This window comes from Clupea harengus, unplaced genomic scaffold (genome assembly GCF_900700415.2).
Source record: "Clupea harengus unplaced genomic scaffold, Ch_v2.0.2, whole genome shotgun sequence".
Classification (NCBI taxonomy): domain Eukaryota; kingdom Metazoa; phylum Chordata; class Actinopteri; order Clupeiformes; family Clupeidae; genus Clupea; species Clupea harengus.
In genome coordinates, this window is record NW_024879642.1 from 28,048 (window position 1) to 100,136 (window position 72,089).

A 72,089-nucleotide genomic window follows, 5' to 3' on the forward strand; every position below is an offset into this window, starting at 1 on the left:
CCACAACTGACTTTCTTAGGACCCTGGGAAACACCAAATAATGATGTTTGGCCAGAGGTGGAAACCCTGCCTGACTACAAGAACACTTTCCCCAAGTGGAAGGGGGGGAGAAACCTGTCCACCACAGTAAAGAATCTCAACAAGAGTGCCATTGATCTGCTTGGGTGGATCACGGACTAAAGTCTTTCAAAGCAAGAAATGGATCAGAAAGGCATCGAGAGAAATAAGCAGCGACGCCTTGGCTGTGTAAAGCAAATTAAAGCAGCAGTATGCCTTAATTAGTGTGTTGGTGTGTGTGTGTTATATATATATATAATATATATATATATAATATATATATATTAGTTAAATAGGTAACTATTTTTGGTATCATCTTCAAATTCATGATAGTATTATGGTCATGTGAAGGACAGATGAACACGCCTGTTTCTAGCTAGTCAATGCTGCGCGGCTATGCAGTAGTATTCGGTTCGGGAGCCGTGAAAATTCAAGAAAGCTTTCACAGCATGACCTCACCAGTTATGTTGCCAATGTTACCATGGTAGCTTTTCTTAGTACCAGCTAGGTTGTTGATGGTATGTGCAAGGTTTTTGCATGCCTTTCAGGTAGTTGTCTCACTAGTTTTAGACTAGACCTCTATACTGTTACTTTAAAAACTGTGGGGAGAACCCCAGTAAGATGCTTAAAAAAAACTTCACCGATTGGCCTGTTTTGAGACCTGTAATAAGCCGAATTTAAAGCAATGTGTTTTTCTTTTGCAGAAAATGCTGATCTACGACCCACCGAAGCGTATCTCCGCTCGGCAGGCCATGAACCATCCTTACTTTGATGACCTCAACAAAAGCACCCTCCCTGCCAGCAACACGAGGATTTAACCTAGCAACCGGCTGTCATGGAGATGGTGCCCATGGCAAACCATGCAATTATGGAGCAATACTCACCTCGGAATTTGTTTGTTGATGTTTATGTTAATTGTTGTGTTTGTCTTCTTTAAATGTTTGTATGCCTTCGCTTGTGTAATAGAAGGCATTTGTGTACATACATTATTGCGCTTTTTTGGAGTGAAATGGCAGTTTGTATATGTTTCCAGTAAAGTGCACTTTTCACATCAAACATCATTGTGCTTTTTGTTTTTGTACTTTTTCTAGAGAGAAGCCGTAAAGGTGTGGTGTGTGTTTTTTTCATTTTTGACAAACCTTTTCCTGAAAGGCCTTTTAATTTGAAAATATATAATTGACATGGCAAAATAAAGACCGTGTTTACCATTATTCCTGATTCTTATTTTACTGTTCTGTACTCTTCTTATTCTCAGTTCTGATGGAGACTGAGTGACAGAGGCGGTCCCCCCCACACGTTTTTGGGATGTGGTGACTGGATTTGGTGGTGAAGTTAGGAAGAAGGGTGCAGGAGATGGTGGCTTTTCGATACAAAAATATTCTTTTATTTAAAGGGGAGTCCCAAAAATATGTGCCCACAAAATAAACAAACATAATCAAAAACAGACAGACGCTCTCAAAGTGCTACAAACACTAGGCAATCTCTGCTCATTTCACTAGCACACATTCTAACTAGGCTCAATTTCACTTAGCACAATATCTAGGACAAAACAAGGCAAACAAGTGTTCACACATCTAAACATGGTTAAACCTTCATGCGTCTCCCATCACCTCATGAAATGAGCCACCCTTTAAATTGGTCCAATTAACTCCAACCATTGTATAGGGGGGAGACCAAATCTCTTGCAGGGCAACATCTCTTTTTCTTACCACGGTGAGACGGTTGTACAGAATCTGCAGAAATAACAAGAAACACTGATTGGCACTTCTTAATTATTATTTTTTTGACACTTTATTTTTATAGTTTTATCACACAGATACAGAAAAGTAAACAAATGGACAAAATCAGTCATTGACCTTTCAATAAAGTCCACTTCACCCATTCATCTTCACATTGTTCTGCCTGTACTCTTAATCTATGTGTTAGCTGTTCCATCACGAACATCTCACTCACAATTTTCAGCCATTCATCTCGAGTTTGGATATCTTAATTTTTTTAACAGCAGCCTACCAGGAATTTGCTTTGGCATATTGGTGCAGACAATAAACATAAAAAACATAAGTACTACAGAATATAAGAAAAACTAAATATAAAAAGTAAAACATATTTACAGAATACGAAATGGAGGAGCTGTGCAGTTTATGCAGGGAGTAAGTACTCATGTAAAATAGGCCAACTAACAAGGTACCAGGTCAAATAGTAATTATCAATCATCAGTTATACATCTGTGTGTTAAAGGTGCAGTCTACTATTGTGATCCCATACACCTTTGGCAAATTCAGAGAATGGTTCCTCACGGTCTTCTGGCTGTGCGTTCAGTGTTTGCTCTCAAAAACAACTCTGGTGTTGGAACACAGCTATGGCTCTATAAATGGGGAAACAAACCGGCTTGAACCGAGCCATAAACAATCCTAGCCAATCAACAGCATGGAAGGGAGAGGTGTAATTTGTCTGTTCATTTTAAATATCAAAAACCTTTCACAAAACCAAATGGCAAACTACCACATTTATCACCTTGTCATGGCACCTTTACTAATCATTTTCAGTTTTTTTCCCCTTACATATTTGGCATTGCATTTGTTCTTTGGAGGGATCTATTCAGGGACAGCAGTGGTCTTTGTGTTCGTGTTCGTCCTCATCTTCATGGACTCTCTCTCTCTGTAGCGCCCTGCGCAGAGCTGACAGCAAGGTGTCGCGGTTGTTCAGGACGTTGTAGCAAGTGAGGTCCATCAGCTTCTGGAAGTCCTCGGGCTGGTAGGCCATGTTCCTAGTACGATATGGCGAGTCTTTAGAGCTGACATCCAAGTCTCCTTGTTTCAGTTCATCTTTCCCCTCTCGTTTGACCCCTTAAAATAACAAGCAGGAAAACAAAGTTATCATCTGATGAAACTTTTTCACAAACTAGAACACCAAAGCAAGCCAGTGGTTGTGTGTGTGTGTGTGTGTGCGTGTGAGCCAGTGGTTGAGCGCTCACAGACTGGGGTTGTGAATAAACCTGAACTAACGCTGATATATGTGAAATCCTGTCAAGGTGTATTTTGAGGTGTATCTCTTGCTGTCTCTGGTAGTCATGAGGATGGGGGGGGGGGGGGGGTCTGAGATGCCAGGCACCACTGTTGAGTATTCTGGTGGTGTGATGGGCCTTATTCAACGAAACACTGATGAAGGAAGGTGCCCAGTGAAATGCTTGTGAAGGCAACGTTGTTGTTGTTGTTGTCCTGCTGGTCAGGTTCTATGGTTGAGTAGTCATGTTGTTGTGTTTAGCAGTTATGGGCTACAGATTAGTTGTTGTGAAGGATACTTTACGGATCTCTGGGCGTGCAGCGCATGTTGTGGCTGTTACAAGCCAGTTATGCATTATTATTGTATCCTGCTGTTCAGGATCTACGGTTGGGCAGTTGTTATTATATTGGTTAGGTTAGGCTGGAGTACTTGCATGTGACAGTGAGAAGATTGGCTGCTACACAATAGTACAAGGTATTTAACATCTTTCTCTGTGTTACTAAAAAAGGGGTGTAGAGAGATGAGCTTCTAGCTATGTCCATGCGTCCAACTACAACGTTCAAATAATCTGTTATAAATTGGGTTTGTGTCCACTAACCTGGGGATTTGAACTCTCTGAAGGTGAGGTTGGCCAGAGGGAAGTGAACCACAATGGGAGCTTTGGGGTTCTTCTCGTCCTCAAACACGTACACCTCCTTCATGGCCTCTTTCCCCACACGGCTGAAATCGATGTCAGGGAACGGGATCCTGTGATCAGTGCAGTGCTGCTGGGTTTGCTTCAACACCTGAGAAACAGTTAAACGCAGTTAAACAGGGCTGGTCTCTGAGAGAAAAAGATAATCAGTCTTTGTTTAACACCTGACATATTGACAGGTAAACACCTGAACACCTGAGAAAAAGTAAAAAAAACTGTTAAAAAGGGCTGGGCTCTGAGAAAAAAGAATAGTCTCCTTTAATTTCCCCTTAATCTGTTTCCTCCTAATCTGTTTTCCCTTACTCTGTTTAATCTGAGTTGGTGAAGGTGATTATCTTCAATGAATTCAGACACTTGTGATAAAAGATTCTAGAGCTCTGCGCTCTAGAATATTTCTGTTAACTTAGTGCCAGGACTGTGAGTATGAGTCTAAATGTAATTTCCAATTTAACATTTCAAAATGATACCTGGAAATATCCAGAATCCAAAATCTGGATAACTGCAAGTCTAGAATGTCACCTGTCCTTATTATCGTGGCTATGATTAGCAGGCCAGCATACTTTAGTCTGAAGGCATATGTTTGATTGGTCCTGTGTTGCACGTGCGGTAGTCTTGGCTGTCTAATTTATATACCATAAACTGGTCTGAATCCCAGGAGCAGTTGAGGGACAGGATGAGGTCCATACGTCTGTGGGGTCGCAGCAAAGGGGGGAACCCCAAGTTACAGGCCAACCCCGAGTCCACCAGATCCAGGATGGGGTCCCCTGGCGTCAGCTGGTTCGGAAAGGCATCAGGATGCGTGTCTAAACAAAGAAACCAAAAAATGAAAGGAGAGAAAGTCAAGAGAGGATCCTTAAGTTAAAGGATGATGTAGATACATCTTTCGCACTAAAAGTTATGAATGTTTTCATCGCTGCAACTTGTATTAAATGATGGACATTCATTTATTGATGAATGCAATACCTTTTGACAAAGCAGCAGGTTAATTCTAAATCTATCAAAACCTTGGGCTAATTCAAAAGTTATTCATACAGTAAAATATCTATAATATCCATAAACTAATGGCCTTGAAAATGCCCCAGGGAAACCCCTCCGAAGTACACACACAGCCACACACAGCCACACACACATACACACACACACACACACGCACGCACGCACCTTTCTCGTCTGTGAAACTGCTCTTCTTGTTGTAGTCCCAGTGGAGACTGAGGCCATGCATGAAGTTGTACACCTGGCTGACGATTGGCCGGCTGCTGAAGAATTCTGTGATCACCTTTGAAGTCATAGTGGCTGGTTTGATCAGGAGCGTGTCCAGTGTGGACGGGTCGGTGTCTGTCTCTGTGGAGGACAAGCTTCAGAGACTTAGTAGGTACATAGCTGGTGCACCAGGGTCAAAGGTCTCTGTCTTATGCCCTGATAGGTCTTTCACAACTTTTCAGTAGCCAATAGTAAAGTGCCGGTCACAGACATTTCATTCTATGACTGTCATTGACGAGGTCTTGTGGTTTGCAGTCACTGACTGCAACTGGGGATTTCTGTTGGGGCAGTTGTGGAAATTTCACATATCATGTAGAGAACCACAATGGAGGGTATCATACAGGGCTTCCACAAAACCCTGCTGAAGGGGTCTTCATACATTTTTCATTCAGCAAATGCTTTTATATCCAATGGGACTAGTTCTCCATGCAAACATAAAAGTTTCAGGTGTTGCATAGCAACCCAATACTTGCTGGCTTCAACTTACAATTAATTTCCATTACATTAGGTGAACGAACTACTTGCGGAATGATATAAAAGATGTGAATTAGAAGCACAAAACCCATTGCCAATGGCAGCGGTCAATATTTGTTTGAAGCGGTCTGTGAAAAGGTGAAGTCCCTCCCCCTTCTCACTGTGGTCCATGAGGGAAGAAGGACTGGACTCCCCTACATAAATGGTTGGGTCCGGATTCCCCCACCCCTGTGGAGGGGTCCAATTACCTTTTAATTACCTTACTTAAAGTGCACCTCATTGTTTCATGAGAGAGAAGGACAGACTGAACATGCTGGATGGAGCTTGGACAAGGTACTAGACAAAACCTGAATAGTCAGAGGTGTACCTTGTCTAGTATAGGCTTTAGTGTGTTCAGTTTGTGTTTGTATGTTTTTTTTTTTTTTTTAAACCCTGTTGTAAATAAATCTAGCTATTTTTATGGAAGCCACTCTCCCTGCGTCGTGTGTTCGTGCCTGCAACCCCATTCTACCAGGCTACATCCCACGTGGTGAGATGGTCTGCTCGAGCGGTTTCTCACACGGTCATTATAAAGAAATACCAGACCTCCAAACATTGGGGTGGCTCATTCAAATCAATGGAACTTTTTGCAACATTCGGAGGAGCCGTAAAATAAAATGAAATAAAGGGACAGTCACATTACCTATGTCAGTTATGGTTTCACGAATGGGGTTCCATGATGGGGTATGTCCTGTGACAAAGCTCCACAACTGGGTGAAGCTAACAGAGAATGCACTACTCCAGATACCTACAAAACACACAGCCACACACACACACACACACACACACACACACACACACACACACACACACACACACAAGCTTGTTCATGTCAATATGCAATGATATACACACACTTATGTCTGCACCTGACTATACACACACACACACACACACACACACACACACACACACACACACACACACACACACACACACACACACACACACTTTCTTTCACTCTCCCTCCATCTCTTACCAATCAGGAAGGACAATCGAGTCTCCGGAAGTTTCTTGATCTGTTTACCCTGGAAGTACTCACTACCAAAGTCCTCAGTGGGTACAAATGCACCGTACTTCAGAAGACCAACTTCATACGGCGTAAATTCACACCACTCTGCAACAGTGAGAGAGAGAGAGAGAGAGAACAGCAGTATATATTCAATAGGTGTCACTGTCTGTAAAGTTTGATTTAATATCTAGTACATGTTATGGTTTTGGTAGTAGTTTAATGTACCTACATGTATTGCCATATCAATAATATAATATATAATATGTTCAGTTGTGTCTAAAGGCTATTAATGCACATTATAAAGAAAACATCAGTCTCCACGCTACTTGCAATGGTCGCAGTGATAGAAAATGGACTTAAATGCTGATGTCTGACCCCCTGAAACCCTACCAGTCTCTTTGAGGCCGCCTTTCAGGCAGGTCTTCATGTTCACTGCTGTGTAGATGGGCAGAGGATTCTGTCCCTCTGACACCGCCCTCTTCTGGTCAGAGAGGGTACTGTCACATTTCTGTGCAAAAACAATCACAAAGAAATCTCACGAGGATGCCATTTAAAATTGAGACGTTTGAAGGTAGATCAAACTGTGTGTATGTGTGTTTGAGAGAGAAGGAGAGACAGTGTGTGTGAGAGACCAATATTTACAGACATTATATTTTAGCAGCCAAGCACTTGTTTTGTGCAGTCAATTGTAGCACAGCGTAGATCTATATTTTTATCAGTATGCATCTGCCCTGGAAGTGAACCCATAATTATCATTATGACCATACAGTTGTTAGTATCCTACAGTACCAGTTGACCTACAATAACACAGACTGTGTGTGTGTGTGTATTTGGATTTATTGTATGTCTTTCTTTAATGCTAATGTTCATCATCTCTGTCTTTGCGCAGGTATTTGTCACCCTTACATGTGAGTGTGAGCATATGTATGTCTGTGTGTGTGTGTGTGTGTGTGTGTGTGTGTGTGTGTGTGTGTATGTGCATATTTTAGGTCTTGCTCTACCTTCCCATAGATAAGGTGTTCGATGAACAGACCCCACAGGTCAATGAGGGACACCGGCAGGCCGTCTGCCTCCCTTTGCTCCATCTCTTGTTTGTAGTAATAGTGCTGTTCATTAGAGAAAATGCTCTGGTACCTCCCAAACATCTCCTTCTTTATTGGTTCAGTGACTACGGCCAAGTCCTTTTGAGACCAATCAGGCTTCTCATACAAGGTGGACATCGCCCTTTGAAGAAGAAGAGTTTCTGTTCAGTCAAATCATCTTGTTTCAGTCAATACCTGACATAACATGTTCACACACACACAAAAATTAGCAAATCTGCACTCAGGTAAGGAGTGTAGCTGACACGCAGGTAGGCCTGAGGTCGCGGTGAATTTATTTTCTGCTTTTTCCCATCCTGGACCGTCCTTCCTCAAGGGCCCGGGAGATAGCCCACCTGAGCACTGTGCACTCTGGGGAGGACCTGCCATGTGGGAATCGAACCCATGACCTTCTTGCTGTGAGGCGGCAGTGCAAGCAACTGAGCCACCGTGCCACATTATGTGTTACTTATGAGGGACTCACCATGTGGCCCCAGATACGCCAGTGATGTAGCTGACGGTGTGCTATACATTACCCTTCCTTATGAGGGGACTCACCATGTGGCCCCTGAGACCCCAGTGATGTAGCTGACGGCATCCAGGATTCCCAGAGTCTGGAGACCCTTCAGACTCCCAAAAGCGCCAGTCATCGCCCTGGTCCGCCCCCTGAGCAAACCACACCCACCAGGGGGACCTACAATACAACCAGTTAATTTTTTGTGTTTTTTTTCTTGTTGTTGTTCTTTTAAGAATTTTTTTTTTTTCAATCAGGCTCCAGTAATCTGAGTATCTGAACGGGGAAACACAGCGTACCTTATCTGTCTGTAGAGGGGAATTGAGCTCCAGAAGTTTGTGCAAAGCCTGTCCCACCACCACCTTCCTCTTCTCCATGAAGTCCTTCTCCGATGACGGGATGTCAAAGTCCAGACGCACTGCCAGCTCCTGCTCAGGCCTGCAGGGTCACAGGTTTCATAATATTCTTGTGATTGTGACAGAAAACTTTAAAGTGAAATTTTAAGGTGACATTATTCACCATTTTTAGGCTTATTTTTGTATGTAAGTAGATTTCACAACATCAATATATTCATTTTGATGGTTTATGGATACGTGAAGGAGAGACAAACGCATCTCTCATTCCCACTAGCTGCCCAGGCTAGGTCAAAAAACAAAAGTGTTACAACAATCTTTACAAATCTTTTCAAAACTACATAATTTGATCTACTTTTAATCTGTGTCAACGGTGCAGTTGGTGATAGACAGGCAAACCCGTTGACTATTTGGTAGTGCATTGGCTCCTTGAACTTCACCAGTGGTGGACATATGGCTAAGTGTACAAAAGTGTAAAACATGACAGTGTAGTCTACACACTGTTTCATTCGTCAGAAAGGGTCAGATGTGCTAATCCTAAAGTCCCCAAACTGAACAATATTTACAACTTAATCTACCTTTGTCTGTTATTCTAAGGTGAGATCATAGATATAATTATTTATACATTTTTAAATTAAATATTTACCGTTCCGCAGTCTTCAGGTCCAGGTCAACAGAGTCCTGTTAAAAGTTCGGCATTATTATTACTGGCTATTCTGGTCATATATTTAAAACATTCTGTTGTATATTAGTTAAAAAAACAAAACAATGGTTGCTTCAGTCTGGAAACAGATTAAGGGCAAATGATGAAATGACGAAATGATGAAATGAGCAGATGTGTCTTTTGCATAAATATGTTCTTCCTCTCTGACAGACCTGTTTGGCTCTGGGTGGGATCAGAAAAGCTGATAAATGGCTGATATGCTGAATTGGGTTGTCACCCAGATGACAGAAGATGAACACAAAAAGCAGCCTGTGACCAATCCTTCTGAGTCACTTTCCCATCGAGTTCTTTTTGCATACAACTGATTTTATATTAACTATTAGCTAGTTCAATTTGGGGTTTTAGATAATTTCTGTCTCTGCAGTTTATGTAATCACTGTGATGGTGATGGATAAACCTGTTGTCTGATAGGTTGCTATGAGATGATTGTCTTGAGCGCGGAATCCAGTGTTTGTTACCTGCACAGAGAGTTCTGTCTCCAGGTCTCTGTAGTGCGAGGAGTCCACCAGACCTGAGGTGAGAAAATGTTCCTCTTTTTACATTGAAATTGGCATGGGTAACACGTGCACAGACTCACACACCCTTATCCTGTCACCTTCAATAAAAAATAATGTTTACATGCAAGCGTTGGATACACAAATGCACGCATACACACACACACCAAACCAGGTGACGCTTAAACGTATCCAGTGGAACCATGCCAGGCCAGGGCTTCATCTGGCCCAGATTTGGTCATGTGTCAGCCACCATCTTGGACACTCATAATTTTATCGTCAGTACAAAAAAACACTAGGTCTAAACACACATGCATCTTCATAGTCAGGTTCTGGGTCATTGTCAGTCCAATACGCATGATTTCAACTTCTGTTCCTGTCAACTCTGTAGTTTCATGTGACCATGTGTTCTTAACTTACCTGCACCTAAACGGTTACTATTCACCTTCAGGACAGAGAATGGTGTTGCCTGAACGGAAAAAGTACAGAATGTTGTTTGTCCCATTTATTATGACATCTGTCCAATTTGTAATGGGCACATATCACAAATAAGGGACCTATATTTCTCCCCGAAAATGTACCATTATTTTTCTCAATTTTCTTAATTTGTCCCAGTAGTAACTGACAAATATTATATATTTATAAATTAATACAAATGTACGTATTATATATATATATATATATATATATGCATATACGTATACATATATGTATATTTCAAAAATATGTTTTTTCTTCACCAAAACAACTATGTCATGGGTGAATAACGTGTGTGAAAACACCGTGATTTGTATTTAGAAATAAACCCATTGCAAACCCCATCTTTTGCAAATACTTACCACCAGTATGCCATTTGACAAGCACACCCCTGAGCTCTGAGGACTGGAGAACAGAAAGACAAGGACTATAAGCAGATAAGTATATCATTCCCTCATTTCTTTACACTCTTCTGAACTCAAGAGAACTTTCCCTCTATTTAAAGCTGTAAGGAAATACACTGTATCCTGTCCAAGACTATGAGAAACATGACAATGCAGCCACTGTGACCAAACATGTGGGCACTATAATCTCCTAAATGGTCATCTTTGAGATGCTTGTTGTTCAGACCTACACCACTGACTAGAGTATGCTCTGTGTGTGTCTTAAATAATATATTGTTTTGCACTCTTACCTCACTTCCAGCTCAAATTCAACCCACAATTTATCGTGGGTCTGAATATGAAAACAGAGAAACATAATTATGCTATATTAAATATTTTCATTTGCATAAAACATGTCAAGGTGTAAGTGTGACAACTTTACCTCAGAATTTGTTGTGAACATTTTAATTTCCTTCTGGCCCAGCCTCAGCTGGCTAATGTCAAACATAATGACAGATAATAGATCATCTCGAGCGGCCGTGTCATCGTCATAAAACCGCATTTCCAGAACATTCTGAAAGTCAGCAGTGGACATGTCAAAACTAATCTTTGTGCAACTTCTATCTTACAATCATGTAAGACCGTTAATACCTTTGAACGGCTTTAATGTATAGATGAACTCAATTCATATTCAGTTCTAAAATATCTATTTCTATCTTTCTTCTCAAATATCTCATTCTGAATATATCACATCATCTCCATAGATAAATAAATAAAACGTGTGAGTACACAGCCAGTATATACTGACATATGTAACTATACTATTACTTCTGAAGGCAACAATTAAAATATTTTTGCCATCACACAGAACCTCTGTGAAGTTAAGTTGGGTCTGACCTTGACGTGGCTGTGGATGCGAAAGTGAAACGTCTCGTTCCACTCGGGTTGTTGCTGTTGGGCACTGTCTGGGTGCGGTGAGAGCGAGCAGAGGACGTGGGGAGCCTCAGAATCACGTAGCAGTCCGACTCCGAAACTGAGGAGAATCATTGAGAAGGAGTTAGATAAAGTATACTATCAGTCTTTTCTCTCATCCTTTATCTCATTCTCTCTCTGTCTGTACATTTGTCTATTATTCTACCTGAAAGCATCCTGATTCCAACTCTAAACAGAATGATGATGGGGTAGCTATATATCCTATCCTATTTAATGTGTAAACTGTAATGTAAATGAAATTACTAACAGTAGTCATGTGACCATTTCAGTTTTGCATGCAGGACAGTAACCGACAGGTTCCAGTAGGGTACAGCTTTGCCCTAAAAGGTGGGGTATAAAGAAAATATTTGACACGATAAAGCAAACCAATGACATGTCCGGCAGGCCATTTTTCCTCCTGGCTAACTGCATTGAATTTTATAAATAAAAATAAGTGGCAAAGCTGAAAATAAATAAATAAATAAATAAATACTAGTACTAATACTTCTAACAATAATAACAGGTGAGTTTTCAAATTGAATTGCTTACCTTCGACATGGCGTCTTTGCTCAATATGCTCTTTGGTATAAATGTGAATCTAGAAGACAGGTGCTATATAAATAGTTCTTAAAAGGGTGCGTAGAAGGGGTGGTGCATTTCAGTAAACTGGCATGGGAAGTGAGCTCAAGTTCTAACAGGCCTTCAGTGTCTGAAATTCACTATTGCGCAATGTTGCCAAACACTTACCAGTTCAGGTGCAGCTGCATATGTGTAAGATCTACAAAAATTCACTCTCAAGTTATCTCAGGACTCGGAGTTGTAGATCAGTATATTAATTCCATAACAATTGCAATCGAGCTCACTGACAGCACAAGGATGAAAGTGAAGGAATTTTACTTACATTGCACAGGGTTTATATACTTAAGATTGATCTACTCCTGACGCCATACATGTTTAACATCTCAGTCATAATAGCCACTCTTGATTAAGATCTCTAACTGAGCTTCCTGTCTGCCAAAGGATGTCAGTTCTACACAAGGTCGAAAAAGGCACAGTTAGACCCTCCCTATCACCACTGAGCTCACCCAAACATAGACAAGAGGTTCCTTCACTTACGCATGTAGATCTTACACATATGCAGACTAATAAGAAAGAGACCGGGCAAAAATGGCATCCATGGGAGATTTGCCAAGCAAAAACCAACCTATTTTGAACAGGTTGTGAGTTGTCACCAAAAGTGTTTTTCAGGAGAAATTGCTGAGGGGAACATACGAATTTGCATCTCCTGAAAACACTTGTGGTACTAGTTTGATACTACTGTAAACCACTGACAAACCTTTTGTTAGATTTTTTTTCAGGTCAAGTCATATTTGCAGCTGACTAAACTGAGCTTCCTGTCTTCCAAAGGATGTCAGTTCTACACAAGGTAGAAAAAGGCACAGTTCGACCCTCCCTATCATCACTGAGCTCACCCAAACATAGACAAGAGGTTCCTTCACTTACGCAGATCTTACACATATGCAGACTAATAAGAAAGAGACTGGGCAAAAATGGCATCCATGGGAGATTTGCCAAGCAAAAACCAACCCATTTTGAACAGGTTGTGAGTTGTCACCAAACGTGTTTTTCAGGAGAAATTGCTGAGGGGAACATACGAATTTGCATCTCCTGAAAACACTTGTGTTAACCCAATAAATCATTCTGTCCTCCTCCACACTTCTAATGAATTTAGTCTTTATTGGAATAAAAAAGGTCGAAAAAGGCACAGTTAGACCCTGCCTATCACCACTGAGCTCACCCAAACATAGACAAGAGGTTCCTTCACTTACGCATGTAGATCTTACACATATGCAGACTAATAAGAAAGAGACCGGGCAAAAATGGCATCCATGGGAGATTTGCCAAGCAAAAACCAACCTATTTTGAACAGGTTGTGAGTTGTCACCAAAAGTGTTTTTCAGGAGAAATTGCTGAGGGGAACATACGAATTTGCATCTCCTGAAAACACTTGTGGTACTAGTTTGATACTACTGTAAACCACTGACAAACCTTTTGTTAGATTTTTTTTCAGGTCAAGTCATATTTGCAGCTGACTAAACTGAGCTTCCTGTCTTCCAAAGGATGTCAGTTCTACACAAGGTAGAAAAAGGCACAGTTCGACCCTCCCTATCATCACTGAGCTCACCCAAACATAGACAAGAGGTTCCTTCACTTACGCAGATCTTACACATATGCAGACTAATAAGAAAGAGACTGGGCAAAAATGGCATCCATGGGAGATTTGCCAAGCAAAAACCAACCCATTTTGAACAGGTTGTGAGTTGTCACCAAACGTGTTTTTCAGGAGAAATTGCTGAGGGGAACATACGAATTTGCATCTCCTGAAAACACTTGTGTTAACCCAATAAATCATTCTGTCCTCCTCCACACTTCTAATGAATTTAGTCTTTATTGGAATAAAAAAGGTAGAAAAAGGCACAGTTCGACCCTCCCTATCACCACTGAGCTCACCCAAACATAGACAAGAGGTTCCTTCCCTTTCCTGTTACTTTGATTATTACGCATGTAGATCTTACACATATGCAGACTAAGTGGCGCCAGTACCTAATATTCAAAGTTACACATATACACAGGGACACAGAAAAGCCATGTCCCTGCTTACATAAGCACATGATTAATATATTCTTAAGTCATTAACAGTGTTCGGAAATTATCTCCATCAGTGTACCTTGAGAGCATGGCTGTTATATATTCAGGTGCATGACTATGGAGTGATTTATAGACTAGTAAGAGAGTCTTGAAAGTTCTGAAACTAAAAGGTAACCAGTGCAATGATTTTATTTTAATGAATACATTTTAATGGCCAGACTCTGTCTCTCCATCCATCCTGAAGCACTGTGCTGATCAGCTGTCTCCGGTGTTCAGACATTTTGAACTCCTCACTGAAGTCATGCCACGTACCAGCCTGCTTCAAAACCTCGACCATCATCCCCGTCCCCAAAAAACAAAGATTACAGGACTTAATGACTACAGACCCATTGCCCTGACCCCTGTGTTTATGATGAAGTAATTTGAGTGCCTTGTGCTGCCTCATCTCAAAGCCATCACTGACCGTCTACTGGACCCCCTGCAGTTTGCCTACAGAGCTAACAGGCCAGTTAGATAGGTCCTAAACCAGTTTAGGACTGGACCAGCGAGGCCAACCCAATTTTCAAGTCTATCAATAGGGATATCATGATCGACAGTGTCAAAGGCTGCGCTCAGATCCAGAAGGGCCTAGACAGATATTTTTTTGGAGTTAGCTTTAATCATGAGGTCATTTACAATCTTGATTAATGCCGTTTCTGTGCTATGATTGGAACACAAATCAGATTGGAAAGTGTCAAAGCGCACAGTTAGCATCTAAGACATTATTTAATTGTTTAAAGACAACACTTGTGGTAACCCAATAAATCATTCTGTCCTCCTCCACACTTCTAATGAATTTAGACTTTATTGGAATAAAAAAAATGGTTATGAACCACAGAAACCACCAACACAAGGCAAAGGAGAAATATGCAATTACTTAGGGGAATTTTACTTATTTTTCACATATATATGCTTGTAACCAATTACTTTAATATATACTTGTACTTGTACTCACTTATCTATCATGCAAATATGCTAATTAGAATATTACATGGCCAAAACATGTATCAGGCACCAGTATTCCTGGTCTAGGAGTAAACAAAGGAGTAATGGTCATTTTAAGGACCTGACGGCCGCCATTTTGAAAATAGGGCCTTTCTTGGAGTCAAACATTGGTAAACTTTTAGTATGTTTTTAAGTACATCTGATACTACTGTAAACCACTGACAAACCTTTTGTTAGATTTTTTTTCAGGTCAAGTCATATTTGCAGCTGACTAAACTGAGCTTCCTGTCTTCCAAAGGATGTCAGTTCTACACAAGGTAGAAAAAGGCACAGTTCGACCCTCCCTATCATCACTGAGCTCACCCAAACATAGACAAGAGGTTCCTTCACTTACGCAGATCTTACACATATGCAGACTAATAGGAAAGAGGCTGGGCAAAAATGGCATCCATGGGAGATTTGCCAAGCAAAAACCAACCCATTTTGAACAGGTTGTGAGTTGTCACCAAAAGTGTTTTTCAGGAGAAATTGCTGAGGGGAACATACGAATTTGCATCTCCTGAAAACACTGACAAACCTTTTGTTAGATTTTTTTTCAGGTCAAGTCCAAACATAGACAAGAGGTTCCTTCACTTACGCAGATCTTACACATATGCAGACTAATAAGAAAGAGGCTGGGCAAAAATGGCATCCATGGGAGATTTGCCAAGCAAAAACCAACCCATTTTGAACAGGTTGTGAGTTGTCACCAAAAGTGTTTTTCAGGAGAAATTGCTGAGGGGAACATACGAATTTGCATCTCCTGAAAACACTGACAAACCTTTTGTTAGATTTTTTTTCAGGTCAAGTCATATTTGCAGCTGACTAAACTGAGCTTCCTGTCTTCCAAAGGATGTCAGTTCTACACAAGGTAGAAAAAGGCACAGTTCGACCCTCCCTATCATCACTGAGCTCACCCAAACATAGACAAGAGGTTCCTTCACTTACGCAGATCTTACACATATGCAGACTAATAAGAAAGAGGCTGGGCAAAAATGGCATCCATGGGAGATTTGCCAAGCAAAAACCAACCCATTTTGAACAGGTTGTGAGTTGTCACCAAAAGTGTTTTTCAGGAGAAATTGCTGAGGGGAACATACGAATTTGCATCTCCTGAAAACACTTGTGTTAACCCAATAAATCATTCTGTCCTCCTCCACACTTCTAATGAATTTAGTCTTTATTGGAATAAAAAAGGTAGAAAAAGGCACAGTTCGACCCTCCCTATCACCACTGAGCTCACCCATGGGAGATTTGCCAAGCAAAAACCAAACCATTTTGAACAGGTTGTGAGTTGTTACCACAAGTGTTTTTTAGGAAAAATTTCTGAGGGGAACATAAAAATGTGCATCTCCTGAAAACACTTGTGGTAACCCCTTAGAAATTTCTTCTGAAAAACAGATTGCAGTAACAACAATGAACCTGTTCAAAATGGTTTGGAAACCTAAAAGTCCATATGATGACCTGAGTTTAAAAAATGCTTTCTCTGGCTGGAAATATCGACACTATTTTGTCTTCAAAGCTGAAAGTGGGAGGGAACATAACAGTGCAGTGCACCTTATGCCTCCCCGCGGTGAAAATACTGTCGTTATCTAAGGACTCATTTAATGAAGCATTTACAGGTAACACCAACACTGCTAACGTGTACACAGACATCCAGTCAGTTAAGCGACTATCACTTAAACAACATTCAAACAGCATTTGTAAACTATACTACTAGGCTATACTACTCTGTAGATCCACCCTATAATTTATTCTTAAGACTTGGTTTCTTCATGTTCTTTTCTAAGGTTACATTGTGCTGTTACAAAATACGCTTAAGTAAACGCCATCTTATTGATGTCTCTTTTCTGTTGTCTTCATTTTCATTCAAATTTGGCATTGAGATCATCCAAAAGTAACGGAAAGTCATCAAATATTGTGATACTTGAATAAGATTACTGAATAACATTTTTAACAGGTAATTAGTAATTGTAACGGAATACATTTTTAAAGTAACCCTCCCAACCCTGTTCCTATCTGAATCCCCTCTGGACAGCGATACAGGGCCATCATGACCAAAACATCACGTCACCTCAACATTTTTTTCCCCCAAGCAATAGCCTTCCTAAATAGCTCTTACACACAAACTTTATGGCACTTTATTTAACATTACTATTGTTGCACTACCTCCATTCTTATTTATTATTTTGCTCATACTGGTACTATCTGTCCTTGTATTGTTGTTCTGTGTTGTCTTGTTGTTCTATTTGTGATGCTATAGCCTGCATGGAGAATATACATGTCGAAATAAAGTTGAATTGAATTGAATTGAATTGAATTGATAATTAGAGGGATCTATTCAGGGACAGCAGTGGTCTTTGTGTTCTCCATCATCTTCATGGACTCTCATTCTCTGTAGCGCCCTGCGCAGAGCTGACAGCAAGGTGTCGCGGTTGTTCAGGACGTTGTAGCAAGTGAGGTCCATCAGCCTCTGGAAGTCCTCGGGCTGGTAGGCCAGGTTCTCGGTGATGTATGGTGAGGCGCTGCTGCTCACGTCCAGCTCTCCCATCCTCAGTTCATCCTCCCCTTCTCTCCTGACACCTTCAAATAAATGGACTGCATTTATATAGTGCTTTTTTACTCATAGAGCAATCAAAGCGCTTTATATGTTAATGCATCTACAACATCTACCCATTCACACACCGACAGCGGAGGCTACAACGCATATTGTGTCCACTAACCTGGGGCTTTGAACTCTCTGAAGGTAGGTTGGCAAGAGGGAAGTGAACCACAATGGGAGCTTTTGGGTTCTTCTCGTCCTCAAACACGTACACCTCCTTCATGGGCTCTTTCTCCACACGGCTGAAATCGATGTGAGGGAACGGGATCCTGTGATCAGTGCAGTGCTGCTGGGTTTGCTTCAACTCCTGAGAAACAGTTAAACGCAGTTAAACGGGCTGGTCTCTGAGAGAAAAAGATAATCAGTCTTTATTAAACACCTGACATACCTACAGTTAAACACCTGCACACCATCCAGTTTTTATTTGTTTCAAAACTCTTTTGGATAATAAATCCCTTTTGACTAAAAATGCTCTGTGTGGTTTTATGTTGTTTTCTGGTGCACAATACAATGTTGATGCAATATCTAGAGTTAGATTTTCTTTAATTTGTAGCAGGTGCTGATGTTGCTTTTTGTGACACATAACAATCGCTTATTAATTAGAATTAATGGATTATAGATTCAATTAGCCTAATGGAATATATATTAGCTAAAATAAGCGGGGTATCTGTTGGGCCCCGACCTGTTACAAATACGAAAAATTGGGCCTCAGAGTCGAAAAGGTTGGGAACCCCTGCTGTAAGAGATACAGCACATGTGCACGGAAGGTCTAACTTTTGACAGGAGTGTTCCTTTTGGAAATTCACAGTTGTGATGAAACTCAACCGCAGGCACATATGGTTAAGTAGTCAATCTGGTGTTGAATTAGTTTCAGTGTGGTACAGGATAGCTGCATATTACCTTTAAATTGTGTCAGGTCAGTTGTGATTACTATAGCAACATCTCACACATGAATGAAAGGAGCAACACATTTTAACAATGTTCAATTGAGAATTGAGAATGAGTTCCAAGCATGCATTTCTGAGACTAGGGGTAGCGGACGTTTACCAGAAACGGATCAGACTCCCAGGAGTAGTTGAGGGACAGGATGAGGTCCATACGTCTGTGGGGTCGCAGCACAGGGGGGAACCCCAAGTTACAGGCCAACCCTGAGTCCACCAGATCAGGGTTGGGTCCGCTGGTGTCAACTGGTTCGGAAAGGCATCAGGGTGTGTGTCTGGACATGGACCACAAAGGATGGATATAAGTCATGCGGCTGTTAGACTGTCCAGCTAATGACATATTACATACACACACACACTTATACATATACTTATCTAAGTATTTATTTATATACCTAAATAAACACATTATATAACATATGTGATACGACATATGGCATATGTTATATTTACGATATGGTATAAAGAAATTACCTTGTCCTACGGTGAAAGCAATACTGGTGTTGTAGTCCCAGTGGAGATAGAGGCCTCGCATAAAGTTGTAAATCTGCGTGATGAAGGGTCGGTTGGTGAAGAACTTGGTGATCATCTGCACCATGTCGGTGGCTGGTTTGATCAGGAAGGTGTCCAGCGTGGACGGCTTGTTGTCCGTCTCTGTGGAGGACAAAGCTCAGAAATCTCACTGGGCCAGACATGACTCCAGCACTACATGACAAGAGTGTCCGGTCTGGTCTGGAGACGGCTAGTTTAAACTGTTGTACTGAAAGTGTGTCAAAATTGACAATTCCACATGTCCCTTTTAGGCTTTCAATCCTCCTTTATGCTCCTGTCTTCTTCTCCGTTTTCTTCAGTTGTCTGTAGCACCGTTAAAGCTTCACCAACAGGCGTGGGGGATGTACTACAGCGGATTCAATCGGATTCGCCGGGTTCGTGTGCACGCGATTTGAAAAGTGGATGTGTGAAAAATGAATCCGGGTTCAGGCAAACTAGACTTCATGTGCATGGGGCCTTAGAGGCCTTTGAGCTGCTTTACAGTATTCAGATGGTGTTTAACCTTTTATGTGCCTATGTCATAACCTGAAAAAGTGTTTGTGAAATGTGACTGGTTGTTTTAAAATTAGTAGATTGTAAGCACCAGTACCTGTGTGGGCGACATTACCACCTATCCAGAATGGAGCAAAGCCTGTGACAAGGTGCCACAGCTCTGTAAGGCTGATGGAGAAAACGCTGCACCATATTCCTACAGAACACACACACACACACACACACACACACACACACACATCTAAAGAAATGAACAAAATGGCTCTCTTTCTTTCTCTCTCTCACACACACACACAGACTTTCTCTCTCTCACACATACACACCCTTCCTCCCTCCTTGCTTCATTCCATATCTCACCTATCATGAAAGGCAGACGAGTCTCTGGAAGTTTTTTGACTTGGTGACCCAGGAAGTACTCACTGCCAAAGTCCTCAGTGGGTACAAATGCACCGTACTTCGGAAAACCAACCTCATACGGGGTAAATTCACACCACTCTGCAACACAAAGACATGACACTCACACACAGACACACACACAAACACACACAGGTACTGAATCCAAAGAGGGATTAGAAGTAAGATAGATTGGCACATGTTCCAGAGAATGCATTGATAAATGAGGAAATACATTGTCTGTATAATCTCCAAGCACATTTGGCTGGCTGTTTCAGAATGATCTTCTAGGAGGAAAGTGCACCACATGCATCAGTATCACATTCCAAGTTGAATCATTTGGCACAAAATCATGGGCTGTCTAGAATTGAGTTCCAGTAATGCCTACCGGCCTCTGTGATGCCTTTCAGGCTGGTCTTCATGTTCACAGCTGTGTAGATGGGCAGAGGATTCTGTCCCCCTGACACCGCCCTCTTCTGGTCAGAGAGGGTACTGTCCCATTTCTGCACTTGCAAAGACCAGACACTACACTTTAGGATTTGCATAATCTATTGATTGCTGGGAAAATAACTGTAGTTTGTGTATGTGTGTGTGTGTATGGGGGCTGTATAACAAAGGATAGAGTCATTTTGGTGTCTTTGTTTGTCCTGTATGTATCCTGCAGTACCTTCCCATAGATGAGGTGCTCGATGGCCAGACCCCACATGTCAATGGAGGACACTGGAAGTCCCTCCTTCTCCTTCTGCCCCATCTCCTCCCTGTAGTAACTGAGCGCTCCGTGGACAGGATGTTCTGGTACCTCTTAATCATCTCAACCTTCATTGGCTCAGTGACCACACCCAGGTCCCCCTGCGACCAATCAGCATTCTCGTACAGGGTTGACATGGCCCTATAAGATGACACATTGTCATGTCATATAACATTGCAGGGAAATCATGCCGGTAAAAGCAGGTGACGTTATATGCTACAATCTTTTATTACAAGCCATCCCAACATTCGGAGGTCTGATATTCTAATGACCGCTGCAAGAAATGAATGACCTCTGCCCATTGGCAAACAGGTTTTGTGCTTCTAATTCACATCTTTCATATCATTTTGCAAGTAGTCCGTTCACTTTTGGCAAATAACTGATATATAAGGGGATTCACCATGTGATGTAAGCTGACGGTGTGCTATACATTAACTCTTACTTATGAGGGGACTCACCATGTGGCCCCTGAGACCCCAGTGATGTAGCTGACGGCATCCAGGATTCCCAGAGTCTGGAGACCCTTCAGACTCCCAAAAGCGCCAGTCATCGCCCTGGTCCCGCCCCCTGAGCAACCACACCCACCAGGGGGACCTACAATACAATCAGTTAATAGTTTTGTTGTTGTTGTTCTTTTAAAAAAATTCAATGTTTTCAATCAGGCTCCAGTAATCTGAGTATCTGAACTGGGAAACACACCGTACCTTATCTGTCTGTAGAGGGGAATTGAGCTCCAGCAGCTTGTGCAAAGCCCGCCCCACCACCACCTTCCTCTTCTCCAGGAAGTCCTTCTCCGCTGACGGGATGTCAAAGTCCAGACGCAATGCCAGCTCCTGCGCTGGCCTACAGGGTCACCGTCACAAAACAGCAGTCAGGAAAGAAACGGTAACAGCCTATTTAATTCAGTTTCACTTTATTGACATGATATTGTTATTGGTAATTGAAACAGTGGCCATGCAAAGAGCGATGATAAAATAATAAACACACACACAGTGTTGTATAGTAACGAAGTAGAAATACTTCGTTACTGTAATTAAGTCGTTTTTTTGGATATCTGTACTTTACTTTACTACTTATATTTCTGTTTACTTCTACTTTTACATTGCTACATTTTGCAAAGAAAACTGATACTTTTACTCTGATACATTTCCCCTGAAACCTTCGTTACTCGTTACAAATTCTTTAGAAAAAAAAATGAATCATGAGAGTGATGAGAGTGAGACCAACGATGGGGACTGTGGTAGAACACAGACTGCAAGCAGATTTGGCGAATCAGTGGTCCTAGGGCACGTTAATGCGCTATTGACCGTTCGCAAAAGCCCCGCCCCCTTAGTTAGTGTTGCTACGTCTTTTGAACTCACTGGAATGCAGTGGAAGGATATATCCAAAACATTAAGATCAACAACGAAGGGGACACAACAATAATCGAAGCAAAAGCATACAGGTCTCAATCAAAAAATTAGAAACCCCACGACCTCTTCATTAAATGCCACCAGCACGACCTTGTAGACTAGTCATGTTATTTCACCGCTGGGTAAGATCTGTATATAATATTTCAAGTTAGCTACCTACAAAGATTATTATTATTCTTTATTCCATCTCTGGCGAGGTATCTAGCTAGCTAGCTAGCTAGGATGGTGACAATCTAAAGTACAGTACAGTGACGTAGCAGTGTGGATCAAGATAGCTGCTAGTAACGTTATTGTTCAAGGGATGTGTGTGCATGTTGCTGAAAGTATTTCACAGTCACTGTACTGATATGATCCTGCAATGGCTTTGTATCAGATCGCCAGGTTATTGCTCTCAGGTTGTGCCTTATGCATACCTTGCGATACTCAGGAGTAGGTTGCCCATTCACAAAATGTTACAATGTGCTGCTTTAGTATTGCCTATTGTGTTTAAATTGTGTTCAAATAAGGCCCAGTTTATAAGTATGCTCATTCTAGTCAGAATAAACTTCATAATTCTCAAAATTCTGTCCCTTTGCTTTTTTATTAACAGCATTTACTTGTACTTTTACTTTCAATACTTAAGTACATTTAATATCAGAAAATTACTTTTGATACTTAAGTACAGTAAAGATCAGATACTTTAAGACTTTTACTCAAGTAGTATTCTAAAAGGTTACTTTTACTTTTACTTGAGTCATTTTCCAGTAAGGTATCTTCACTTTTACTCAAGTATGGCTTTTGGGTACTTTATACACCACTGCACACACAGTCTCACACTCACACACAGTGAACATATTGGTCATTGAAAATCATAACAGATGGACTGTTGGATTTAGGTAAAAGGTCATGGTGGAGTATGTACCGGTGACCAAAACCTGGAATCTACTGTGACAGAGTTGCTTTTCCAGTTGTGATTTAATCGGGTGGTAATTTAATATGCTGTATAAGTGATTTACGTTCTCTTCTCTATATGCAATGAAACATACCGACAACTCCAACGAGAAGTTTATCTACCTCTATCTGTGCAGAGGCTAAAGAATATTGTAGGCTTTAGATAGGAAGGGAAGATTTTACCGTTCCTCACTCTTCAGTTCCAGGTCAACAACATCCTGTAAAAACACTTTGTGTTACTTTGACTGGTTTTCTTGGCAAGATTGTTTGAGATTTTTTATTCCACTGTATGGGTGTCTCAGACTAACAAAATTAGCGATAGATGAATGTTCAGATAAGATAAGTGAATACGTGTACTACCATTCCAACAGGCACTTTCACTTCCTGTCTGGTATCTGGTGAAAGTTTGATTGGCTGAACTGTATCGTCACCCTAACAACAGAAGATGAATAAAGAAAATAATGATTTAGTTTTTTAATGTACGACAGTGGTACGGGGGTAGAGAAGTCGTTTAGCAATCAGTAATAATCAGTAGTAATCAGAATGTTGCTAGTTCGATTCCCTGTCGAAGTGTCCTTGAGCAAGACACTGAACCCCTAATTGCTCCTGATGTGCAGTGTGCCATCAGTGTAAATGTAAAATGTGTATACATCCTTGTAAGTCGCTTTGGATAAAAGCGTCTGCTAAATGTAAATGTTAATGAAATGGCAATGGCAAGACCTTTTATAGCATATAGAATTTACAATAGATACAGTATATTAATCATGTTATATTTAGTTAATATGGCACAGTGTAGAATTCCCAGTAGATATATTAGTCATATGTTACATTTAGTTAATATGACAGTGTAGAATTTACAAAAGATATATTAATCATATGTTATATTTAACTAATCAATGACAATTCATAACTTTTGATATTTTTCTGTGTGATGATTGTCTTTATTTGATGAATATCGGCGTCCAGTCTTTGTTACCTGGACAGAGAGCTCTGTGTGTGTGTGTGTGTGTGTGTGTGTGTGTACCTGGACACAGAGCTCTGTCTCCAGGTCTCTGTTGATGTAGTAGCGTACCACCAGGCCAGAAGTGAGAACATGCTCCTCTTTATAAGCTCCTTTCAACTTCAGTAATAGGCTCTGGAGTGCTGCAACAGGACACATAAATGTTGTACACACACACACACACACACACACACACACACACACACACACACACACACACACAGAGAGAGAGAGAGAGACTTATTTTACAGCTGAGCTGAGAGTTTCCCACAGAGTGTTGCTCTTACAAGTTGACACCTGTACTAGAATTAATTTGTTTTTTATCCTTGAACACGCTCTGCTGCTCACCAGTTCCAAGAAGATTTGCCGTGATGTTTAGAGTGGAGAATGGTGCCGCCTAGAAGCAGAAGAATAAGGAGGAATGTCAACTATTACAGTTAAAATGAGTCAAGAAAACCCTATCATGTATTACTCTTCTCTACTCAAACTTATGTCACTGACATATTACATGCTTTGTCAGAGCTCTTTTAAGTCCTGAAATGAGAGAGAAATGTCCTTTTTGTTTTTAAATGGAAACGGTTTTCCAAGCGTTCTAGGATTTTGGAAAATAACATTTTGAATGTTTTAATTAAACTTTTTCACAGAAAACTTTTATTTTTGTCAAAAGATGCAGATCTGTATGGCAGTTGCATTTTGTATCGTCAATGCTCAATAAACATACTTATAAAAAAAATTCAAATAATTTTAAGTGAATATTGCATACAACTGCATAGCAGACATTTGAACCGAAAGCATGGATGGACATGGAATGATGGAAAGGCCACATCAACACACTTTTTTACATACCATATATCAATAGAATTCATAGAATACAACCTACCACTAAATGTCATTGAGAGGAGTGTCAAAACACAATACACACACTAACCCTCAACTGAGGTTTCAAGAGAAGAGTTTTTCCAATGGCAAAACTGAATGGAAAACTTTATATTCCTAAATGGATAAATAATGAAGACCACATACCAGCATGCAACTTTTCAGATGCACACCAGCCTTTAAAGGCACAGTCCACAATTCTAATCCAACCCACTTCTTTTAAATTCAGCAAATTGCTTCTCCCAGTCCTCTAGCTGTCTGTTCTGTGTGTGCGCTTGGAAAAACTGGTGTACCTACACAGTCTTTGTGTGAGCGTGACTCAGAACGAGCCATACACTATCCCAGCCAATCAACACTTTGCTTCGAGAGCACGGAAGGGAGGGGGGTAATTTCAATGGCTGTTGAGCTCGAGTATCACCAAACTTTCAGCAGAATCATGGACCATGGACCATGGCTTAAAGTTGAATACACACAGAAACGCTTACCACCAGGACTCCATTGGACAGGTACGTCCCTGGATCCTCAGCACTGAAAACCAGAAGGACAAGTCTCTTCTTCAGCAACGCATGAGAATGATTTATTACATGCTAACGATGGCTAACGACAGTCTATAGAGCTTAGGGTATAAAGAAATAAGATTTAGTTTATATGACAAACAATTCAGGGTAGCAATTAGTGGAACTTTTTATTTATTGAAGTGTCTGTTTTCTTACCTCTCTGCCATCTCAAATTCAACCCACAGCTTATCATTTGTCTGAGCACAGAAAGAACAGCACGTCAGATCTGAAGACATATTTAGTATTTTAGGGGGTAAAATGTCACATTGCCTCAATCTATGCTTCAATTCGAGGGCTTTACCTTTTCATTTATTATGAAGATTTTGGTCTGCTGGCCCAGGGTGAGATTGCTGATATCAAACAAGACGACAGAGCAAAGATCTTGCGTGAAGTAGTCTTCATCGTACACGTGCATTTCTAGAACATTCTGGAAGAGAAGGGTAGATATATCAGAATCAATATCTTTCTGCAGTTTTCATCGAGTGGGAACTAAAGAAGAAAGGTTTAGCATTTAGTGGCAAATAAAGCAACGGAACTATAATGAGCATGGAGGTACAAAGACAGGGAAACAGGACTTGTGTAACAGAAATGTGTAACATCTGACTGAGAAACTGTACTGATCAATATAATGCTTTCCTGTTGAGTAAAGTGAAAACTACTGTATGTAGGTTATGATGCCTTTTGCTTGCTGGTAAGTGAGGTGAAAACTCTTTCAGCTTTAGACTGGTATGTGGTCATGTGTTGGCCAATGAAAGGGGTCTGTCATTGATTAGGTGCCTCTAATTTATTCAGTACAGTAAATGCAGTTTTCTCAGCTGCTGTGGGACATTTACTGACTAATTCTTGATATTTTTAAAACAATAAGTGTATTTCTCATACAGCAAAACACCATGGATTGCCTACAAAAGCCTGTGGCTCATTCAAAATGCATTTTCAATTAAGACCGTTTCAAGCATTTATTTTAATTCTTGCAAGTATGCACAAAACTGTTACATGGTGATAAGCTCTTTTTTCCTTATGGAGGCACCTTGCAACCTCCGCACCATCTTCTCACCCATGCAAATCATGACATGTCCTGCTCTCTCTCGTGCTCACACAAAATGACTGCTGTTGGGTCTGACCTTGACGTGGCTGTGGATGCGAAAGTGAAACGTCTCGTTCCACTCGGGGTTGTTGCTGTTGGGCACTGTCTGGGTGCGGTGAGAGCGAGCAGAGGACGTGGGGAGCCTTAGAATCACGTAGCAGTCCGACTCCGAAACTGAGGAGAAGCATTGAGAAGAAGCTAAATACAGTATACTATCAGTCCATCATTCTGGTTCTCTCTCCCTCTATCTCTCTCTCTCTGTCTATCTGTGTCTGTCCATCTCCACATCTGCCAACTTATCCATCTCAGATCTGTTTGGCACCAACCATAAGATGAAGTCTGAGCAATCTGAATCTCAAATTGTTGTTGTGGTATCTTGTCAACATGCCTGACTTCTGCAGACATTGAAATGACTGCTGCCTCAAAACTTGCTGTCTCGTTTTGGCTCTCTGACATTTATTATCATGTCAGACAGCTGATAAAGAAGGCAATGGGGTCTTATATGCTTACACAACATGCAGTGGGTAATGGTGACAGAGAGGCTAATGCACAAGGAAACTAGTCAGGGGCACAAACATTAACACAGGCTAAGAACACAAGCACATTAGAAAACTGACCATTGACAGGCAATGCACACTGCATTATCGTGTGCACTATAGTGTTTACGCACAAAAATATGCATGAGAGCACACAACCCCCAGCATGCTAGAGTGCATTTCCATGAGATTTTAAATAAAATGTGTTTCACACACTTGTTTTTAATTCTTGCATGAACTCGTTCTTCAAGTGATCATTTTAATTCTAATCACATAATTGCTACCCAACAACAGTTAGAGCACGGTCATTCAAGACATCCAGACAACTGGCATACAAGGTTATCTACTGCGTTAGTCAAAACAAACAGCTGAATAGAAACTGCAACTTTAAAACAATGAAGACAGACTGATAGATTGATTGACAGGACTCACAGTAGTCATGCGAGTGGTGGAGCTCTGCTCGCAGGACAGTAACCGAGAGCCTCCAGTAGGGCACAACCTCGAGCTGGTGGCACTGAGGGTAAAACAAATACTTCAGTCACGCTTCAGTATTTCTTGTCATTATCGTCACATATTTAACTACTGCTTGTCACCGTAGATAGTAGCATTGTTCCCGTCCTTGCGCACGGTGGCGCGCGCCAAAAATAACGCTATTGGCGCTTGGTGATCTTTGGTGTCATTTCAGCTGGTCGCGCACGTCACATATTGTATAACCTGCCGTGCGGCTGGAACGTAAACAAAATGAACGAGCAGGAGACAAAAGTCACAGCTCCTACTACCTACGACCAAATGTCATTTGAGAAAAGTGTCAAAACACAATACACACACTAGCCCTCAAGTGAAATCATATGCACTGAAGAGTTATTTCACTGGTTGGCAACATTTATATTCCTAAACGCATAAATAATGACCACATACCAACATTCAACTTTTCAGACACACACCAGCATTTAGAGATATAGTCCATAATTCTAATCCAATTTTTTTTATTCAGCGAATTGCTTTTCCCAGTTTTCTAATTCAGAACGAGCAATACACTATCCCAGCCAATCAACACTTTGCTTCGGGAGCTCGGAAGGAAGGATGTCAATTGATTGGCTGTTTAGCTCGACTAACTTTCAGAAGTACCATGGACTGTAGCTTTAAGACGAATAAACACAGTAGTGCCTACCACCAGGTACCTCCCTGGATCGTCAGCACTTAAAACCAGAAAGACAAGTCTCTTCTTCCGCAACGCGTGAGATTTATTTATTTAATGCACGCAATAATGGCTAACGACGGTCTTTTAACTTAAAACATGTAGTTTATATGACAAACAATTCAGGGCAGAAATTAGTGGACATTTCTTGTCATTATCTTCAAATGTTTAGCTACTTTGCATGTCACAGCTAGATAGAAGCACAATTCAGAGATTACCTTAATTTGAGCTGCAAAATGTCCCGCTAGGGTAAAACACGAAATACAATTCCCTGTCTTATTCTTCGGTAATGGGTCTATAACATAACATGTTAATACGCATCAGACAAAACATAAGATCTAGTGGACATACAGGACAGCTGGTCTACACTTCAAATATCAGTGCACTTCGCATTAAGTTAAACTAAACTATACTCCTACTTAGTTAAACTAAGATCCTTCTTAGAAATCAATACCAGTGGTTTCGAACATATGATTTCCTGCTAAGCCAAATGCATTTGGCAAGCTCTCTGTTCATATTTTAGTTGCGAAGACTTCATAGTCTGCTTACCTTGGACATGGTCGTCTATCTCAGCCAGACCATCGATGTCAAATTGAGGGTAAGTCAAAAGCAAACAAACAGAGAATGTATACCTGCAGTTCCCGTCCTTGCGCAGGGTGGCTCCTTGGATTTCTTGGAAATGTAGGCCTATACGTCAATTTATATTTCGTTGTAATATTTTCATTTACATTGGCTTTTAGCCTTGTCTCTCTTGAAAAAAAGTTTGTTGTTAACTATAATTCAGAACAGGGCTCTCAAGTGTCACGCATTGAGCGTGACAGTCACTCATTTCGGTCTTTAGTCACGCACTACCGCCACACATCGTATTTCTCACGCTGAAAAAAAAACTCTAGGCTATTTAATGTGCCGCAGCGTGCAAACATGACCTGGCCGCGCTGCCCTCACCATGAAGGAATCAAGCACGTCTCCCCGACTCACCAGGAGTTCTGCCGTGAGTTGCCACTTATCAGCCAATCAAAAAAAAGAAATGGCCTACAGAATAGCCAATCAGAAAAAACGTATCTTTTGTATCTGGGTAAGATTTCATCCAGCAACCAATGAAATAAAGCATCCTGGAATTGCGCGCGACTGATCTTCAGAAAGTTTCGTTCACCTGAGGAAACCACTGGAGCTCCGAGCATCAGTCTTCTACAGTTCGAGTAAGTCGTCTCCTGTTTTAATGTTGCAACAAATTCACAATGGTTTGACACAAGCAATGACAACTTGACTGCAGTTAGAGAATATTTCCCAGATAATTAGCATCAGTTTTTAATGAGTGTTGGTGGCCAACACAGTTTTAGGATACAGCCTGCCTTTTGACTATAGCTTTGACTCCGAACTTCGTTAATAGGCTATAATAAATTCGAGTAGGCCTATTAAAAATATATATATATAGCCTATAATTCGAACGAATATTAGGCAGCCCTTAATATTCAATGATGTTATGGGCATTATTTTTTGTAAATGTGTTTGCTTGAACATTCTATTCAGATTACGAGGCTTCTTCACGCCTGGTGAAGTTGTGAATCGCGAGCTCATTAGGCATACTGGCATGTTATAAATATCCTGGCCATGGATGCATCATTTCATCTGTCTTTCAAAGATGTTAGGTAAAAAACAAATGAGCACCCTGTCCTTTGCCCAAAGGGGAAAGCCCCCTAAAAAGGCCAGATTAGGCCCAGAGAAGGTCGTAAACACATTAGAGGAGGAGATGGTGGAAGAGGAAGAGACAGTACCGGTGGAAGAGGAAGAGACAGTGCAGGTGGAAGAGACAGTACAGGTGGAGGAGGAAGAGACAGTACAGGTGGAAGAGGAGGAGACGGTGCAGGTGGAAGAGGAAGAGACAGTGCAGGTGGACGAGGAGGAGATGGTGCAGGTGGAAGAGGAAGAAACAGTGGAGGAGATGGCTAGAACAAAAGGGAGAAAAGTCCCAGGAGCAGCCACCTGACCTCTTTTAATAGTGAATGGACCTCTAAATGGCCATTTATTACTGTAGGAAGCACCAGCTCATATTACTGGTGCTCTATCTGCCGTCAAGAGAACCCCTGTGCCCATCCAGGTGTGCGGGATGTGACAAGGCACATAGGCAGTAAGGGGCATCAGGCCAAACAGTAGGCACTGAAGTCAACCAGCACAGTCAAAAACTTTTACTTGCCAGTGACTGCAGAGATGAGTGTGCAAGAGGTCAAGGGACATTTAAATGCATAAGGTTGACTACAATGTTCATGAGTACCATTTTTCCTAATTAATACATCCAATTCTATGACTATGGCATATATAAGACATTCATCCACCATGACATGGACAGAATACTGCTCAGGGATGGAGGGCGGGCCGGGGGCGTGGCCTTGGGGGGGAATATGTCACTCTTGCCTGTCTTCAAAACTTGAGAGCCCTGAATTCATGAGTTAAAAAAATTAAGACTTTTACATAATCCTACTAGAAAAGTGATGTAAAAACTTCCTTCAACTAAAATAAGTAAATTGAAACCACTGATGAGGACAAGTGAATATGTAGGTTTCTGTTCTCAGCGGTGTCCAGCTGTGCAGCCCATAGATGGTGCAGGTCACGCACGATGCTTGGGGACACAGAGAGGTCAACCAATCCTGTGTTCCCAGTGTTCCATGGGCTGCACATAGGGTTCACGTGCACAGAAGGTGATGAGACTGTTAACAGTTACCCCAGAACAGTTTCACAGCTCCCCCAGATCCCACTGATAATCAATGTCCTATCAGAATACCCCCTTCACCTGTCAATCACATCGTCCCATTACCACTACATAAGCCTGACTCGGCTCCGTTCAATGTTGGTCAGAAGAAGTTGGAGTAGAGTCATCAGCATTAGCAGTTTGGTGGACAATTTGCAGACTGGAACATTTGCCTGTTCATTCTTGCTGTGAGTCCATAAGAGAGTGTGTCCTGCTATTATTTGTGTAAATCAGCAAGTTTGTTTAGTATCAATCTTACCTGTACAGTGCTGTGAAAAAGTATTTGTCCCCTTCCCGATTTCTTCTATTTTTTCATATTTGTCACGCTTAAATGTTTCAGATCATCAAAGTAATTTTAATATTAGACAAAAATAACCCAGAGTAAACACAAAATGCCGTTTTATAATGATGATTTCGTTTATTAAAGGAAAAAAGCTATCCAACCCTACCTGACCCTATGTGAAAAAGTAGTTGACCCGCTAGTTACTAATTTAATTGACAATTGGGTTCAATATTGTGTCTTGGCAGTCAAGCAAAACTGTAGTAGAAATCATGTAGATTTGAGTTAAAGTTCAGGACAAATAATGTAGTTTGACTCTAATTTGGGGCATTTTCTACATCATCGAAAAGGACACAACCCCAGTGAAACACACACACACACACCTACATTAAATCCACTCTGTAACAAACACACTCTACAACCTGGCTCTCTGCATTGCTGGAGGACTTCCACAGTGTCTAACAGGCAAACATCCCAGCAATCAATCCCGACCACAGACGTACCTAGTCAGGATCTCCTGAGACTCCCACAAACACTCCACAGTAACTTTGCTTCAGGGAGTAAGAACATGTGTCCAACAACCCCAACAGATATCAGTCAAAAAGTCATCAGCCCTAACTGTGGATGTAAGTGCATCATGAGAACAATGTTTTGCTTCCTCCATTTTGTGATGAACATCAACTGCTCATTTGGTGCAGTTTATGGACGTGTGGTTTGTTTGGTCAAAAACATTTTGAGCGGAAATTGAATAAAAGTACAGCTTTTATCAGAGATGTCAGTGTGGTTCCTGAAAGTGCTGGAGACATAGAATTGGCCAACGGCTATACACAAGGCAAGGCAAGTTTATTATATGGCACAATTCATACACATTGGTAATTCAAAATGCTGTACAAATGATAAGAGAGCATAATAATAATAAAAATGTATTTAAAAAAAAAAAAAAAGAAAGTGCATGAAATCAATTGGAAGATTAATTTTCTGATAATAAGATTAACATTAGGTAGAATTAGTTAAATCTGACTGATTAACTAATCTTCCAATTGATTTCACGCACTTTCTTTTTTTATTTTAAAAATAATTTTTTATTATTATTATGCTCTCTTATCATTTGTAAAGCATAATGCATAAAAGGCATCAAAACACAGCTGTGTCACCTTTGGAAATTACCAGTATATTTTGGTTTGTGACCTGATAAAGCTACCAGCAGGAGTGAAGCATGACTCCTCTATAAGCGGTCCAAGACGCTAGCTCCTGTTTGCACCACGATAATTAGGTGTTTAATATAATATTGACAGTTTCATTGTCCAAATCATGTCATCTCTTAAATGTGTCATGTGCTAAGCACAATGAAAAGTAAACACAGCTAGAAACAGCTAGAAAGCAGGTGTGGCAAATGTCATTTCTATTTGTGTGTGTGTGTGTGAGTCTGTGTGTTTTATCTCTTTTGGTAATACAAATAACACACTTTCTAATTAGTCAGCTGACTTACTGCAGTGTCTGTTAGACGTGGAACAGCAGGTGACCTCTGAAGGTGCTGTGATGGTATATGTTATCATATATCCTATACTTAGGAGGCAGGAGAACCTTCACCACATCTCCCACCTCCAACAGCACACTAACACCGTTAGATGCGTTTATCCTGCCATGGTCAAGTCTGGTGTACGCCACCACCAGGTGCTGCCCATTCCTATAGAGCTCCCAAGTCAATAGAGCCGCCATCCCCATAGACGGAAAAACTGAAGTCATACACTCTCTTCACCGGAGCTGTAAAGAACCCTGAGTGAAAGAAGAACAGCAGGTCACACACACACACACACACACACACACACACACACACACACACACACACACACACACACACACACACACACACACACACTACTGATGAAAAGCTTTATGCATCTGATGTGTTAAAATTACATGGACATTCACCTGTGTTGGAGTTGTACGTTGTAATGTTGGTAATAATGTGTTTGTAGACCAGGGTTGTCCAAGTATTGAAGGGTCCTGTGATAGGTGAAAATTCACCCTAGTTACCTCAGGACTCCTCAGGAGCTGCATATAAGTATATTTATTAGATAAACAACAATTGCAATCGGGCTCACTCCCAGCACAAGGCTGAAAGTGAAGCAATATTAAACACATCGCACAAGGTTTATATAGACAGAAGTTTAGCGTTCAGCAGGGATAACCACGTGGTGGATTTCTGACCACCGAGGCAAGGATGGAAGTTTTGCACAAGGTCGGAAGAAGCACAGTTCGTCCCTTCTTATCACTTCTGGTCTAAACATGCTCTTGTACATATGCAGACTAAGTGGCACCTAATAATCTAAGTTACACATACGCAGAAACACGGAAGCCATGTTCCTGCTTACATAAGTACATGATTCATACAAGGAATATATTAATACAATGCACTTGATTCATATATTCTTAAGTCATTAACAGTGTTTGGAAATTATCTCCATCATCCTGTGTATCTCCCTGTGTTTGTTTCCAGTGAGACTGAAAAAGATACTTTTCTCTCTGGGAACTAAATAAGTTCTTCATGGGCTACGAACAGCAATACATTTAAAACACAGATGCATAGATTCATTTACGGCGTCCCAGTTTGGTCTCAATGTGTATGAAACCAGTTAATTGCCTTGTGCGTGCAGAGTGCATAAAATAGCAAAGATAAGAGCTGATTTTGCCAAGTTCAGGTAAGGTCAGGGTTTCAAAGTTCTCTCTCATTACCCAGTATCAAAGGCAATTCTGCTAAAAGTAACAGGTAAAGTAATAGTTAACATAACCATTGACGCAATTTACAATGTATACTAGACACATTTGCATGAACTGACATGCACCCAAAGCCTCAGTCTCATAGTTAGTCTGTTACTGGTCTAAATAGAGTAGATTAATTGACAGAAGTGCAGGATCAAATGACATGTAGATGTTTTAGCATGCACAGTAACAGGCTAATCGTCAGTATCAATACAAATTTGTAACAGCAAATTGACTACCTAAATGTCTACCTATTATTTTCAATCACACACATATATAATTGTCTACCTGCCTTCTCTGTCTGCATATTGTTAATTTGATCCTCACTGGCTCTCAGTCTGGCCTCCATTTGTGTTTTAGTGTATCTGGCCTCCCCGTTCTGCTCCTCTACAGTCTGAGGGAGCTGGGAGTATGGGGAGGATACAATTATTTACCTTCATTCCTTTTCTGCAGATTCATTATTTCATCCTCACTGGCTCTCAGTCTGGTCTCCATGGTATTCTCACTTGCAGCCAGTCTCTCAGTCAGTCTGGTCTCCATGGCCTCCATTTATGACTTAGTGTATCTGAGCTCCACTCTCTGCTTCGCCATCAGTCCGCTCATCTCTCTCAGCACAGTGTGGATGTCAGGCTGGCAGGTTTGTTGGGTGGAGACTGTGGCAGCAGCTTCAGTTCTCTGTGCTGCACCCATAACCGCATTCTCTCTGGTCTCTGCTTCACCATAGTGACCCTGGTGAGTGATGTCATTTTCACTGATGGTCTCTCCTCTGAGCTGCGTCTCAGCTAAACAGCAGCACAGGAGCACCAGTAGAGCTCTAGAAGTCTTCATGCTGAAACTGGACGATTCTTCTCTCTTATCATCTGCTGCTTGTTCTTACAGTCAAATATATACTCTGTGACCTTGCTACATATTACCAAGCCATGTCTTAAGGTCATGTTTCATCACATAAACAGAACCATAAATCATTCCTGATCTGTTCGTGTGGATGCTTTGTGACATGACCAGGAAATCAGAGGGCCAGCTGACAAAGGGGGATTCCCAAAGCCAGCTCAGGTTATTGTTCAAGGTGATGTTTTGGCAAGGCAAGGCAAGTTTATTTGTATAGCACATTTCATACACCGTGGTAATACAATGTGCTTCACATAAATACACAGTGGCAATGCAATGGCCATACAATGTGCTTCACATAAATAAAAGCAAAAGGTCAGTACATGATCATAACCGTATATATTAGGAAATAAAAGCATGAGAACATTAAGACATAAAAACAGTAAAAGATAGGAAATAAAAGCATACAAAAGAATAATAAAAATCATTAGTCTACTACAGTAAGCAATAATGCTTCAAGGAACTGTTCATAGCCAGTTAGCAGAAGGCATCTGAGATAGGTTTGGTCTTTAGTCTAGATTTAAAACTGGGAATAATTGGAGCGTTTTTAATGTCTTTTGGAAGTTTCTTCCAGGGGTGAACCGCATAGTGGCTGAGTGCTGCCTCACCCTGTTTAGTTTGGACAGTGGGTTTTACTAATAGATATTTCTGCTGTGATCTGAGAGATCTGAGTGGTACGTACTGCTGAAACATGTCAGATAGATACTTCGGCCCTATCCCATTAAGTTACTTGAAAACAAGCAAGTCAATCCTGTAACTTACTGGGAGCCAGTGCAGGTATTTCAGTATAGGGGTTATGTGGTCAGTTCGTTTTGTTTTGGTAAGAACTCGGGCTGCTGCATTTTGTATCATTTGAAGCTGTTTAAGGTTTTTTTAAGGCATGAATTCGTTTTTCCAAGTCATCTTTTGACATAAACCCCCCTAAGTTTGGCAATGTTTTTGAGATGGTAGAATGCAGATTTAGTAATTGCTTTCATGTGGCTGTTAAAATTTAGATCACTGTCTATGAGGACACCAAGATTTCTGACAGTATCCTTTGCTTTAAGTCCTTTTTTGTTAAGAAGGGTGACAATCCTACATCTTTCCTCCTTTTTACCAAAAATTATTACTTCAGTGTTGTCTTTGTTAAGCTGGAGAAAGTTCTGAGACCTCCAGTGGTTAATTTGCTCAATATAATGACAAAGATATTCAAGGGGGCCATAGTCATTAGGTGTCAAAGCTAAGTAAATTTGGGTGTCATCAGCATAGTTATGATAGGAGATCAAATTATTATTCAAGATTTGTCCAAGTGGGAGCATATAAAGGTTGAATAGAAGTGGACCCAAAATTGAGCCCTGAGGGACTCCAGAGGTCAGGGACGTAGGTGTTGAGGTGCAGTTGCCAACTGCAACAAAAAAGATCCTGTCTTGTAAGTATGATTTCAGCCACTTGATAACAACACCTGAGACGCCAACCCAGTGTTCTAGTCGGTGAAGTAATATGTTGTGATCAACAGTGTCAAAGGCTGCACTAAGGTCCAGCAATATTAGGACTGATGCTTTACCTGCATCTGTATTTAGGCGTATGTCATTAATAACTTTAACAAGAGCTGTTTCAGTGCTGTGATTAGCACGAAAACCTGACGGAAAGTCTTCAAGGCAGTTATTCAGTGTCAAAAATGTGGTTTGCTGTTTAAAGACAATTTGTTCAATAATTTTGCCTACGAATGGAAAATTGGATATGGGCCTGTAGTTGTTTTAATGTGGAGGCATCCAGGTTATTCTTTTTCAGTAGGGGTTTTACAAAAGCTGTTTTCAAAGAGTTAGGAAATGTGCCATTCTGTAATGATGTATTTATGATTTCAAGCAGATGAGGTGAATGACAGATTTAAAAATGCTGGTAGGTAGAATATCCAATTCACATGTAGAAGAGTTGAGGTTTTGTACTGTTTTTACAAGAATTTCAATGTCAATCAAGCTAAATTCAGACATCAAGTTAAGTGCTCCTCTTTTTGTTGCTGGTGGTTCGAGGTTTTGAGTGATTTGCATTTGAGATAATATGTTCAGTCTGATTTTATCAATTTTACCTTTGAAAAAAGATGCAAACTCATTGCACTTATTTATGGAGACAAGCCCGGGTCGTAATTGTGAAGGGGGATTATTTAACTTTTCAACTGTTGAAAAAAATAACTCGACCATTGTTCATATTCTTGCTGATGATGTTAAAGAAGGAAGACTGTCTTGCTTTGCATGTTTCAGAGTTATATTTGCGTAGCATCTCTTTGTGTATTTGATAATGGATGAGAAGTTTGGATTTGCGCCATTTTGTCTTTAGGAGTTTGACCGTTGGATTTTGTTTCCATGGTGCTTTCCGCTTTTCAGTGACTCTTTTGAGTTTAAATGGGGCAATATCATCCATAATGTTAACCATTTTGGAGTTAAAATTATCCATTAAATCGTCTACTGAGTCTGATGGTTGACTCAAGATTTTTGAAAGTGCCTGTTCAAAGAGAACACCAGTGTGATCATTTATGATTCTCTTTCCTACCATCACACAACTGTTCTGAATTTGTGGGGACATAAATACATGATAGATAGATAGATGGATACTTTATTAATCCCGAAGGAAATTTAGGTCATCCAGTAGCTTATACACTTAACTTCAAACATCAAAGAAGATGCAGAAATGATCAGACAATGCCAAATCCTTGACAACTATAGTGATGTTAAGACCCTTTGTAATGACGAGATCAAGGGTATGGCCATGAGAGTGTGTTGGCCCCTGTATATCAGAATCAGAATGGGATTTATTGCCAAGTAGGTTTACACCTACTTGGAATTTTTTCTGGTGTGAAGGTGCATACAGTAAAAATAAAACATAAAAACATAGAAACACAATAAGTACTACACATAACATAAAATCACAAATAAGTACTACACATAAGAAAAGTACTACACACAAGAACCAAAAAACACAATATATACGATACAAATATATAAACAATGAATATAAAAAAAGTGGAAAGTAGAGTGCAAAAAGCAAAACAGGAGTGCAATGTGGATGAGCAATGTGCAATGTAATGTGTGTTAATGTAACACAGACTTAGGGTGTGGGGGTGGGATAAGAGTCCAGGTCAGGTGGGGGTCCCGGGCCTTGTTAATAAGGCCAACTGCAGCCGGGAAGAAGCTGGTTTTGTGGCGTGAGGTTTTGGTCCTGATGGACCGCATCCTCCTGCCGGAGGGAAGAACCTCAAAGAGTTTGTGACCCGGGTGGGAGGGATCGGCCACAATCTTACCTGCTGATGTTCAGCTCCCACTTGAGGTCCTGGGAGATGATGGTGCCCAGAAAGCGGAAGGACTCCGCAGTGTCGACTGGGGAGTCTCTCAGGGTGATGGGGGTGGGTGGGGCTGGGTTCTTTCTAAAGTCTACAACCATCTCCACTGTTTTCAGAGCATTTAGCTCCAGGTTGTTCTGGCCACACCAGGTCACCAGATGGTCATATGTTGTGTTAAGTTGAAAGTGTCAATTAGTGTGAGTAGTTCGTTGGCATAGTTGTTTTCTGAATTATCTACATGCAAATTGAGAATCCCCTGATATAATGAGACAGTCAAATAAATATTATAAATATAAAAAATATATATATTATTATATATGAATAAATAGTCAGCATAAATCATATCTCACTGCCAGACAAACATCTTCATCCCCTTGAGGAAGAGGATGAGCTGCAGTTTATGTTGCTCATTGATATGCCGCTCTGGTGATGGCCCCACTGCTGACTAAAATGTGTGGATGTGTCATCAAATCCCAGATTTACCTGCATCTCCAGAGACTGGAATGACACAGTTTGTCAGCTGTGCTTGTTATGTGCCTAATATTATGTGTTTTATGAAGATTTCCTGATCTGGTAGTCCAGTGTGCTTGTGCGGTAGTTTTAGGTCTCACTCTACAGCAGGGGTTGGCAAGTAACTTGGGCCACGGGCCAGTATTTTTCCTCGCCACTAAGTGGCGGGCCAGAGTCTGGTTTGCTGCCTATTTAGACGCTGCGATAGGTGCACCTTACGTGACCTCGCAACAACTAGGCCTACATGGAGATTGGATAGGTCTACTAAAAATAACTAATGATAATAAACCATGTGAATGAGCCCATTGGTGGCAGTGTTAATTTTGGCAGCTATTTTAGATTTAGTCTTAGTCTTTAGACGAAAATGCATATTAGTTTTAGTCACTTTTAGTCATTTTTATCCTGCTTAGTTTTAGTCTAGTTTTCGTCGACGAAAACTCAGAACATTTTAGTCTAGTTTTAGTCGACGAAGTCTCATTACATTTTAGTCTAGTTTTAGTCACATTAAACAAAAAATTAAGTCCATCTTATAGTCACATTAAACTCCTTTCCATCCCTTCTCAGGCCCGGGGACCCCTTGTGTTGTGTCTACAACTGCATAATAGTCAAGCTTGCAGTACTTAAACTGTGGATGCAATTAGTCTCTAAGATACAGATCTCCTATGCCTACAGCTGAATTCCAATGAATTCAATGTAAATAATAATTTTAAGGCAATACTTAATTAACAGTATTATCATTAAAATATAAGAGAATATCAAGTCTAGATTTTGAAGATTCAAATGATCTGATAACACAATACAACTACTATGCCTACCTGGCCTTAGTTAAATCAACCACATATCCTCCATATGAATTGCTGTGCAATCTGATAACCAACATACAGTATTTAGCTAGACGGATAGTTTGAGAGTTGATAGTAGTGCCAATGATAATAACAATTGCATAAATAGACAAGGATATGTAAACCAATCACATATTCATTTATTTTTTCTTGATTAATTTCATGCGTGGCCTGTCCTATAGTCCACTCTGCAATGTGTTTACTAGCTAGTTATCGATAGCTAGTATAACTTAGCTATGCTACCTCATAGTTAGCCAACGTTAGCTAGCTAAAAGTTTTGGAACTCATTTGCCAAGCCAAACGGGAGGTTTCAATCGAAAATGACTAGCTAGTTATCCAAGCTGACACAACCTATACACTCGACTGCCCCTTTGAAGTTAACTTAACGTTGGCTAATATATTCGAATAACTAGTTAACATTAGCTAATTATCATTGACAGTTACTAGCTAATTTACCTTGGCATAAATGGCAGGGTTGTCTTGTGCGCTTTCAGGTGCCTCTTGTTGTGTTCTTCCTACCTATTTTGAAGCCACAAGGTTTCTCTCCGGTTATTGCGGTGCATTGTGTTTTATTTTCTGTCAAGTTATAATTAAAGACTGTCCAGATATATATTCCTATTTGTCTTCCAGTACCGAGTGCTTGAACTTCAGCCATCATAACGTTCAGCCATAGGGCGTCACTTGCATGTCTGGCCATCTCAGGGAGTGGAGGAGGGATAGATACAGGACCGGGCAACATTCAACCAATGATGTGCATACAAGTTTAGAAAAAAAAAACAATTGTGATTTAGTCAACCACCAACATTTTCGTCTCGTCTCGTCAACGAAAGTTAAAATAGATTTAGTCATAGTTTTTATTTATAAAGATCCGTTTTCGTCACGTCTTAGTCTCGTCTTTGTCACGGGAAAAAGGTCGTTAACGAATATTTTTCGTCAACGAAATTAACACTGCCGTGGACAGATCCTGAGTGAGAAGAGAGAAGGGGGAAGGGGAGGGGTCTCCCAAATGGAACGGACAAGGGGGGGCGGGGGATCCACTGTATAGCAGTCACACCTCGACTTTCTTCCAAATAACGCACATTCATAACATTATAATTACAGGCCTATAATTCCTGCACGTTTTCGTTTTTCTGAATTGTGTGAGATGGCTAATACAAATAGGTAATACAGAACGATTATGTGGTCACCAAGGGCAAGGTGAATTGGTGGAAGGAGACCACTGATTGCTCCAACTTATCCAACTGGTGAAGGTAGTACGTAGTTAGCAGAGTATAGATCAGGGGTGGGCAATTCTTTTCCCCAAGGGGCCACATGCAGGGGCGTGGCCACGTGGTGGCCAGGGGGGGCCACGGCCACCATTGGTCAGAGAATGGCCACCCTGCCGGCCCCCCCAACCTCACGGCACGGCAAAAAAAAAAAATACAAAAAACCCTCCTGAATAGAATCGGTATAAAGCTGAAATAAATGCATTCATATTTTTTTTTTATCAAGTCGTCTTATATTGTCATTTGTCACTTACGCTACAAGCCCCATATTTGCAACATGTTGGGCCGCGCCCCCATCAACAGCGCAAGACACAAACCAACGTGCCTGCATTCTGACAGCGCTTCAATGGAGACTAGCAGCTAACCACTGGATACCACTGTAACTAACAGGTGAGTAAGTTGGTGATACTTGAAAGGATCATTGAAATGATAAGATCATAAAGTTATCTTCACACTCAATTTAATGTGTAAGAATGAGTCAACATTGAGGAATTGTGGCAGAGTGAGTTGAGTTAGGCTGCTGCTGTTATTTTTGCAAACTTGTAAGATTATTTCTGGCTAGCGAGCTAGCGCTAGCTAGTTAGCTTAAGTCCATTCCCAGGTGTCACTTAGTCATAGATAACACACTGTCGCTAGTTTACACTTGACATTGAAATAAAAGCAGTCTATAGTTAACGTGTGTAAAACATTTCTTTAAAGATGTCACAATGAAAAGGATAAGTGCCTCAGGGGGAGACAGGAAAATCCATGCTTATTTTGCCAGCACGCGTAGCTGAAGAATGGGACAGGGTCGGTCGGGTTATGACAAACAAAAATAATTTAAAGGCTGGCCATATAATAAACATATATTTATTAAATCTGTAAAATGTTAATGATTGCATGTTTAGTCTTAAAAAAACAACAAAAGAACAACATGTAATTGGAAGTGGATAGCACTTATGTTAAAAGCTGATACTAATGGGATTCTTTGGTGTTTTACAGACATTTCCAAGTCCAGGGGTGAAGCTCCAGCGCAACCTCAACTAAATTTCCCCAAGACACTCCAGGGAAACCGAAACAGGAGCTTCAAGGGTGAGTGGTATGCAGTCCACCCCTGGTTAGAATACTCCATAAGTGAAGACTCAACCTCTAACAAACAAAAAAGACAATTATGTAAAATGATTTACATAGATCTACCTACACTCACTGACTCACTGACTCACACACACACACACACACACACACACACACACACACAAACAAACAAAGAGTGCCCCTTGTAGACCTGGTTTGTCAGTGCTCTGTTTTCATTCAGCACCACAATCTGTTTGATGTAGTAAGCTAGTGATATTGTTCACTGTTTGTAGTGATACTGTTCAATGTACATTATACATATTGTTGATATTTTTTTTCTTTATGTATTATGGGACATGTGTGTGTGATGTAATGTTTTTGCTTTTCTTTCTCTTTATATATACATATGTATATATTATCGCAAATGAATGGAATATTGCACTTAAAATGCTACAGTTTGCCTAAATAAATTATCGCCTAAAATGACAATTCATATCGTGTCTGTCACTTGCACTAAAAACATCCCTGTCTCATGTTAAGGTCCCGAACCCCCTCACATAATCATGACACATCGCACTCACACATTATCTAAGCACCCATTCCAATAACATGGGATTATCAATAAGACATAATTAGTGTCCATAAGAAGGTTCAAGCCATTGTTTATGGCTATATGAGCCGTTAGAAAACTGCTGCTCTGAGTGATGCAGTGTGTGAGTTTTAAAATAGTAGTTTTTGACAATCAAGTGCCACCCCAAATAAAAGACTGGCCAGAGCCGGCCCCCCCAGAAATAATGTCCTGGCTACGCCCCTGGCCACATGAGATAGTGGGACTGTTGTGGAGGGCCGAACCAATAGGCTGAACTCAATTCTGCTCAATATAAGTTGTATCTCTTTATAAAAAAAACATTAAATTGTATGGTTTTGATTAACTGCTACTGGTAAGAGTAGATGTTGCATTTAGGCTATACATTTTTTTTGGTGCAGGCATAGTAAAAACGCCAACATTATTTAATAAACATGTAATCAACATTCACCAAAACGATTTTGAAAATGAGCATGTTTGCAGTATTAAAGGTGTTCCCAGACGACCAATACACATGGCACACACACACACACACACGAGAGCAAGCTTGCAATGCAATAGTATAAGTATACAAATGAATAGTAATATAAATATTTATCAGCGCAAATGGCACGCACGAATGTAGGCCTACGGAAATAAAAAAAATATCCCGCTTATTATACGGTTACTTGCCAAAATAATAGAAGACATTTCTCCAAAATACCTCTTTTTAATGATTTTGTTGCCGTTTAGTTCTTCACGCAAATGCGAAGCAACCCACCTTCTGACTTCAAGCTTCAATGACTTTCAGTTACGTGAAATGACCGGACTACTTGCGTTGCGGAATGATATGATAGATGTGAATTAAAAGCACAAAACCCGTTGCCAATGACACCAGTCATACATTTTTCGCAGCAGTGAATATAAAGAAATTACAGACCTGCGAACGTTGGGATGGCCCATTCAAATCAACGGAACTTTTTGGAACATTCTGAAGAGCCGTATAATAAGTACAGGTATTTACGTTTGATTCCTAATTTACAATTGACCTCCACGGGCCGCACAGGGACAGCCAACGGGCCGCAAATTGCCCTTGGGCCGCACTTTGCCCAGGTCTGGTATAGATAGATAGATAGATAGATAGATAGATAGATAGATAGATAGATAGATAGATAGATACTTTATTTATCCCGAGGGAAATTAAATACATCTTTTACAGAGTAGTCTATTACATTATCAAGATAACTATTGAAGGATGCTCAAGTGGACAAGGTAAAAATGTGTTTTCAGTCAAGTGTAACTTAACCTAAATTCCTATTAAGGCAACCAGCTAATGTTGAGCACCAACAGAATTGTTTGCTAGCTAGCGTTAGCTAGCTGATTTGACCATAGGGTATGGACATGTTCATTCATCTGACACTAGGCTAAAGTGTTAGCGAAGTCCCGCTAGCCACAACTAACAGAATATAACAGCATACAGAGTACTAGTATAATCTTAATAATGAACAGGTCGATAGCTAGCTGATTAGACCATATATTTCCTTTTGACACAACTATAATAGCCAGCGTTAGCGAAATCCCGTTAGCCACGATTAGCTAACTCAACTAAACCATAATGCATGTTGAGTGCTTGCACAACCTAACTTGCAGAGAGCTGGTTAGCTAACATTAATGCACATGATGTGTGCATTGATTCTCTTAAGTGTGTTATTCAAATGTTCTATTGAAGGATTTGTGCAATTGATACATTTAAGTTTGTCTTTCACTTATATTGTTATAATAAAAAATAAATACGATTATTTTTTTCCGGCGGGGGGTGGGGGGGGGGGGGGGCGCTCAGAGGGGGTTTCCCCCGGGGCGTAATTCCATGGTCACTCGAGCCTGCTACATTGGCTCGGCAGATAGACAGATAAGATAAGATTCCCCAAGAGAAAGTCTGAAGCGTGAAGTTCTTTTCAAACCTTTACTTAGGAAGCACTGTAAAACTGAGCAGACATACAGAATACATGTTCGTAATCTCATCTTGAAACATTCGTTTCTAAAAACAATCACTTAGCATTGCATGTTTAACTGTGATAGAAACTACGTTAGCTTAATGCTAACTTATAAGGGAAATTCCATAGAGACCGCGCTAGCGATTAGCATATTCATCAAAGTAAACAATTCAATACTTACAGGCAAACGTTTTCTGGCCATATATATCAGAGTAGGAAAAAATATACCGCCACCTATACGGGTGCATACCGCCACCTACTGCACGTGAGAGTGTACAATTAGCCATAGTCACAAACTGAATCATGGTACCGGAGCACAGTCGGGGGCCAGTCCAAAGTAGCTCACGGGCCGGATCCGGCCCACGGGCCGCCTATTGAAGAGCCCTGCACTATGTGATACAACCTCTGTGCTTTGGGCCTACAATGGTTTGTGCCAAATAAGGCTGAGTTCAGCTACCTGTTAAAAGGATTAGTGTCACATTTGTTGGGAAGCTTCTGTGGTGAGAGCTTCTGTGGTGAGAGCTTCTTTGGTCAGAGCAGAGCTTGTCTGAGCTCTTCACTAGCATCCTCAGTAGTTTGAGGTTGTTACATTTGTGCTGTTTGTATGTAGGGACATTTGTCCTCAGCTGTGCTACTGGCTGTACCTATACAGCTGTTTTGTAAATATCCTTTTGTTTCAATTTACTTTATCAATCTTTTTGTTTATTTTGGCACTGCTGTATCAAAGTCTCCAGCAGCCATGTTTCTCCCATTAGCATTACCTGGCTCATTAGCATTTAAAGGAACAGGCACTCAAAACAGGTTGGTCTGAACATGGCTGTTTTGCTTGATCCTTGTGGTATTTTGACCAAAGTATGTTACAGACATTTCATTAAGACCCCAAGGAACCATGTGAACTTGTGGAAAAATGGGCATATAATGGCTCCTTTAAAGGCTCGATTTTGTAAATAAGGGGGTGTGGACAAATTAATGTATAGCTACCCATTTTGCAATATAATAGGGGGACTTGTTTAGGTTACATTAGGAAAAATGTATTTCTATGTGCGATTATGGGTACGTAAGTGTTTTAATAAGGAATCTAAACACCATCACTGTCTGTTTCACACTTGCTCCACAGATCTTTTTTCTCTGAAAATCAATAATGGGGAATGAACGCTCAAACACCTATTTGGCCAACGCCACAGGGTCACCCATTCGTGTGTACTACAATGTGGATACGTTGGTGCCAACCGAGGCGGTGTTGACATTTGCGGCTACGGCTGGGAATGAGGGCGGATCAGCAAGGGCCGGAGGCGGGATGACATTCAAACGCGATTCCCGTATCCGCTATATACGCATCCCGGTAAATGATTTCACCAAATTCGCAGGAGAGGGGACCATTTACGCCAGCGTCTTTGTGGAGAGCTCCTCCTACAGTGACCAATGCGTGAAGGCCATCTCTGAGAATTTCAGAGTCCCCAGCGACAGGTCCCTCATTGTGACAGCAGACTGCAGCATCAAGTTCCAAAAGTACGGGGAAAGCATCTGGATGGACGAGCAAGGCAAAATGCACCGCTAAGAGACATTTAGCCAAGAAACAGCAAAAACACATACACAAAGTACAGTGATAACTGATTTCGACTTCATTCAATGCTGTATTTGTGTATAATCTGTAAGCTGCCATAAGAATAAAATGAAGGCGCATTAAATAATATGACTGCATTGTGAAATCAGACTCTCATTAACTCTCATGTTGTGTTCCAGTCAAGTATGACCATTTAATGGAAATCCTTTCTTTCATCTTAAACTTAAAAGTATATTTATTCAACAACAGGGTTGGGCTCACTCACAGCGCAAGAACACACACACACACACACACACACACACACAGACACACATCGTGCTCACTCACAGCGCAAGAACACACACACACACACACACACACACATCGGGCTCACACACAGCACAAGAACACACACACACACACATCAGGCTCACTCACAGCGCAAGAACACACACACACACACACACACACACATACACACATCGGGCTCACTCACACCGCAAGGATGAGAGTGAAGTAATTTCACAAACATTGCACAGGGTTTATACGGTTTATAAGATTTATGTAACTCTGACGCCATAATTATATGTCAGCAGAAATAGGCACACGTGAACTAAGGTCTCTCTGTGTAATCCCGGCTGCTTTCTGTCACACATGCATGTCAGTAAGAGATGGCAGGACAGGCACAGTTCGACCCTTCTTATCACCTCTGACCTCATCCAAACATGGACAGAAGGTTCATTCTTTTACGCATATTGCTTTACACACATACGCAGACTAAGTGGCGTCAGCACTTACAGTTTTTCTCAATTGCTTAAACACATTTTTTGAAAGCATGCCTCGTTTTCTCAAAACTCTAAACACAAATCCCAAAACCACTCACACAAAATGCAAAACCCTTTATATCTCCTGCAAAAGGCAACTTTGCTTTCAAAACAGTGTTATGTCACCTCAAAAGGGTATTTTGTTTTCAAATGACAAACACAGCCCATTATATGAGTAGACATTCTAAGCATCGATTGAACACTGATGTGCTCAATGGAAAACACTACTTGGAAAACACCAGTATGAAGGCCTTATCAGGAGCATTATGTTACTGTACGCTTACTCCTGTAGTAAAATATAACTGTATAATGTTTTTACTCAAATATAAAACAACACACAAATATACAGTACCAACTAAAATATTTCTTTATTTTTTCCAAAAGTGCTGTAGCCTATTCATCACAGCAAACACAACTGAATGTGTAAATGATTGGCACAGAACAAACAATAGGATATAGGCCAGTACAGTCAACAAAAAAAGAAAGAAAAATGTAAAATAAAAAAGGACAAAAAACTTGCTCAAGACAATATTGACAATGTTGTATCAGAAATAGACCTACACAGTGTTGTGAATGTTGTTGCATTTTGTGTGAGTGGTTTAGGGATTTGTGTTTAGAGTTTTGAGAAAACGAGGCATGCTAAAAAAAATTGTGTAAGTAATCGAGAAAAACTGTAACATTGGATTGGATTACAATACAGTACAGTAATGTGTCACCGTGATAGGACACAATCAGTTGTGGAAATGTATATGACTTACTTGCACATATTTATAGCATAACTGTTTGACTGTCGGAGTTTCTGACAAAAGGCACCCTGTACACCTGCTTTATTCTCAAGGTGTTCCGCCTTAGAACACAGTCCACTGTGGCTAGGCTCACTGTATTGATGTTTAGGAATATGTCTTGGTCATCAATGGTTGCACTTTGTATTTGTTTATGTAATTTTACAGATACAGTACAATGGAAAATACATGAATACTATGCTCCTGATAAGGCATTTAAACTAGTGTTTTCCTGTCATAGTAGTGTTTCTTACCTATTCCCTCTTCTGAATGTCCAGAGAATGGATGCAACTGAGAAGCGGCTTATATTTGGTTGAACCCCTTGTGGTCATTGTGCCATAAGTTCCAGTTTTTGAATGTAATCAATCGAGAAAAACTGTAATAATCTAAGTTACACACAGAAACACAGAAAAGCCATGTTCGCGCACACATAAGCACATGATTCGTACAAAAGGCATTAATTAATACAATCCATTGATTACAGTTTTTCTCGATTGATTACATTCAAAAACTGGAACTTATGGCACAATGACCACAACCTGTAACTCATGTGCCAACTCCCTAAACCAATTCTGCTAAACTATAAGCACAATTATGTGCTTTAGACACAGATTTCAATTGTTAACCGCACTTTCTTCAACTCACAACACACAATGATCTGCTTTAGACACAAATTTCAATTGTTAACCACACTTTCTTCAAAACACTAAACACCATCCTCTCTACTTTGCACACTTCATCAATGCCAAAACCTCCTTTTGTTCATACAGAACACACTGCTATTCAATTGGCAAAACTTCCATTTCCAAGGCTGTTGTGCAATTTGAAATCAAAGCTTTAGCAATATGATGGCCACAGGTTAGCTCCTGGTTTGGAGAACAATTGATGGCAACATTGAAGTGAGAGGTGATCAGAAAGGCAGAGGAGTGAGAGTAAGAGGAGGAGGAGGAGGGGGAAGAGGATGAAGAGAAAGAGCAAGAAGGAGAGCCATTATCTCTGATGAGATTCGGGCCACTGTGGTCAACCCTGTGGTCAACCATGGTTTGACCATGCAGGAGGCTGGCCAGAGGGTTCAACCAAATATAAGCCGCTTCTCAGTTGCATCCATTCTCTGGACATTCAGAAGAGGGAATAGGTAAGAAACACTACTATGACAGGAAAACACTAGTTTGAATGCCTTATCAGGAGCATAGTATTCTTGTATTTTCCATTGTACTGTATCTGTAAAATTACGTAAACAAATACAAAGTGCAACCATTGATGACCAAGACTAATTCCTAAACATCAATACAGTGAGCCTAGCCACAGTGGACTGTGTTCTAAGGCGGAACACCTTGAGAATACAGTTTTTCTCGATTGATTACATTCAAAAACTGGAACTTATGGCACAATGACCACAACCTGTAACTCATGTGCCAACTCCCTAAACCAATTCTGCTAAACTATAAGCACAATTATGTGCTTTAGACACAGATTTCAATTGTTAACCGCACTTTCTTCAACTCACAACACACAATTATCTGCTTTAGACACAAATTTCAATTGTTAACCACACTTTCTTCAAAACACTAAACACCATCCTCTCTACTTTGCACACTTCATCAATGCCAAAACCTCCTTGTGTTCAGACAGAACACACTGCTATTCAATTGGCAAAACTTCCATTTCCAAGGCTGTTGTGCAATTTGAAATAAAATCTTTAGCAATATGATGGCCACAGGTTAGCTCCTGGTTTGGAGAACAATTGATGGCAACATTGAAGTGAGAGGTGATCAGAAAGGCAGAGGAGTGAGAGTAAGAGGAGGAGGAGGAGGAGGAAGAGGATGAAGAGAAAGAGCAAGAAGGAGAGCCATTATCTCTGATGAGATTCGGGCCACTGTGGTCAACCCTGTGGTCAACCATGGTTTGACCATGCAGGAGGCTGGCCAGAGGGTTCAACCAAATATAAGCCGCTTCTCAGTTGCATCCATTCTCTGGACATTCAGAAGAGGGAATAGGTAAGAAACACTACTATGACAGGAAAACACTAGTTTGAATGCCTTATCAGGAGCATAGTATTCTTGTATTTTCCATTGTACTGTATCTGTAAAATTACGTAAACAAATACAAAGTGCAACCATTGATGACCAAGACTAATTCCTAAACATCAATACAGTGAGCCTAGCCACAGTGGACTGTGTTCTAAGGCGGAACACCTTGAGAATAAAGCAGGTGTACAAGGTGCCTTTTGTCAGAAACTCCGACAGTCAAACAGTTATGCTATGACTATGTGCAAGTCATATACATTTCCACAACTGATTGCGTCCTATCAGCACTGACACATTTACTGTACTGTATTGCAATCCAATCCAATGTTACAGTTTTTCTCGATTGCTTACACACATGAAGCATGCCTCGTTTTCTCAAAACTCTAAACACAAATCCCTAAACCACTCACACAAAATGCAACAACATTCACAACACTGTGTAGGTCTATTTCTGATAGCACATTGTCAATATTGTCTTGAGCTAGAACAGGATGCAGTAGTTTTTTGTCCTTTTTTATTTTACATTTTTCTTTCTTTTTTTTGTTGACTGTACTGGCCTATATCCTATTGTTTGTTCTGTGCAAATCATTTACACATTCATTTGTGTTTGCTGTGATGTATAGGCTACAGCACTTTTGGAAAAAATAAAGAAATATTTTAGTTGTTACTGTATATTTGTGTGTTGTTTTATATTTGCGTAAAAACTTTATACAGTTATATTTTACTACAGGAGTAAGCATATAGTAACATAATGTTCCTGATAAGGCCTTCATACTGGTGTTTTCCCATTTCATAGTAGTGTTTTCCATTGAGCACATCAGTGTTCAATCGATGCTTAGAATGTCTACTCATATAATGGGCTGTGTTTGTCATTAGAAAACAAAGTACCCTTTTGAGGTGACATAACACTGTTTTGAAAGCAAAGTTGCCTTTTGCAGGATGTATAAAGGGTTTTGCATTTTGTGTGAGTGGTTTTGGGATTTGTGTTTAGAGTTTTGAGGAAACGAGGCATGCTTTCAAAAAATGTGTGTTAGCAATTGAGAAAAACTGTAAAGCAGGTGTACAGGGAGCCTTTTGTCAGAAACTCCGACAGTCAAACAGTTATGCTATGACTATGTGCAAGTCATATACATTTCCACAACTGATTGCGTCCTATCAGCACTGACACATTACTGTACTGTATTGCAATCCAATCCAATGTTACAGTTTTTCTCGATTGCTTACACACATGAAGCATGCCTCGTTTTCTCAAAACTCTAAACACAAATCCCTAAACCACTCACACAAAATGCAACAACATTCACAACACTGTGTAGGTCTATTTCTGATAGCACATTGTCAATACAGGATGCAGTAGTTTTTTGTCCTTTTTTATTTTACATTTTTCTTTCTTTTTTTTGTTGACTGTACTGGCCTATATCCTATTGTTTCTTCTGTGCAAATCATTTACACATTCATTTGTGTTTGCTGTGATGTATAGGCTACAGCACTTTTGGAAAAAATAAAGAAATATTTTAGTTGTTACTGTATATTTGTGTGTTTTTTTATATTTGCGTAAAAACATTATACAGTTATATTTTACTACAGGAGTAAGCGTATAGTAACATAATGTTCCTGATAAGGCCTTCATACTGGTGTTTTCCCATTTCATAGTAGTGTTTTCCATTGAGCACATCAGTGTTCAATCGATGCTTAGAATGTCTACTCATATAATGGGCTGTGTTTGTCATTAGAAAACAAAGTACCCTTTTGAGGTGACATAACACTGTTTTGAAAGCAAAGTTGCCTTTTGCAGGATATATAAAGGGTTTTGCATTTTGTGTGAGTGGTTTTGGGATTTGTGTTTAGAGTTTTGAGGAAGCGAGGCATGCTTTCAAAAAATGTGTGTTATCAATCGAGAAAAACTGTAAGCGCTAGTCAGGTGCCAGTTAGGAGGGGAGGTGCTCTCTGAAGAGTTGGGTCTTCAAAAGCTTCTTGAAGGTAGAGAGGGATGCCCCTGCTCTGGTAGTACTAGGCAGTTCGTTCCACCAACGTGGAACTACAAATGAAAATAGTCTGGATTGCCGTGCTTGCACGGACGGCAGTGCCAAACGACGCTCACTAGACGAGCGCAGCGTCCTTGGGTGTAACATTTGCCCTTACAAGAGCAGAGTTTTCCATTGAGCACATCAGTGTTCAATCGATGCTTAGAATGTCTACTCATATAATGGGCTGTGTTTGTCATTAGAAAACAAAGTACCCTTTTGAGGTGACATAACACTGTTTTGAAAGCAAAGTTGCCTTTTGCAGGATGTATAAAGGGTTTTGCATTTTGTGTGAGTGGTTTTGGGATTTGTGTTTAGAGTTTTGAGGAAACGAGGCATGCTTTCAAAAAATGTGTGTTAGCAATTGAGAAAAACTGTAAATAGATCCTCGGAACAGAGCTCACTACTGAGCATTACTCCATCCCCTTTTGTAAATAACTATTCAAAATTCCCTCAAAATTCTCATCAGAGGCATGAGCGCTCTGAATTTGCAAGGTAAGATATTGGTTGTCAACAGTACCAGTCTTAATTTTCCGAACACAGGGTACCACACAGCTTGCTCTTAATCTCAGGGTTGAGGGAATTATGTTAGGTGAAAATACACACTCAAGTTTACCTCAGACTCCAGAGCATAATTTTATTCAACAACAACAACAACAAGCTTGTCGGGCTCACTCACTCCTGAAGGATGAGAGAGAGAGAGCCCGGGCTCACTCCTAAACTGCAGCAGACGAGAGAGAAGCACACAAACACATCACACAAGGTTTATATAGAATGAAGTTAGCATTCTCTGATGCCAAAGCATTAGAGATTGTAGGTAAGAGCAGTGTTCAATGAGCAACGATAGTCAAATGAGCTTGAGCGACATCCGGTTACGATTTTTCAAAGTAAAAGTCCCAAATTAGCCCTGTGTTTCTTAAACTGTCAGAAATATTAATTTCATAGTAACATCAAAATGGGTTAAAAACGATTCACTGATGTTACAAAAGTATGGTTTTCTTGTTTAAATATAACGAACACTGACTAAACAGGCAATATTGAAAATATTGTATTAAGAAAAAGTAAAACACACCACAATCTGCTGATAAAAGGATTATGCCTTCATTAAAGTTGGTTGAACATGTTCAGAACACTGTAAAGAAAGGGTAAAATATGTTTAGCAGTCATTATTCTAGTCATTCACTGTGAAAAAACACTTCACACACAGATCACACAGGTGAAAAAGGATTATCTCCAATGCCAGGGTATTGCCATGTGACACGTATCACACTTTGCTGATGAAACTAAAGATTGTGTCTCAATGAAAGGGGGGTGGAATATGTTCAGGACATTCCAAACATTAAATAAAATGTGTGAAGTAGTTGAGATTTACGTCCCTGAGTCCTGGATCACATTATAATAAATTGCCATTAGTAGGCAAAAAATATGAGTCTGAAAATATGAGCCTGTTTCACATAAATTAATTAGCCTACACATCGTCATCTTTATCACAATGCAATGTCTCTGTCTCACCTGCTGGTTTGCCTCTTTGTTACCAACTCTGCAAAGACGTGCTCCCCTTTGCTGCCTCCTTTAGCTGCTTCTCTCTCTCCTAAATCAATCTCTTTTCCATAGGCATTCGAGCTTCTACCGCACTCTACACTCTACACACAGCAAAACCCAAAACAATGATAGGATTTAGGCATTTAACCATTTTGAATGAAATGATTATTGTGATGCATTCCATCTTCTTGTTAAAACGAAATGTTAGAAACTCACCATCAGCAGACATGTAACTTAGTTTTCCTACCAAAAATTAGCATGTAATAACGGGCTGGTTGTATGGTAAGCAAGCTAGCTGCCTGATTCTCAAGGCTAAACGTTGAAACTGAGCCTGGATTTATGAAGATTTTAATTAATTTCATATAACTTGATGATGATTGATCGTTTGTTATTCATTTCTACAACTTCAAACTCACCTTTTATTACTATGTCAAAGCGGTTGCGCATCGATTAAGTCACACAAGACAACCGTAACCGTCTCTCAAGGCAAAAAATGCAGGCTCTCAGGTGCCGGTCGCGTGCAGCACCGCGGCTACAGTAAACAGAGTAGGGGGCTTTCCCAAACTAGCTACTTTACCCTCCCCCTACTTACTTCCACTCTCGCTGCCCATAGGCTATTTTATGAAATGTTTTGGGTGGTGATTTTTTTTATCTAGGCCTACATGAAATTCTGCAGCCGTTATACTATTTCAAAACTTTTTTCTTTTTCCTCGGAGGGGCAGCGTGAGTCAAGGAGGGCAGACGGGCAGTTGCCCGGGCAACCTTAGCCCCCCCCTGTGCACGTCCCTGCCACCCTCTGTAGGTTGGCCTGGTCTTGGGCGGTACAGCTTCCGTACCAGACAGAGATGCATACTGTGAGGATGCTCTCCACAGCTGAGGAGTAGAAGGTCCTCAGGATGGGAGGGGAGACCTTGAACTTCCTCAGCCTCCGAGGAAGAACAACCGCTGCCTAGATGACTTTGTCAGGTGTTGTGTGTGGAGGGTCCAGGTTAGGTCCTCAGTGAGGTGCATCCCCAGCTACTTAAAACTGGGGACCCTCTCCACAGACTCCCCGCTGATGGTGAGGGAGGTGTTCCCGCTATCCTGCTTCCGCCAGAAGTCCACCACCATTTCCTTTGACTTGTTGACATTTAGGGCCAGATTGTTGGACTGACACCACAGTGCCAGGTCTGCCACTTGGTTCTGGTAGGGCTGCTCTTTGTTTTCAGAGATTAGACCCAGCACCACGGTGTCATCTGCTAAATTAATGATGGAAGTTGAGCTTCCGGAGGCTGTGCAGTCATATGTGTACATGTTGTACAGCGGGCTCAGAACGCACCCCTGGGGGGAACCTATGTTGAGGGTCAGCGGCCCAGAGGTTAGACCACCTGGGGGCGGTCAGTGAGGGGGCTGAGCACCCAGTTGCACATTTGGATATTGATCCCCAGCGACCTCATCTTGAAGACCAGGCGGAGGGGACTATGTTATTGTAACTGTAATCAATGAACGCAATGCTCATTGCACATCTATACAAGAAGACTAAAGTGCAACAGTGTTAGAGATCAAACGCCGCCGATTCAAATGGCTCGGACACGTTCTCAGGATGGACCAGGACCGCATCCCCAAGATCGCCCTACGATGGACTCCACCTGGGAAAAGGAAGCAAGGCCGGCCCAAGAACACCTGGCGGCGAACGGTGACAGCGGAGCTGGAGGAGATGAACCTAACCTGGGGCGAGGCACAGCATGCGGCAACAAGACAGGTCAGATGGAGGCAGATCGTCGAAGCCTTAATGTCCATTAGGGACGAAGAGGATTAAGATAAGATAAGATAATCAATGAACGGCATCCTCACATAGTTCCCCTCCCCCCATCCAGGTGGGTTTGAGTGGTGTGTAGAAGGTTGTAGATGGCATTGTCTCTGTTTCTGTTTGCTTTATATGCAAATGGAGGGGGTCGAACGAGCTGGGCTTCCGTCGGACGAGCTATATCCGTCTATTACAAAATTAAATACATTTTCAAATATATTTGCTACGACACACTGTCATTCGTATTTGCCATCGATTTCATGCCACCGGAAGACATCCTACATCCTCCACATCCCACATGCTTTCACCCCTCTGGCACTGGTACTGGGAGGGAGGTTCAGAGGGGGTTCACGTTCACATCTCAGCTTAGCGCTAGCTCCTTTAGCATAATGCATTATACATTAGAGGTGTAATAGTCATACATACTGGAAGGGGATGAATATGACTGTAACACAGCTCAGTAGCTAAGCTAAATTAGCCATTTTTGTAAACAAACTAAAAAACAAATGCAGCGACATTAAGGTCAGGAAAGTTGTACAGAGGGAGACCACCATTGTGGGCAAGAAATCTTCTGTATTAGTTTGCTGTGTATAACCCACTAGGTAATGTTTGGAGGCCCTCAGTAGAAAACTGACCCATCCCCTTAGTGTGATGGTGGGCATTCATGTAATGACTCCCCTTTCCCTTCCACTAAAACAGCTATATTAGATGTAACTATGATAGAATAATAAACTCCATAGAATTGTCCAACACACACACACACACACACACACACACACACACAAGCCTGTGCAGTTCTAATGTAAATGGCCCATTTCAAACTCTAGTCTTAGAGCATGTGTTTATAAGCTCATAGTGGTGTGTATATAACATATGTTTGGGATCCCCATCAAATCCTTAGATATACTACATAAAAGTGGCCACTAGGTGGCGCCAGACACCAAGGAGTCAGAGAGGAGCCAGTGTGAGAGCTCAGCAGTGGCTCAGAGGGAACATAAAGAGGATCCTCTTCCTCTGGCCTTCTGATGCTTCTCAGGCCCTTCTCACAGGTGCACACAGTTTTGCATAGATGGAATCAAGTAAAAACAAACAATTTATTTCAGATCCACGTGGGGGGAAAAAAACTTTGCATGTTCCTCTGTACCAATCTACCTCTGCATAAGTTACAATCGGTTAATAAGACAATAATATGAAACATTTCTATGAAGTATTGAAAACCTTCAAATTGTTATTCAACTCCTACACCTGTCAATTCAGATTGTAAAGCGCAGCAAAGCTATGGATTATATGATATGAAAGATCATTTCACTGAAATGGCATGTTGTAAACTCCTGCACCCCTTTGCATGACTGGAATGATAAATGGCTAGAATAAGCCAGATGACTGCATGTCTGCTTTGAGTATTGAATGTGAGATACTGATTACTAACAGGGGGGACAAAAATCACACTTCATGTTTCTCATTTAGTTCATCTTCCAGAGATATCAGTGTATTTCATTTGAGATCTTTCCCTTAATAAATACAGTGAATGACTGAACTGATTTGAATGAAAATATTGGTCTTGGTGTTCCCTCAGTGATGCCCAAGTAGGGGGATACTAGTCAGGTTGTCTTTACAGACATTCTCCAGTTAGAGGGTATTGCTTGAGGATTTCCACCTTAACAAAATCTATTGCAATTCACCAGCTTGACTGTAAAAGGCTCACTGTCACTGAACACCTACAGTCATGTCAACACATTGCATGGCAAAGCAGGGTGTAACAATGAACCCCTTTCATGAAATATGACTAAATGAGACCCAAATACACACAAACACAAAGGCTGTCTTGCACTCTGTGAACTTCCATGAAAATTAAATATTTGAATGAAATGTAATTTCTTTCTGACAGGAAGTTACTTCATCAGAAATCAGTCAGCCCTTTAAGTCTCAGGATGCTGAGAATTTGCCCCAAATACCAGCCGTGATTGTAATTATAATACACTCATTTTTGTACTGCTGCCTATGGGCCTAAAACTCCTGATGTAAAATATGACATAAAGCTGATCTGACCTACACACACAGACACACACACAAACACACACACACACACACACACACACACACAGACACACACACACACACACACACACACACAGACACACACACACACACACACACAAACACACACACACACACACACACACACACGCAGACACACACACACAGACACACACACACACACAGAGATACACACAGTGCCGCTGCTAGCCATTTTGGTGCCCTAAGCATAACTCCTTTATGATGCCCCCCCCGAAAAAAATTAAAACCTTTGTTTCTGCGAAAAAGGAAAATCTCCTTTGTAAACACAGTACAGCCAAAACATACATACACACAAGTATTGGGATGTGCAAAATCTTCGTAGAAATTAAATAGTCATCCATAAATACAAACTTAAAAGCAGAAGTATACAAGTAAGCAATCTTCTTCAATAAAGCAAAGATTTAGAAGCAGAAAATTCACACAATTTTACTTTACTTGTAAACACACTATGTAGAACAGCTAAAACACACACCTCTTGTCACTACAGATCCAGAACTTTGCAGCTAAAGTTGTGATTCCTGGTTGCTATGGTTATCTAGGTGCTATGATAGCTAGCTAGCTAAGGAAACTTTAATAACCTTTAACAATTTAAATGGCCCAAGATTTCTGTTTGCAGGAAATGATAGCTAGTTATCTAATGTTATAGTCTCCTCGATTTAACTTCTACAATTATAATGGGTGCCTGTGACACTTCGTATGAACGAGTTGATATTCATGAGTTCATATTCACACATATTAACACCAGTTCATCATGTGTAAAGAATGCTGATATGAAATATGAAAACAACCAGTAGTCAATGTGCAAGCTTCCAATTTAATCATGATTTAAGATACTCTATTTGAGTTGGGGCAGTCTATCAGTCAGTCAGTCGAGGCATGATGATCTCTCGCTACAAGTTTCACCTGTTCATGTTGGAGTAGCAAATGCTTGTGGAGTCAAGTGCAGTTGAGAGGCGCTTGTCTCCAGGGCACGGATTACACTTTTTTCTCTTTTCACGGATACAAATATAAAAGGCTGTGATTGTAATACGGGACTGGAGCTGTCCCTGACGGGACAAATCAAAATCACCCATAATTCGGCATGTCCCGGACAATACTTGCACCTAAGTTATAACATATTTTAGTGTGCTAACATTAGCAATAACGTCAGCTAGTTTGAGGTGTATGCATAGGCTAACCATTAAATTAGCAGCACATTTCCCGTATTTAACAATGATTAAACATGGACTTACCTGAAAGTGATGCACGCACGGGCATCATCTCGCAGTTTCTTTCTCTTTCTTTTTTCTGCCCCTGACTCCTGTTATCTTTTTGAGTCCATGTTTAATCATTGTTAAATACGGGAAATGTGCTGCTAATTTAATGGGGGGGGCATCATAAAGGAGTTATGCTTAGGGCACCAAAATGGCTAGCAGCGGCACTGCTAATAGGGTACATAATTAGGCGCACTTTACGCATCTCCTCCCATCTCTTTGCGACGAACACCCACTTTCCCTTATACACTCTCAGCAGCGCAGTGTTAATTTTGGCAGCTATTTTAGATTTAGTCTTAGTCTTAAGATGAAAATGCATATTAGTTTTAGTCACTTTTAGTCATTTTTATCCTCCTTAGTTTTAGTCTAGTTTTCGTCGACGAAAACTCAGAACATTTTAGTCTAGTTTTAGTCAACGAAGTCTCATTACATTTTAGTCTAGTTTTAGTCACATTTAAAAGTCCATCTTATAGTCACATTAAACTCCTTTACATCCAGTCTACAACTGCATAATAGTCAAGCTTGCAGTACTTAAACTGTGGATGCAATTAGTCTCTAAAAAACAGATCTCCTAGTATATGCCTACAGCTGAATTCCAATGAATTCAACGTAAATAATAATTTTAAGGCAATACTTAATTAACAGTATTATCATTAAAATATAAGAGAATATCAAGTCTAGATTTTGAAGATTCAAATGATGTGATAACACAATACAACTACTATGCCTACCTGGCCTTAGTTAAATCAACCACATATCCTCCATATGAATTGCTGTGCAATCTGATAACCAACATATTTAGCTAGACGGATAGTTTGAGAGTTGAAAGAAGTGCCAATGATAATAACAATTGCATAAATAGACAAGGATATGTAAACCAATCACATATTCATTTATTTTTTCTTGATTAATGTCAAGCGTGGCCTGTCCTATAGTCCATTCTGCAATGCGTTTACTAGCTAGTTATCGATAGCTAGTATAACTTAGCTAGCAATCGATAGCTAGTATAACTTAGCTATGCTACCTCATAGTTAGCTAACGTTAGCTAGCTAAACGTTTTGGAACTCATTTGTCAAGCCAAACGAGAGGTTTCAATCGAAAATGACTAGCTAGTTATACAAGCTGACACAACCTATACACTCGACTGCCCCTTTGAAGTTAATGTTGTAGCGAATTAACAACTGTTTCCAAATCTTAAAGTAATTTTTCAATCAGAGTCAGAAGTCCAGAGTGCGATAAACTGAAGTTTTATTCCATCCTTGCAGACATTTCATCCAAAATGAGAGTGGTGGTCCATGGAGCAGCTCTGACTAAAACACCCAATGCATTGACTTTTTATACTCATAATTCGTCACTTTCTGCAAGTCACGATCTTCAACCTCCATCTATACTGACCCAATCAGAATATTCCCTTATATCTCCTCATATTTTATCTACGCTTTTGGCCACTCAGAATATTCTCGCTCACCTGTTGCGGGGGAACTTTTGCTTTGAGGGAGATAGGCCCTCCTGCCAATTTGCTTGGTATCACTTTTTTGGAGGCCTGGTCTGACCTTGACTGCCATCATCTTGTGTGTGTGCTTATGTGCGAGTGTGTGTGTGTGTGTGTGTGTGTGTGTGTGTGTGTGTGTGTGTGGGTGGGTGTGAGTGAGTGACCCCCCTCCTGACTGCTTGTTACTTTCCACTGGCCTGCACCTGCACCCTGGCCTTCATGATGCTTGACCTTACATGATACCCATCCCTGCACACAGGCCCAATGACAATTGTAGCTGCAATTCTGCTCTATGACCACCACGGCACTGTTTTACAATCATAATTTTCAACATAAACGCCCCTTTGTGTCAATTTTGACACACAATACGATAGACATATTTCAGTTTATCTTACTTCATTACTAGTACAGTATGCTTCAGCATTAGTATGGTTATATTTTACTAAACTTTTCTTATACAGCGGTGATAAGCAACTATACCTACTTTTAAAAAGTGACATGACCCACCAGACCAATTACAGGTGAGTTCCTACTTAATTATTACTACAATCATCACTTCACACAGGATATAAAAATAGAATAGAAAGAATAGATTCAGTGTGCTCCTAGAAAAAGTCCAATACATTTGATAGGTAAACACAGGTTATAGTACCATAATATGAGGTACATCATATCAGCAAAGCTCAATTACCCTCTCCCCAGGCTACCCCTTAGGGAGATTTGACTTGCATGCATAAAAAAAAACTGAAGTTACATTAGTGAAACAGAGTATAGAAAAGATTGAAAACATTTGTGTGCCTTTTTCAGTGAGATGAGTTACCACTTCCCTTTACTCCTCCTTAAACCCCAGACTATAAGGCACGGTATCAAGTGAAGGTAGTATCTAAATATACTAAGGCACTTAAGGTTAATCATAGAGACATATCATTATCTGCAGTGATTATTCATACTACTAACACGTTCTAAATACGACGGTGATGTTCATGCATCAGTAGGCTTCATCTTTATTCTGTTTGAGCGCTTTGTTGTGCAGGTATGGGATGTGACAAAAACCGTCGCGTTGCATCGACCGCCTAAAACGAGAACAAATTCTTTGTTGTGTACGGTGTAAATTATCCTATATGTAATGTGTCCAGAACACTCTTGGCTCCCAGACACGTGGGGGAAGTGTAATGCAGAGTAAGAGGGCAGTGATGACTACCCTTGTGAATTCAACTAGGCTCCTCTAAATTCTTCATCCCCTTCGTGTAGTGTACAACTGTCCATATATGTTTCAGTGTGTGTGTGTGCAATGTGAACGCATTGTGATCCTCAACACCTTCTAACAGTGAGGGAAACGATCGTTGATCCTTTTCGCCTATTGCAGGGCCATGATTTCATCTAGGAGTAGGGAAAATGGACAATGAGGGTGCTTCCTGGGGTATCTTTCATTGGCTGGGGACATCAGGCAGTTGTTGGGTCAGACCTTTTGCACGGGGATCAACACATCTCTCCTATTACTCCTTCTCCAGGCCCGCGAAGGTGCTCACCAAGTAGTCTGCCTCCAGACTGCAGAAGTCATGGTAGTATGCCGTCACCAAGACTATCGCTTGGGTCCTTTTCCTATCTCTCTTGTCGTTGGTGTCCTGGTCCATGCTCATTCTAACCCGCACCATTCTCCCAGGGTTCACTCTCTGCATTGGATAGCTCTCCATTTTGTCTCTGTTTCATTGGTGGGACTGGAGCTCTGTAACAAAAATTGAGATGATACCATACACTTGACCTTGTACTCTTACCGCTGTTGGAGTGGCCTGTGTCCACTCTGTATGGTCCCTCTCTCCTGGCTTGGATACTCGTTCGCCTGAACACCTTTGCATACACCCAGTCTCCAGGCTGAGCCAGGCCATATACTGTACATCCACCTGTGGGTTGGCTTAATAATTCTTGTCTCATCACCTGTAAATAAATAATCTTATGGATTAAAAACAACTGTTGCACATAACTTCTGAATATCTCTCTGGAGACGGTTCAGGGGTGGACCCCTGCCATCCCCTTAGATATGGGGTATGGGCATAGTCCTCCTCTTGGGCACTTCATGAGGTGTAAGATGTGTAGTGTGATTTATCTGTGATCTCATGTGCATCAGGCAATGGACATTGGCAATCTAGCCAATTTAAATTTGGCAATTTACATATTTTCGCTATTTTTGCCTTCAGGATTCCATTAGCTCTCTTGACCAGGCCCTGGCTTTGAGGGTGGTAAATGCACCCGCGCCTTTGCTTCATCCCCAAAGCCTGCATAATTTCCTTCCACGTTTTTTCTACAAAGGCCTTTCTATTATCACTCGAAACCATCTCTGGGATGCCAAATCTTGGCCTAATTTTCCATATAAAAAAACCATAATCACCGCTTATCATCAGGATCCGGACTAGGGCACGCTTCGACCCATCGTATAAACCTATCCATAACCACTAGTACATACCTGTGATTTCTGATCTTCTTCCCCATATCTATGTAGTCTATGCCTACGTGCTTAATCGGCCCCTGAGGCTCTGCTGCCATTCCTTGCACTACAAGTCTCACACTGCCAGTCTGTCATCAATGATCTCTTATAAATAGGGTGACTAGAACCCCTTATCACAAATTTTATGTCATACCTCCCCCCTTTGCGCATTGAAATCATGCGCATCAGTCATTAACAGGCCTAAGAGTTTGCGTGGAGCTGCCATGTGGCCACTCACACCTTATCATGGCCCGTTTTACCCTCCTTTTTAAATCATTTTTAGCTTTTTTCCCATATTTTGGAGCTTAATTATATCATTGATGACCAACTTTGGCTGTAACGTAATAACTGGACCCTGCATGGTTCATAAGGTTTGTCAAAACACTGGGGGCAGTCCCCCCTTCGACACAACAAAGAGTTACAGTGTATGCAAGTAACACACTGCACTGCTACTCCTAGGCTTCTGTACCCGTCTTATTTTTTATACCAATTGCAAATTAATTTAGCTCAAACCACTTAACATAGAAACTTCCGTCAAACTTTGTCACATAGGTCTTGTGAAGGACTCCTAAGCTATGTATGTCTACTTTCTGAACTTCATATCCTTATAAAACAAGAAGAAAACCACTTAACCTTCCCCCACAGACTCATATCGGGACATGTAATGTCAAAATAGGGCTATCACGGTGGCTTGCAGCTGTGTTTCACCGACGCCTGCTCTTTCTTTGCACATAGCACTTGTCTTAAACACCTTCCTGCTCTCTCTACAGTACTTCTGATTCCCTCTGCTGCTGGAGAAAATAGGGTACTGCTTCTGGAAAGGCAACTTGGAATCAGGTTTTAAGTTTAAACTCCATAGGGCTGACTGACTGCACTATGTCAAAATCACCCTTTACCCACCCCTGACCTGGGTACTTGTTAAAAAACTTGGTTCCCTGTCTCTTCTGCTAGGATCATCATTTTCCACTTTTTAACTTTTACCTGTTCTTCGTACATCTGCTCTTCTTCTGGCAGTGAGGGGCTTGTGATCTTCTGTACCCCCTCCCTGGGTAAACACTATACAGACAGTAAGGACTTCTTAATGGGCAATTTCTTGTATACATAGGGACATGTAGTCTAACACGTACTGTGTGGTGGTGTCAACTCAGCTATCAGTGGTTGTCCATGCAATATGTGTGTGAAATAGAGTTGAGTGTATGTTTTGTCAGCACTTATTTGAACCTCAGGGTTTTTCGTCACCTGCCACTCTGTCTCCTCTGCATCAAGCATCATTGGGCCCACATCTCGTGAGCGACAACCCTCAGCCACTCTTATAGTGACATGAGGAACTGTTCCTGGCATATCAAAATGGTGGTATAGCACATCATTTTCCATTATCCTCATCGCTGGCCCTGCTGGACCTATTATGATGTAAGGAGAAACTAACACAATGTCTGCTCTCCAACCTACTTCTTTGATCCACTGCTCTGCTCTGTCCTGGTTTGGAGTGAAGTCAAAACCCAGAGAACAATGAGGAATGCATCTTGGACGCCTGCTCTTAGGCAGGCGACTTAAATTACATTAGTCCACATTCCATCTTTTATCCCCTCATCAAACTGACTCTTTGAAATCACTTATCTAGTATGCCTGATGTGGCTGCAGCTGCTCGGACACCCCAACTCTGGCCCCCTGATGTCATCCTGGATGTCGACTATCTGAGGAAGCCCTGTAATCCTGCATGTAAAATCAAGTCGTGTCAGAGTTTTGTCTTTAGACAGTTTTACTCTGTTGTCATTAATGGTCTGTGGTTGCATCCACTCAACCTGTTGTGCTCTTTTCATCATGGACCCCACATGCCTTGCTCGAAAACCCTAGGCCTACTTTGAGGGTAATATGCGGCACGGAGTCTGGAATATTGTACATTCTGGTCAATGCTGACTCTTTTAATTCAACTTGTACTACATTCCCTCGGGCCCTATGATTACATATTGGGCCTCATCTCAAGTGGGTTTTTAGGAGAAACAACCTTTTTCCATTCTTCTTGTTTTTCCCCACTGGGGTGTCTTCCATCATTATGGTGCAGTGTGCTGGGCATCTTGGATCCCTCAACAAAGGAATAGTTTGCATGTATCAGAGGTTTCCACCACTTCCAAATGTTTTCATCCCAGCCTACTTGGAGCAGTCTTAATCCAGTAGATCGTTTTGCTAATTGGAATCTGAGAGGCCATGGCATGGCAGGGTTCTTGGGCTGATTAGGGAGAGTCCATTCGGGAGTGCATTCAATTTGGACTCCCATCCGGCTCAGTATATCGCGCCCCATTAGGTTGATGGGAGTGTGATCTGACATTAAAATGGGCATTTTTATTTGTTTTCCATCTAATTCTACGGTCACGGAGCAGAAAATGGTATTAGCTGCACTTGTCCTGAGAATCCTATGGTCTTTGCTACTCTACCGCTCTTAGATTGGGGGAGGTGTTGGGCATTAGCTGTGGTTACACAGCTGTATGTTGCTGCAGTATCAACCATCAATGTGACAATTTTACCCTCTATATTAACCTGGCAGTGTAAGTTCTTTAGCAGCTGGCCTAAGATAACGTTACAAACTGACCCTCCCCACTGAGATTCTCTAGGCCCCTTCAATTAGTAAGCACCCCCTATACGGGGGAAACCGGACCACTGGGATTTTCCGTCGGTGGGCTGGGTTGTTCCCTGTCTCCCGTCTCCCCCTTTGGCTGCAGTCTCTGGCCCTGTGCCCTTCCTGCTGACAGGGTCCAGCATACGAGCGGTCTCATATGCATTGCCACGGGCACCATTGTTGCCTCCTCTGCCTCTGCCTCTGCTCCAGCTTGTTTCTGTGCACTGGTGGTTGTGCCCCCCACCGGTTGGTGGTGGTTGTTGCCACTGGGGATATGGCTGTAACCCAGTATGGCTGCAGGTGGGTGGTGGAGGTCCGTGGGGCATTACTCAGGCGCATCGGCTGTGGCACTTGGGGTGCGGCTCGTGTAGGTGCATACGTTGCTGAGGATGCTGGTTGGTGCTGGTGCGGCGCTGGGTGGCTCTGGACTGGTGCCTCAATGACAGCGCCTGGACTGTCCTTTTTTGCACTTTAGCATCTATTTCTCAGCTGCGGTTAACACCAGCCTTTCCTCTGTCTGTCCAGTGTCTTGTGTTACTCATGTTTCTTCTGGCTCGCTTATTTAAGTTTACAGAAAATTAGTCACCCGCCACTCTCTGAACTCAACTACGTTGGCATTAATTCAATGTGGTGGTCTTTGGTCTGAAGTTCAGTTTTACCGGCAGGAGGGAGAGGCATCAAGGATCGCTTTCTTCATCAACATGTCTCAATCATCAAGATTGCCTCTCTGGATCTCGACTCCATCCGTCATTTCGCCAGTTTGCCTCTGTGCTTCCACAAATACCAGCACGGGTTCTCATCTGGCTTCAACTTATCTACTGCCATGCTTGGTGAAGAGAGAATGTGTTTGGGTAAGTCTCCCTTAATTGCTTGCCACACCTTGTTTCTGTATTCTTTGAGAAGGGCACGTCAATCTTACCATGGGGTTCACTGTTTTCATGGTCAGCTTTGTCAAAATCAGATCCTGGCAGTCTCTTTTGTCAGAATTTGACCCAGGAGCGCTTTAATGTCCCCAGACACAGAGTTTTCCCCTCAGTTTCATTTTCAAACTGCGTCACCCAGACGGCCGCAGAATCTTGGAGGAGAGGAAGTCTAGAGATTAACCCCGCCACGTCTGTATGACCCCAGGGCTGGTAATGCTGCATGGGTAATGTAATTAAGGGCATCATCTTGCTACCACTTTGTACTGGAGCCCCCTCTTCTTTCTGCTTTTCTTTTTCTTTTTGCATTAAGAATTGTTCTATCTGCTTTAATCGACCCTTCACTTTCTTGAGTTCCTTAGTCACTTTTTCAGACTCTTTCATCACCTCTTTCTTTGTGAGGATTGTTATTGGACATTGGCCTTTGGGCTCTGTGTCCTCCCCATCATCTACATCTGAGTCAGAGTATTCTTCCACCTGCCCCCATGCGACCTTTGTCATTTTTCTCTTTATTTTCTGCCCCAAGTGACTGCGTACTGCCTTCTTTATTGCAGCTGTGATTATGAACGGAAGCACTGACAATTTCGTGGCCACCTCCTCTGCCACCCTCACTGCCGCTCTATCATACGTGTCACTTCTTTCTCTCACCTCCTCAGGTGCTGTCCTCTATATCCTCCAAGCCTCCCCTCCATATGGCCTGCTAATAATGTAAATACGCATTGGTCTCCCAGTGCTCTTACAAACTTGTTTTCTCTCTGGCCTTATTGGCTCTGACCTCTTCAGCTATATTCTTTTCCAATTTCTGCAGAGCTATTAATTTCCAATCTCCTATTTCTAACCCTGTTCGGTTTGTGCACGAGAGTACTTTTTGATTTCTTAATTAATGCCATTTCTTTTTCATTTCACCCCAGTAAGTAGCTGGCTTCCTCTATCCCTTTTCCAGCCTGGATCCAGAGTCGTTGGTCCTCGCACAGCTGCAGCCACTTCTGCTCTCTCTTTTTCCAAAACTCCTCAATTTCACATATCGTCCTTTCTATTTCCTGCTATTTTAGGGCTTAACTCTTGAATGCAGTGTTTCACTTAGTTGCTCGTGCTTCTTTACCAATGTCACCTTAGATCTCTTATCTCAACCAGTCTCTTCTTCTCCCACTGCTGCTTCCGTCTTCATGGGCCTGTAAACATCTCACCTTCCTCCTCATCATCTTTACCCTCGTCTCAACACCAATGTAACACTCCCCCAAACACCCCACACAGTGGACTTTACAGACACACACCTCAGCAAATCTGTTAACCCTTGGTGCAAATGCACCACAACCACCACAACCACCAGAACACGTCATACTTCACCCAAAAGTGACTCATGCTGCGTAACTTCAAGCAAATGCTCTCTCTCAGGAAGACTAACTTAGTCACTCAAGTACAATGGACTTATTGAATATATAAAAACCGACAACTTGAAGCATTGCAAATGCATATGATATGTGTTTCTTTATCCTCTATTTTTTGCACAGTTTAGTGTTGCATTTCACAAGGAAAATAAACATGTATGGCACCTCTCAAACCACTAAAATATGTAATCAATTGGAGTATATAGTAAATATAAAATTCAGCTATATGCTCAAGACGCTCCATGCTACATTTTTCTGTGGTACACTATAGCTCAAAGAAATGTGCAGGCAATTTTCTTTCCAGTATAGTAAGTGAAACAACAACACAATGAGACTACCACTGGACCACGCTTCAGCGACAACGTATGCTTGGGTTAATGTGCTTCAAAAATAATTACAATACTTTTAACCCTTTACTTGTGTACTGTTCTCTCTGTACGTGTATCATACACACACACAATAAATCCTCGTGGCACTGGCTCATATGAATGACTTGTGGGTTTAAAATCTGAAATCCCCTCTCACCTAGCGCCCTCACAGCGTAATCAATCGTGCCTTGTACTACTGGGGACTGATCTCACTTGCACACAAGTCGTTCGTTAGCGTCCTAACTGTTGCTGTACTCTCCTTTGGCTACTCTGTGTTCACGTAAGCAAACTTGTGTCAATCAAGACCTGTAATGTACGATAAACGATGTGAAATGCCATATATCACTTAGATAAATTCCACTGTATTGGCTCACTAGAGATTCTATAGTCAGAAGTTCAAATTTAATACTGTATTTACTACCGCGGTAGACACACCACACTCCAATGGCGCTCACATTGTTCACTGCGATACGTATAATTTGCTAATTGCATCTTGACCTTACAACGTCGTGCGCAACACATGCATGGTTTATCTTTGCTAATTCAATCACTTCACAAACGAATCCTTCCAAAGATCTAAAGCATACGAAAAGACAACCTATGTTTTGATCTAAAAACAACCGATATTTCACAGCCAGGCATTGCAACATTATTCATAACATCGCCCGCAACACATGTATTTTTATTTTCGTTGATTTAACCACTTTTACACGCGACTCCTCGCAAGGATCTAAGCATACGGAAAGTCAACCCTATGTTTCAATTTTAAAACCACCAAATATTCACAGCATTGCATTAAAAACTCTTCACCGATTTCTAGTGTTCTTTCTATTCACGCAACACCATTCGCAGCATAGGCCTATGCGTATTTAATCATTGCCACTTCAATAGTTTTGAGAATGAACTCACCAATAAATTCAAAAAACTTAAACCACAAACAATATTTTTTCAACAACGCACCGTCCATTGCCCGTGTTTGATTTGTGTGTATCAGTTTAAATGTATCATATGTGCTTACTCTGAATCTCTATCACTCGGGAAAATTTCACTTACTGTCACTGTTATGGATTCTATTTCACATCTCAGTTTTCTCTTTATTTTCAAACATCAACACACACAATACTTTTGACTAAGGGTACTTATTTTGACTAGAAACTTCCTGAATAATGCACCTGTTGTGCATCTTTCGAGAACTTCTTATAGTTCGCTTGGATGTTACCGGAGTTTTAGGCTATTCATAACTCATCCCGCGACTCATGTACCCTTTATTAGGCTTGCTGGAATATTATCAGGGAATCTTTATTAATTGCCCTCCAGCGCCTTATGGCATTCTTCAGACACTTATTTCACTTTCTCACACTTATTCATGCACTTTCTTTTTTCTCCCACTTAACTCTGTCGTTCTGTGGTTTCTCGTTGCTTTCACCAGTCAAGCACATTCATACAGATGATGTGACAATGCACTAATGCACTGATTTGGGATGATTTTGGGGTGTGACTGCCTATCGCACCCGTACTTTTAATAATGGTCAGCATCAAATTCCCTTCTCAAAAGGCAAAAAAACCTCAGCTGAATTTCAAACTTTAATCTTTCTCCAACCACATTTCTGTCACTGGGAATAAATACCAACCGCTTACTAATAATTGCCCGACTTTTGCGTGAAATATAGCACACTAATACCAACCTCATTTCACATTTATTTCTCGGACAATTTTAACAAACGGCCATGCCTTATCACCATCCACAACTGGTTGTCCTGGAAATGACTCGCAAAATCGCTCCTCCTTCAACAAGACATTCAAAACGAACCCTTTTGATTCGCTGGTATTTAAAAACACACTAACAGTTGTCTCAGCTAGTAGTATCAGCCACTTCTCTGTAATAACTCAGTTAGACGTTCTAACTGTTTATCACAAGATACAATGACATAAGTTGACCAAGCAGACTTTACTGCTTCGTACAACAGAGAGATTCACTGACAAACAATAATATAGGTTGACCACAGGCAGACTTTACTGCCTTGTACAACAGTCAGACTTTACTGACACAATAATATACGTTGACCGCAGGCAACTTACTGCCTCGTACAACAGTCCAGACTTTACTGACAGTCAAATAATATGCCGTTGACCGCAGCAGACTTTACTGCTCGTACAACAGTCAGACTTACTGACAAACAAATAATATGCGTTGACCGCAGGCAGACTTTACTGCCTCGTACAACAGTCAGACTTTACTGACAAACAAATAATATGCGTTGAAACGCAGGCAGACTTTACTGCCTCGTACAACAGTCAGACTTACTGACAACAAATAATATGCGTTGACCGCAGCAGACTTTACTGCCTCGTAACAACAGTCAGACTTTACTGACAAACAAATAATATGCGTTGACCGCAGGCAGACTTTACTGCCTCGTACAACAGTCAGACTTTACTGACAAACAAATAATATGCGTTGACCGCAGGCAGACTTTACTGCCTCGTACAACAGTCAGACTTTACTGACAAACAAATAATATGCGTTGACCGCAGGCAGACTTTACTGCCTCGTACAACAGTCAGACTTTACTGACAAACAAATAATATGCGTTGACCGCAGGCAGACTTTACTGCCTCGTACAACAGTCAGACTTTACTGACACAAAAATAATATAAGTTGACCGCAGGCAGACTTTACTGCACTACGTACAACTTGCACCGGTGCTTTCACAAAATAATTTAGGTCTGCTTACGTCAGTTCATCGCCCCGGCCTTTCTGACTATATATCCTTATGGGTTCTTTTTTGGTAGGCCTAAGCACCCTTCTTCCCCTCTGGGCTACAGTCTTTGCCAGCGGAATGACTAGTTAAACAGAACAATGCTGTTCTTACCTTTTAAAATTGCGCGCTTCTAGTCGCCCCGCCAGCGGACCGGATCCCAGACAAGAGGGAGCCTTCGTCCTTTGTCCAATCCCACCGCTGCCACCAATTATGTTGTAGCGAATTAACAACTGTTTCCAAATCTTAAAGTAATTTTTCAATCAGAGTCAGAAGTCCAGAGTGCGATAAACTGAAGTTTTATTCCATCCTTGCAGACATTTCATCCAAAATGAGAGTGGTGGTCCATGGAGCAGCTCTGACTAAAACACCCAATGCATTGACTTTTTATACTCATAATTCGTCACTTTCTGCAAGTCACGATCTTCAACCTCCATCTATACTGACCCAATCAGAATATTCCCTTATATCTCCTCATATTTTATCTACGCTTTTGGCCACTCAGAATATTCTCGCTCACCTGTTGCGGGGAACTTTTGCTTTGAGGGAGATAGGCCCTCCTGCCATTTGCTTGGTATCACTTTTTTGGAGGCCTGGTCTGACCTTGACTGCCATCATCTTGTGTGTGTGCTTATGTGCGTGTGTGTGTGTGTGTGTGTGTGTGTGTGGGTGGGTGTGAGTGAGTGACCCCCCTCCTGACTGCTTGTTACTTTCCACTGGCCTGCACCTGCACCCTGGCCTTCATGATGCTTGACCTTTACATGATACCCATCCCTGCACACAGGCCCAATGACAATTGTAGCTGCAATTCTGCTCTATGACCACCACGGCACTGTTTTACAATCATAATTTTCAACAGAATAAACAGTGGAAACCCTACACTAGTGGCACACAAACAAAGTTACCCACTGCCAGTTATGTCTGTGATATTTATTCTCATCATAGCAATTTCCATTTCGGACCCCACCTGAGTCAATGGTTGGCACTGTGTCCTGCACCTAAGAAAGAAAGAGAGTAGGCTTTGCACAATCAAGCAAAGTATTCAACTCTGACCCAGGGCCTAAGTTTCTGGTCATTAAACACACTCTAGAATGCAACAGAAAATGCTTTGCTACTTAGTCTGAACCAGCACAAGACCACCACGACACAGGGGTTAGGTTCACAGAAGACAAAGAGCATCTTTAATGGGCTGTCTGAAGAATCAACAGATTAAGAGATAATTATATGTTTAAATGAACCAATAAATAAATAAGGTAAATTATATCTTGTTCATGACTTACAGAACCAGGCTCATTGGTATGGCAGTCAGCACATACTTAACTGTAGTGATGGCACTCCCTCACACAAATATTCCATATACAACATGTATATTGAACTTTTATAGTGAACAGAAGTTTAACAAACCAGTTTAACAAAGTACAGGGTGCCTGAGACACAGAACATGAGTGTGTGAACGGCT

General features: G+C 41.1%; 3 protein-coding genes and 1 pseudogene across 3 annotated transcripts; 1 reads left to right on the top strand and 3 right to left on the bottom strand.

Annotated features, from left to right (window-relative positions):
* The window catches only part of LOC122129429, a 6,739-nt pseudogene extending 5,864 nt beyond the window's left edge, over positions 1–875 (top strand).
* A 1,402-nt stretch (positions 876–2,277) lies between these two features.
* Positions 2,278–8,273, bottom strand: LOC122129428 (cytosolic phospholipase A2 zeta-like). The gene is made up of 9 exons (XM_042704347.1): positions 8,177–8,273; positions 7,541–7,763; positions 6,930–7,047; positions 6,507–6,644; positions 6,171–6,275; positions 4,916–5,095; positions 4,388–4,557; positions 3,659–3,845; positions 2,278–2,903 (listed from the first exon to the last, which is right to left on the bottom strand). The coding sequence occupies exons 1-9, from the start codon at positions 8,266–8,268 to the stop codon at positions 2,656–2,658; spliced, it is 1,461 nt and encodes a 486-aa protein (XP_042560281.1). The 5' UTR covers positions 8,269–8,273; the 3' UTR covers positions 2,278–2,655.
* A 10,719-nt stretch (positions 8,274–18,992) lies between these two features.
* Positions 18,993–20,951, bottom strand: LOC122129430 (cytosolic phospholipase A2 zeta-like). The gene is made up of 5 exons (XM_042704349.1): positions 20,855–20,951; positions 20,576–20,690; positions 20,152–20,289; positions 19,235–19,404; positions 18,993–19,025 (listed from the first exon to the last, which is right to left on the bottom strand). The coding sequence occupies exons 1-5, from the start codon at positions 20,936–20,938 to the stop codon at positions 18,993–18,995; spliced, it is 540 nt and encodes a 179-aa protein (XP_042560283.1). The 5' UTR covers positions 20,939–20,951.
* A 554-nt stretch (positions 20,952–21,505) lies between these two features.
* Positions 21,506–29,086, bottom strand: LOC122129431 (cytosolic phospholipase A2 delta-like; the record flags this gene model as incomplete). The annotated part of the gene is made up of 12 exons (XM_042704350.1): positions 29,078–29,086; positions 27,763–27,844; positions 26,832–26,968; positions 26,012–26,137; positions 25,867–25,907; positions 25,639–25,681; positions 24,626–24,674; positions 24,302–24,420; positions 23,638–23,709; positions 23,461–23,495; positions 21,640–21,778; positions 21,506–21,529 (listed from the first exon to the last, which is right to left on the bottom strand). Coding segments are annotated over exons 1-12 (876 nt in total), but the record flags the coding sequence as incomplete, so codon positions are not given.
* Positions 29,087–72,089: the final 43,003 nt, after the last annotated feature.

Coding starts and splice junctions, on each gene's coding strand:
- LOC122129428 (XM_042704347.1), bottom strand. CDS start 8,268: ATGACTGGCGCTTTTGGGAGTCTGAAGGGTCTCCAGACTCTGGGAATC. Junction 3,846..4,387: donor GGGATTCAGACCAGTTTATG/GTATATAAATTA, acceptor ACTGTTTCTCAG/GTGTTGAAGCAAACCCAGCA. Junction 2,904..3,658: donor CAGAGAGTTCAAATCCCCAG/GTTAGTGGACAC, acceptor TGTTATTTTAAG/GGGTCAAACGAGAGGGGAAA.
- LOC122129430 (XM_042704349.1), bottom strand. CDS start 20,938: ATGGGGCAGAAGGAGAAGGAGGGACTTCCAGTGTCCTCCATTGACATG. Junction 20,290..20,575: donor GAAAGGCATCACAGAGGCCG/GTAGGCATTACT, acceptor TTTGTGTTGCAG/AGTGGTGTGAATTTACCCCG. Junction 19,405..20,151: donor TCGTCTGCCTTTCATGATAG/GTGAGATATGGA, acceptor TGTCCTCCACAG/AGACGGACAACAAGCCGTCC.